The following is a 60136-nucleotide window of genomic DNA, read 5'->3' on the forward strand; positions in this document are numbered from 1 at the left end:
GGTCCACTAGAGGCAGCTGAATTGGAAATGTGACGCTTAGGGCTCCCTAAGAGTAGAACTTGGACCAAGGGATAAAAACTATGTGGGGTCCAAAATTGGGTTGAAAAGGAGAAATATGGATATATCTCTGACCGTCAGAGGCCAAATGGACTGCTTTGAGAGGTAGTGAGATGCCACTGCAGGTATTCAAGAAGAGGTCTTTTGTCAAGAAAATATCTTTTGTCAGGCATGCAGTAGAAGGAATCCAAATGTCAAAGAAAAAGCCTGATGTCCCAGAGTCAGACATGCCTGGATCAAAACCTGTTATTACATTTGTGGCCTTGGTTAAGATAACTAGATCCTCTGAGCCTCAGTTTCTTCATCTGTATAATGGATACTGCACCTCACAGGATTAAAGTAAGGATTAAATTAGACAAAACATGGGAAAGTACCTGGAATTCAGAGGGTGCCCAAAAAATGTCAATCCCCCTTCCATTAAAAAAGGGACTAGGTTAGATGCATTTGGTCTTTCTACCCCCAGAGTATGACTCTGAAACCCTTCCCGGTTTTTGAGAAGGATGGCATACATCTGGGAGAGATAAGGAAGTCAAGATTTCGTAGGTAAGGAGAGAAGGAAGGACGATGCTGAGAATGGTCAGGGGATATTCAGAGAGGTCATCCCTGCCAGTACCTTGTTTCCTTTCTTTTGATTTCTGGAATAAAAGAGAAAAGTGGGATTCTGGATTTAAAATCAAGCCTGAGGAGTCTCAGTTTCCCCATCTGCATAGGGAAGGAATAGGATTAGACAGCCCCTTCCAGCTCTAACTGTTCCCGATCTAAGGAGGGGGAGGGGGGAAATGGTGCAGAAATGATGCGGGACGACAGAGGGAGCAACGCACCCCCCCATCCCTGAGCAGGGCCCACCACCCTGACCCCATGCCCAACCCTCCGTGGAACCACAGTCACCTCAGTCTCGAGTCTTACATTTTCTTTATTGTGCTATAACACTGCCGCCTCGGAGCTCAGGCCTCACACGCACAGTTCAGTCCAGACCCCCACCCACCCGGCCCCCGGGTCTCTCTGCCTTGGCTGGGGACACCTGGTCTCCGGCCTCCAGCGCTCTCGGACACTTCCTCCTCCCTCCCTCTGCCCGAGCCTCAGGGCCGCGGGGATGCGGAGAGGGCCGAGATGGTCTCTATTCCCTCCCCCTCCCCCTCCCACTTTAGGGGAGGAGGCGCAGCCGCCCAACTCCGCTCCCGAGGGAAACTCTTCCAGGCCCCCTGCCGCCAGGCGGCCCTAGGCAGGCGAGGTCGGCGCCGGCCCGAGCGCGTCCCCAGGTGCAGGCAAAGAGCCCGCACCCTCCTCCTGGCCGGGCAGGAGCCGGGCGCCGCGCGCTCACACCAGGAGGCCATCCTTGCACGGCAGCGGCCCCTCGGCGGCGCAGGCGGCTGGCTCTGCACTCTGGACCTTGACGTAGACCCGGGACTGGTCCGCTTTGCAGTCTAGAGCGGCGGCGGCGGCGCTGGACGCCAGGGCCAAGTCCTCGGGGCCTTCGCAGTGAGGAGGCGCGTATTTGAGGCTCAGAGAGTGCCTGATCTTCTGCATCGGGTACCCCAAGATGTGGGTAACGCTGCTGCCGCGCCTTTTGGCCTTGCACCCGGGCGCCACGTCGTCCTCTCTGTGGAAAACAGCAGGCGCGCGGGTGAGCGGGCTCCTCCGCCGCGCGGCGTGGGCACGGCCTGGGCAGAGCCGGGGGCTCTTGGCAACCTCTCCTCTCCCGCGCCTCCCTCCGCCTGCCCTCGCCTCTCAACCTCAGCCTCGACCTACTCTTTTCTCTGCCTCTTCCTGGGCCAGCGACCCCGCAGGACTCCCGGGGGCACCATCCCCACCCTCCAGACAGGGCTTGTCCACACGTGTCCGGACAGCCCACGGTAGGCAGGCAGCCCCATCCAGGCGCCCTCCACTCCCCTTCTGAGCTTTTCGCAGGACCACCGGCTCGGATAGAGAGGTCACCTTGGAGATCCAGAAGGAGCTGCTTTCCCTGTCCTTTCCTTAACTAACCTTGACCTTGCCCACCCCCCTTCTCCTCACCTGCCTCTTAATCTTCTCCCTCTTTTCCTCCATACCCAGGGCATTGCAATCATTTGCACTGCTAGTCTTGTTCTATTTTTATTTCTAGTTTGTTTCTAATATAAGTTATTAGCGCTATTATTTATATTAATTAACTCTTCTTAAGTAAGCATGTCCAAGAGTTCTCACCGGTGCAATACAGGGGAAAAGTGAGAAAATACATACAGGCCCTGCCCTGCAGGAGCTTACAGTCTAGATAAGACAGACAGACAGGTGCAAAGACGGGAGGGGGATGGAGGGCAGGGAAGCAGAAGTGAAGACTGGACATGGGAAGGGGGAGAGAGAAAAAACATACGACGAGTGGCCAGTCAACATGCTGGGGTCCCAGCACTCCATGGCGATGGCAGGCAGGGTTGGGGTGGGGATCCCAGCCAGCCGGTGGCAGGCAGGGGTGAGAAGGGGCAGGGCGCCAGCCCCCTGCAGCACAGCAACAGGCATCAGATTTTACCTGATATCATTAGGCAAGTCGCAGCAGGCATTTCTGCGGACCTGGCTACGGCAGCAGAAGGCACCGCGGGGCCCCCTGCAGCAGCAGCGGACGAGCCCCCAGATGCCCAAAATCAGGCAGCCCAGCAAGAGTAAACAGCCCAGCACTATGCCAATGATTATTCCTATGTGCGCGACTCCTGGGGAGAGAAATAAAGATTAGTCAGGCTTTCTGCAGACTGACAGATGCCTGGCTAACCAGGAGTTGCAGGGGCAGGGTGTCTGTGGGAAAGAGGATGGGGGACCCAGGGGATCTCAGGGCCCCTGGACACACAGGGAGGAATATATGGAGAGATGCAAGTTAACCCCTCATGTCTGCATGTTTCTCCTAGGGCTTCCCAGCTGCCCCTGGCAGAGCTATGCACTGATGGCAGTGGGAAGGCAGAGCCAGTTGAGGCTCCAATATACAGCACAAGTTTCTCCAGTCCAACCCTCCCAGCCACGGGGCCTCCAGGGCCACTGCCCCTGCACCCACCTGAGACCTTCACCTCCACCACACATACGCTGTGGCCTGCATGGTTGGCCACTGTGCACTGGTACAGCCCATTATGCTTGTGGGAGAGATGCATCAACACCAGCTCACCGTGGCTCATGCCTGAAACTGAAGGAGCATCAGAGAGCTATGGTGAGGCCGAGGGGCCTGGTCTCTGAGAGCTTCACCCCAGCCTAGACCACTGCAGGGTGGGGCATGGAAGGAGGGAAGGGTGTGCGCACACACACAGGTCCACCCCACTCTCCAGGTGAGTCACCTTCTCCCTGCTGAAACAGAGAGGCAAGGAAGGGACCCTTTCCCAGCAACAGGAGAGAAACCATGAATTCACTCTGTGACCTTAGGGAAATATGTCCCCTCCCTGAGCCCTGGTCTCCTCATTTGTACAGCGAGTACAGGGTTACACCAGAGGAAGTCTAAGGTCTCTTCCAGCTCTGCTAGTCTTTGATTGTGAGTACTAGGCAGCTTCTGCCTGTGCCAGAAGCTTTATACACCTCATCCATTTAATCCGTACCTGCCCCTGGAAGATAGACATTATCATTCCCTTTTCATATACTGTAGAATGAAACTAAGGCACAGAGAGGTGAAGCCACTTGCCTGGGTCTTGTAGCCAGTTATGGTCCAGCCAGGATTCAAGCCCAGCTCTACCTCAGACCATGCTCTTTCCAAATTAACCATACTGCTTTCAACGGACTCTCCCCTTTTGCCTCCTCTTCCCTCCATAGCAGCTTCTGGAACAGGCTCACAGGAGGGGTCTCCCACAGCGGTTTTATGTTTGACTTGGCGCCACTGATGAACCAGGGAAGCCCCAGCGGGACCCAGCGTCCCAATCTTCCCCTCTCCCCGGGTCCCCTCACCTTGACTTGTGGAGCTGAAGGACTCGTCGTAGGAGAACTCAGACTGGAAGGTGTCCTGGGACTGGTAGGAACTGGCACGGTAGGGGTGGGCGCTCCAACTGATCCTGTTCCACTTGTAGATGAAAGGCGGGCTGCCCCCACTGACGAAGCACTTCAGCACCACGTCGTGGCCGTAGAACATGTGGCCCTCAATCCAGCACTTGGGCTCCACAGGCCGTGCTGCAGGGGAGGGGGCAGTTGTGAGCCAGGGTCCAGCCAAGAGGCAGAGCCAGGCTCAGGGTGGCCAAGCCGCCCTTGGCTCTGACGTCTGGGGAAGAGGAGCTCAGAGGAGTTTGGTCATACCTGCGACAGTGATGATGACCGTCCGGGTGGCCACGGTGGTCTTCTTCACCCGGCACTCATAGGTAGCTGCGTCGGATATCTGCAGGTTCGAGAGGTTGATAGAGGCATCGTACTGGCTGGGATCTGGGGCTGCAAACTGGGCCCTCTGCTGCAGATCGGGGAGGTCGCCATGGTTGGCCCTCTTGTCCCCGTAACTAAGGAACTGTGAAGAGAAGAAAACAGAGATGGTGAGACAGGGAGAGCCAAGGAAGGCCCTGTGGTTTGGCTGTCTTGGGCAATGCACTGAACTTTTCTGAGACTCCACTTTCTCAGCTGAAAAATGGGAACAATGATGCCTGATCCACTGACTTTTAACAGAATGTGTGAGATCAGATGAGATCAAGCACTCTCTGCCTAACGTCTACCTTCCAGGGGCCTGTGAGGATTAAATGGGATGAGGTGTATAAAGCTGCTGGTACACAGAGCAGCTGACTGGTACTCAAAATCAAAGACTATCATCGGAGCTGGAAGTATATTGTCTGGGCCAGGACAGTGCCTCGTCTTCCCTTTGGAGTGGGGTGGGAGGAAGCTGACTCACTGGCTGACTTGATCGGTGATTACAGAGCTCCTCCCTGTTCCCTCATTCTCTGAGAAGTCTTGGGGGAAGTTCAAGGCCTCGGTTTTCTTATCTGCCCTGCTTTTCCCCTCAGGGTGCTGGCTGCCCAACAGGTAGATACCATGAAGTGTAGAGTAAGGGGAATCCTGTGCCCAGCACCTACCACTTTCTCCTGACGTGAGGGTTCTGGGTTGACCTGCATCCACTCAATGCCCAGCGCATCAGAACCAGAGTCCTCAGGGTCCAGGATGTAGGGGCAGTTCAGTCTCACGCTGTCACCTTCTGCCAGGTTCAGGACTTCTTTTGCATTCCCACTGATCCGCACAGCGGGCAGCAGTGCTAGGACACAGGCAGGGCAGATGGGGTAAGGGGAGCAGGACCAGGGCTTGGGTGGCCAGCTTCAGCCCCCCTCCCTCCACCATTCCTGTCAGTGGCGACCCAGGGCTCAGTGAGGGTTCCACAACGAGGAGGGGCTGCTCTGAGCGTGTGCATAGGTGTGTGCGTGAATTGATAGACGCATGTCTATGCAGACTTGTGTAAGCATGTCTCTATTGTACGATTGTGTAGGGTTGCATCTATACAGTTTGTATATGTATATAGCTGTTAAGAATGCTTGTATGGGGGACTTCCCTGGTGGTCCAGTGGTTAAGACTTCGCCTTTCAATGCATTGGGTTCGGGTTTGATCCCTGGTCGGGGAGCTGAGATCCCACGTGTCTCGCGGCCAAGGAACCGCGACATAAACATAAAACAGTGATATTGTAACAAATTCAATAAAGACTTTAAAAACAGTCCACATCAAAAAAATCTTAAAAAAAAAAAAAGAATGCTTGTATGATTGTGTATGCATGTATGGGTGTATACACATATGTACGTTGCATGTTTACGAGTGTTTGTGGCTGCTTATGTGTACTGTAGGGAGATTCACACACATGACCAGGTAGAGTGTCTGCTTATATATTTACGTGACAGCGCATGTGTGTGCATGTGTGTGCGTGTGTGTGTGTGTGTGTGTGTACAGGCACATGGAGCACATAGAGTTGTTAAGTGCTCTGATGGAAGAGGCTCGTTGGTTAAAAGCCACCTCTGTCTGGGCCAAGTGAGGTGATCGTGTCTAGAGGCAGGAGGATGGACACCGTGGCCCCTGGAGTCCCTTTCCAGCCCAAGGAGCAGGAGAATGCGTATGTCTCTGTGTGTCTGTGTATGACAGCGTGTGTCTCTGGCTGTATGCCCGTGTGACAGTGAGTGCCTGGCTGTGTAAGTGCTCTGAGTGATAGTGCGTGCCTGTGCGTGACTGTGACCGGGAGCCTAGCTGGGTCTGTGTGTGATAGTGAACGATGGTGCTGGGACCATGGCCACACGCATCTGTAGGACTGGTGAGCCTCGCGTGAAGGCGTGTGGCATTGTGCGCTTTGCGTCCTTCCCCTTGTGTGATCGTGTGGCCACCTCCACGTGCTCGCTCCAGTTGGGGCCCCTCCCGCTACTGCCAGCCTCAGTCGCACTGAGTCAGCCTGGGATGAAGAGCCAGGATCTGGAAGCTCAGGAGTGATCTCTCCCTCCCTAACCTGAAGCCCCAGGCAAGCGCTAGCCCCAACCGGTTGGACCCAGAGAGGAATATGAAGGTGGAGGTGTGCCCAGGGCCCCAACCCTGGCTGGGCCGGCAGCATGCCACCTCCCAGCCTCCTGCAATCCTCCCTCTGCCGGCCCCTCCCCCAGCCTGGCTCACTCTCCTCCTGTGAGAGGCAGCAAGTCCTTTGGAGCCCCAGCCCTTGGTCTCAGCAACTCATCGTGCTCTGCCCTTCTCTGGCTCTCTCCTGGGACCACCTTCACACTTGGAGAGCATCTCACACACACAGTTGCACACTGTCACAGCCAAAGAGATCAACACATAGACACACTCTTATAAGCCTTCAAAATGCAGATACCTACCTATGCAGTCCCACCTTCTCACACACACACACACACTGTCGAATCCATACAGACACACATCTACACACAAACACAAGTGCGCATTAATCCAGAAGACACACCCGCTGTGCACACTTAGAGCCCCGCCTGTGTATTCATGCAAGACCAGACATACCTGCAGAAGCTTAGTCTGGTTCTAGAGAGCCAGCAGGCACCCTTTCAACACCCCTAACAACTCAGGCATCACTGAACCTGCCCCTCGGAATCCTGGCTGGGCCGTCAGCCATGTCCTAACCCCCGCTAGGCTCCAGGTTAACCCAGAGCAGGCAGGCTAGCTGCTGGGGGCTTTAACGGGACCTGGTGATGCCTCCTCCAGCGCCAGGCCAAGCTAACACCAGCCCACTCCTGAGATAAGGATCCTGATGCCATCTGCCAGGTCCTGGGCTGTCACAAGGCAAACCACGAATGAGCCAGAGCTCAGCAGAGAGCAGAGGCCCCACCCTGGGGAAGGACTGCCGAAAGCAACCCACAACAAGAGAATGGTCTCCATGCCCTGGGAGCCAGCCGGACAGGAAGGTAAGTATTCCGGGAAGGGGGCTTGAGAAGGAAGGACAGGCTGGAAGAGGGTGCCTCCACCCTGCACTAGGCAGAGTGTCTGCCCTTGTCCCAGGCCAGGGAGCCTCACCCTAGCCTTTCCGACTCCCTAAAAGCTTTCTCAACCTCCTGCCAAGGGTTCCAGCCTTTCTGCACCCCTCGCTCTCCTGAGGAAGTCGCCCCTGGTGTCTCACCTTCATTCCTCTTGCTGTGGCACTGAGGAAGTATTTCCAGGGCATGTGAGAGAAGAGAGAGGCTGGAGGGAGGGAAGAAGACCAGAGTGGGAGAGAGAGGTGGGCGCAGAGACTCCGAGGGAGGGAAGGAAATCACAACAGGCTCGCCAGGGAAGAGGAGACACCTCAATAGTCATGTCTACTCTAAGTCTGTAAGTCCTTTGTGAATTTTTCAGCTTCCTCCAGAGCTCCTAACCCTCCCTCTGCAGATGAGGGAGGGGAAGAGAAGGGAGGGGAAGAAAAGGGAGGGGAGAAAAGGTGGCTGCCACAGAAGGGATTGGTGCATTATAACATTAAGACACACTATACACAGAGATGTCCCAGGTCCCCACAGCACAGCTCCTGAGTGAGCTCTGCCCGGCCAGCTCTTGCCAGACAGAGAGGGTGTTGCAGGCATCCTGCTAGAAATGCAGCCATTCACACATACTCGTACTCTCACACCAAGGCTGAAAATGCTCCTCCCTTCCTGAGCTCCTCCCCCAGGCCCCTTTAGCCTGAACCCAGACCCCCAGGAGGGTCTCAGAGCCATTTCCAGCAATGCCCACCCAGATGGGCCCTTGCTGGGACTTGCCCCATCCCAGGCAGGCCGCCATGATATCCAATCCTGAGCCCTGCCCTCCAGACGTGCCCCAGGGAGGGGGCTCTGGGAGTTACCCTCCACACCCTCCCAGGCTTATTCGAGAGGGGGTGGGTGCTACTCTGGAACTCTCACAGCACAGGGGCCCTGAGCAGAGGTCTCAGGCCCCGGCTCTCCCTGGCCCACTCACACTCCACCAGCCTGAGGCTCTGCCCTCTCAAGGCAAGCAGGGTTGGGGGAGAGGCCCTCCTGCTGGAAGCACAGAGACCCATGGAAAGGGAATCTTTCCCAGGCTCTTCCTCAACCCCCAGCCAGCTTTGCTGCTCACCTGCCCCTCCTACCCCACCCCCAGCTCCCCCAGTAACTCAGGGCGAGCCCTATGCTCCCATTCACAACATGTGCGTACACGTATGAGCCCCACACGTTCACAGACACCATGAAGAACCATACAAGAACACGTGCCCCAAACCTTCAGGTGCAGGGCTCTCCTGGGGAGAGGCCCCCTTGACAACAGCCAAACCCCGGTAGCAGCAGGGCGAGGGTGAGAAGATATCTCAGTCCACCTTCCAGGTTCCTCTGTGAGCCCTTCGCTGCCCTTTTCCTGCCCATCCGGCATCATGCAGGCCCCCCCTGCCCCTCCCCAGCCCCATACCTGGGCTCAGGCACACGAGCAGAAGGTGGAATGTTCCATGGACTCTCATGTCTCTAGGCTCAGCGTTTCGTCCTCCTGGGCTGGGATCCCTGGGGCCAGCGGTGTTGTAGGGACCAGTAGACGGAGGGAGAGCTGAGGGCCCAGATGCTACCTGGAGTGGCAGGAAGGTGCAGTGAGGGCCCGGCTGGGGAGCGGCCAGTTATTACTATGGGGGGGCGGGGGGCCTGGTCCCCGCCTTGGGGAGGAGTCCCAGGAGCCCTAATTAGCAGGGTGACACAGTGGCTTACAAAGGAGTTACCCAGCCCTTCCCCACACTCTTCCCTATGCTGACAGTAGCGCAAGACAGCCAACGGGACATGTAATTAGGCACCTGTTAAACATCCACTTCCTCCTGGCCCCAGCCTCGGGGTGACGACAGTTGCCCAATTTTACAGTGTCCACGGGGCTCCCCTCACCACACATTTACTGCCTCCTTCCCCAGGGGAAATGGAGAAGAGGAAGGAGAAGCCAAGCTGGGGATAGAAGGGTGGTCAGGCCTTGAAGGGCTCACACTGACCCCAGGACACTGGTGTCTGACATGCCCGCCCAGCGCAGGCTCCAGCATTTCAAACTGCGGTCCCCTCCTCCTATCCCTGACCCTCCAGACCCCCTCCCACCCAGGTCAAAGTCTGTGGGAAAGGTCACCAGGGAAGGGGTCACTGGGGCTGGAAGGGAGGTCCCGGATGATGAAAGGGCCCCAAGACTTCAAAGGGAGTCAGGCCTCCTGATCTGAAAGAAGGAGGGAAGGGGTGTGTAGGGGAACAGGGTCTTCCCCTGGCTGCCCCCTCTGGAGCTGTGCCCCCCACCCATACGTGACGTGAGGTCACCTCCAGGTGCAGGGAATCCCTGGGATCTGGGGGTGTTACAGGGGATCCAGACCCCCATCTCCCACACAGATCTAAAACCAGTTCAGTGAGGCCTGAGAGGAGAGGGCCCAGGGTGTGTGGAGTGAGTGAGGTGAGTGGACAGGTGGGTGAAGGGCTGCTAGGAGAATAGCGCCAGGAGGGCCAGGAAAGGGGTGTGCCCGAGTGCCCGTATACCCCCTCACCAGGATGTGTCCTTGCATCTTTGTTGAGGAGCGCCAAGCCCCTCTACGTGCCCCTCTGTTAGGAATCGCTTGGTGCCCTGGCTTCTATGCACAGGAAGGGAAACCAAGAACCTCAGAACCTGGACTGGCATCAGGTGACTAAGCCATCACAGTTCTGGGCAGGTTGGAGCTGGGGTGGGGAGGTCCTGCTGGGCAGAGGGAGAAGATGGAGGGCCAGCCCTTGCTCATTGGTCCAGGGGGTCCCAGAACAGGCCTTGGGCCTCCCCTGGATTCCAGGACTGCCCCATAAACAGTGGTAGGGGTCTGGTCATGAGTTGCCTTGTTCAACAGCTCAGCCCTCTCAAAGGAATCAAGGGCCTGCCCTCGTCGCCGACAGATGCACAAGAAGGGTGGGGGGGCTCAGGATGCTGCCAGGGCCCACCCCCGGGAAAAAATAAGACAGAACAATAAGGAAGCACAAGGACTCCGTGCATCTCTGCATTCCAGCCCCCCAGCTGCACTCCCAACAATAACAGGGTGCTCTGGGACCCACAAAATGTACACAGTGAAGATCCTTATTTCCTAATTTATCTTGAGGATTATGGGGTTGCCCTGCGCACTCTGGAGAGCAGGGATCATTATCCCCACCTCACAGATGGGGAAACAGAAGCCTGGGGAAACACGAGGATTCAGCACAGGTGATGCTGCTGGGGCCTAAGTGGGGGGTATGCAGGCGTCCTGACTCTCAATCCAGAGTACACCAAGAAAAGGGCATGGTGGCCCTGTGTGTTACCAGACCCACCCATGGGGAAAGTCAGTGATGGGTGGAGGGGTGAACAGGTGGGACCAGGAAGAGGGAGTCTGAAAAGAGAGGAGTGAGTTCGTGGTTCCATTACTCTGAAGTATAAGGCTGGAGTTTAACTGGGTTCTGGATTTTAGCTGATGTTAGAGTTGGAGTGAAGCCTGGAGCTGGGATTAAGGTTGGGATTAGTTAGGTGGAATGATGCGTGAGGTTGAGGTCAGATTTGAGGTTGGGATGAGAGTTAACACTGAGATTAAGCCTAGAACAACCGCTAGAACTGAGGCTACGGTTTATGGCTGGGATTCCTGTTATGATAAGGAATAGTGTTTTAGCTTCATTGCGAGTTTTTCCTGGGAATACATTTAGAGCTAAACTGAAGGCTGGGGAGACTGATTTAGGATTGGATTTATAACTGTGTTAGACTTTAGTTTGGGATTTGAGTTAGAATAGGCTGTGGTTAGGGTTAGAACTTGGGTTAAAGTTTTATGGACAGAGGATTCATGGGGATCAAAACTTAGGTTTTATTTATGATCTAGAAAGACCTTAGCCTCCGTTCACTAAATCGAAGTTTGGTTAGAATTTTCATCCCTTTGCTCTGGGAGAATACCAATGGCACATGTTGATTGGGGTCCCAAGATTTTGGCAAGAGTTCCAGATACACATGAGCCCATCTCAGAGGTATGAAGCAACTGAATCCCACAACAAATGGAACCTCTGAAATTCTGCTCCACAACCTAAGCTCACCACCTGGTCAAGCTCCCAGAAGGATATTTGGGGAGGGGATGCAGGAACGTACAGCAGTGAGTGGGGCTCTGAAACCAAATTGAATTGGAAGATGGGGTCCATCAGAGGCAGTTTTACTAGGGAGGAGGGGAGTCCTGGTTTTGGAGTCCAGGAGACGGGAGTTGGGAAAGACTGAGGGCCTAGATGCTCTCGGAAGAACAGCCATTTTTGAGGGCTCCATACAGGGGCCCCTCAAAGCCTCAAAAGGCAGGGCACGTTGTTGCTCTCCTTTGATCCACCTACGTCTAATTGCCACCTCCTTGCAATCTGGGGACCGTTAAAGAAACTGTCAGCATTCCTGCCCTGTGCCCTGACCCTTGCAAGGGTTTTGAGGGGGCAGTGTTGGAGTGAGGGCACTGGGGCATCAGCTCAGTTTTCATAGCACAAGTCCAGCCCATGGCCCCTCCCCTGGGACCAGCCCACAGTTCACATTACTCTGTGGGCTTCATCCTCAGCAGAGGAAGAGGGCCCATTCCTGGGAGGTCACCGCCCCCAACTCCTCCCTCTCTTCTTCCCCACCAGTCTCAGCCCCAAACATCCCATTGCCCCATCCACTTCCTTTTCAGGTCCCATAAAGGTCTGGACAGATCTCGGAGACTATTGGGATTGCCTCTGTGCCCCCAGGGAGAAAGAGATTGGGAGAGGCAGTGGTTAGAAAAGGAGCAGAGAAACACATGTGCCATCCAAATGGCCCAACGAGAGGCTGAGAGAGAGACAGGAGGCAGAGGGCCCAGGCTACAGTCAGGGTCCCAGCACACCAATTTCCAAAAGGGCCCCTTGCTTTTCCCTGAGTAATCCATAGCTCCCCGGGGGGGCAGAATGGCCCCTCTTTTCTGCATACCCCCCCAAGATTGGGTTGTATTAGCGTCTGTTCTAAGGCAGAAGCAGAAACACAAAGACAGAAGCTTGGAAAGGAGTGAACAGAGGTACAGAAGCAGAGAGAAGAGGTGAGATAAGGACCCAGAGAAGCCCAGAGATTGCTTCTGAGAGGAGGTACAGCCCAACCCCAGAACATCGCGGGGAGGGACAGGCCAAGGATGTGGCCCGTCTACTCTTCCTCCAAAGTGCCCTTCACAGCAACTCTGCACAACGCCTGTAGGCTCTCCCCTCACCTGCCTGGACCTACCCCCAACCCCTCTCCCCAGGCCTCCCAGGCTCAGGTTCAAGCTCCCCATTTCCCCTCCAGGGCCCCGGATCTGCAGCTTGACCCTTTCTAAGCCCTCACACACAGAGTCAGCAGGCTCCCGAGCCCCTCTCCCAAGTCCCCCTGTAGACCCAGGCTCACCCCTGCAACATCCATGGAGTGAGAAGCAGCCCTTGGAGTGGCCATGTAGAGAAAACCTCAGAGGAAACGGTCTGGGAGTAGGAGGGCCATGGGATTGACAATGCCATGCTTAGAGAGGACAGACAGAGGCACAGGGCACACACAGTCACAGAGAAGTCAGGGAGCCCCAGCAGCTGCTGCCCTTCCACCAGCTCTCAGCGAAGGTTTGGGGTTGGAGGACCCCCAGGTGAGGCCCTGGCTTGGACGACAAGAGTGGTGGAGCTTAGAGGTGGTACAGGTGGTGTGATGGGAGCAATTGCGTTGAGACGACGAAGGGTTACAGTTAGCTGGAGAGAGAAAGACAAGATCCACGTGTGGGGTTCAGTTTCAGGAATGGGATTGGGGTTTAAGGACTGAGGCCCAGATCAAGGCTAGTGGACAGAGCTTCTGACACGTGAGACCCAGGGATTCCCTGGGTCTTGGCTTCAGCTTCCCAAGCCTCAGTGATTCCTGCTGGTCCACTTCAGAAGAAGGGGGACCCTAGGAGGGAGCCTGGATATGCCCAGCTCTCTCCCAGCGGGTGATGATATCCTGGAGCTGACCCAGACTCCTAGGAGCAAACAGCCCTGAAATGGTTCCCATCCCTAAAAGGAGTGGCCTAACCTACTTTATCAGCAAAGCATCTTAGCAGAGGGCGGCTGATTAAATGTTATAAACTGAACTGTTATCAAGGGAACAGTGGAGGAAAGAAGAATTTGCTTTTAAAGAGTATGCGAATCCCTGAAGAAGAATTAAGAGACCCTGAAGATAAAAGGTATTGCACCTGGCTGAGATCAACCATATCCTTCAGTCATTCAACAAACCAACGGGGCCTTGTGCTAGGCCCTGGGGAAGCAGCGGTTAACAAGACTCTATCTTCTAGAGCACCCAGTCTGGAGGGGGAGACAGACGAGGGAAGGGGCACCAACCCCTCGTCACAGGCTGCTGAGCTATGGTGATATTTGGCAAGACCCCCTGGCCTGGTGGAAATGACCTTTAAACGGCGATCTGAAGGATAACTAAGGATGTGTCGGGCAGGACTGAGAGTGGAGAGAGGTGACCGGAAGAGTATCTCAGTCCTTGAAAAATAAACCAGGGCCCTGCCAGACACAGCAGAGAAGAGAGTGAAGTCAGGATAGACAGCTGATGGGTATTTTTGGACTGAGGAGGGAAGATCCTTGAGAACTGAACCTCTGGGACCTCCTGAGTGCTCACTGGGGTCGAGCCAGACCCTCAGGATAGACTAGGCGGCTAAGATTGATCATCCTGAACCGTGTATGTTTGGGTGTGGCTGTGACTTCGTCAAAGTCATCGAAGTGCAGGGAGGTGATGACTACCCCGCTCCCAAGAGGACATGGAAAATGCAGGAAGAAACGCAGAGCTGGGAGGCTGGGAGCTTTGGGAGCTGAGGCAGAGGGAAAGTCTAAGCTATTTAAAGCCAGTCAAATCAAGAATAACTTAGCCCTTTCTGGGACTCTAGACTTCTGTGATGTTGGACATGAGCTTCTTCCGGGTAACCTTGGTGTGATTTGCCAGGATATCTCTCAGTGTGTGGGAGGGGGAGGGAAAGGGGGGCAGGTCACCTTGGCGGCAGCCTAGAACTGGGGAGAGACCTCTGGTCTGGAGTGACCCATCCCCTCCCCAGCAGTCCTCTCCGAGGCCCCAAGCTCCCCAGGAGCAGCAGTGGGGTCGGATGAGTGAGAAAACAGTGAGGTGCTCCATGGCCTCAACACCCAGACTTCTTGTCTGAGACTAAAGCGTCTCCCGTCCACTGTCACCTCAACAGCTGCCACTCTTCCTCACCCCAGAAGCCCTGATTGGCTTTGAACTCTCCTGAGCCCCTTTCATTCGAGCTTAATCAGAGAGATTCTACTGAAACCAGTTAATGCCCAGCGGGGGGCCCGAGTCATTGACAGGGATGTTGAGGCTTTCAGGGGTATTGGAGGACATCCCAGGCCCCCACTGAGTCAGGGACAGCCTGGCTGGCCCACCAGGGTGGGCTGCTGAGTCATGCCCAACTGGTGCTGCTTCTGCAGCAGGTGCAAAGGGTCTGAGACCGCCTCCAAGCCCCGTGACTCAGGCAACACGTACACATGGGCAGGGAGAGCATGGAGCCCAGCCAGGAGCTGAGACATACATTCCCAGGAGGCAGCTGCCTGCAGACCTGACTCAGTGCTCCAAGGTGGCACCCAGCCACTGGATAGACCAGGCTGCACCAGCCCAGTCTGACATTGAAAGGACCGGAAGACCCAAGGAACTGGGAAGGGAGCTGGGAAGTCAATGAGGTACACATACGACAAAGTTAGTAGCTTGGGCCCTTTTTTTTTTTTTTTTTTTTGCAAGCTTCTAATATCCTTACATCAACAGAGACAATGCACTAAACAGCACTTCTTACTTATCTCCAGATTTCCCCAGCGCTGCTCTCCAGCTCGGAATCTCGCAGCTTCCTAGATACCCCGAAGATGATTCAGCAGCTTGGAGGGGTGCACAGAGTTTATTTCTACCCTTGAGCCCTAGGAGGGAAAGTTGAAGCCATCCCTAGGAGAAAACACTGCCCACCCAAAAGTCCAACCTCTAGCAACAAGTCTGAGGCTGGTTGTTCCTGAGCAGGGCAGGTGGGGGGCAGCTGGGGGGAGGTCCACTTCTTGGCCCGTACTCCAAGGGAGCTTGTTGCTCTCAGCCCCGAGATGGAAGAGATCAGTAGCGAGCTGGGCAAGCTCCAGGCCCCTGAGGTCCTTTCTGGCTTTCCTGGGAAGAGGGTCCCCTGAAACAAGTCAAGTCTCACTCTTTGGTCCCTGCAGGTATTCTTAATCGTGCAATAGGAATGCTTAGAGAGAACCTAAGCAAGTATGCCAGCTGCCTCAGTGGCATTGCCATGTCTTCTCTCCCATCCCAGGCTGGGTACCACATCTTCCCAAGACCCCTAGGGAGGAAGGGATTAACGTCTTTAGGTAGGAGGTATGCGCTTAGGGGTATGGAGCAGGGAAGGTGAGAAGGCCTCTTCCCCTAGCAGCTGGTGGGGCTGCCCACCTGGTTTGGGGGAAAAGGGGGCTGCAGTCTTCTGTGGTGGGGAAGGTGAGGAAGGTGCCTGGGGAAGCTGCAGTTGTCCTGAGGCAGAGGAAGCACAGGAAGCAGCTTGCCCACTCTCCCTGGGCCCTGTGAAAAGAGGACTCTTGCCGGAGGTCCTTGTAACCTGGCATTGTAAACACTGGGGACGCACCCAGCAGCTATCTTCTGCCTCCTCTTAGTGCAGGACCCACCGAAGGAGACAAGACTCAGCTCTGGATTTGAGAAATGAAACCGAGGGGGAAGGAGGCTGCCACAGTGATGGGAGCCGGACGGAGGCCCTCTCCCCTCAAAGGCATACAAAAATGGGGGAAATGGCTTCATCCCGGAAAGCTAGCACACAGCCTCCTCCAGATCCTCCAGGTCCTTCCAAATAGGGGGAGACCCTTCTAAAGCTACAAGAAATTTTGTGGGAAGCAGCACGGGGGCAGTGGGAAGCAAGAGCAGACTGACTGACACAGATGAGAAGCTTCTGTGGAGATGGAAACAGGTCTGCTGATTCACGGAGAACTGACTTCACTAGAATGTACCCAGCACATGGTAGGCACTCAGAGGTACCTGGATGAGTAAATGAATGAATGAAGAATATCTGGGGGAAAAGCGAGGCCAGCCAACACAGATCTTTATCTTTGGGGATAAAGCTTTGGGGAGCCTCACTTGTTGGAGAGAGGTGGACTAAGGAGAGCCGGCCACTTGAGTGGGGCGGGGGGCTGTGTTTGGGCGAGGGGACCAGGCTGGCAGCGTGAGACGTTGGGCCCTGGTCATGCCCGATGGAGGATGGAGTGGGTGCCTATGTTGTGACACTACCTGGCATTGAAAGGGCTCTGGCATGAGAGGGTTGAGACAGGAGCGTGAGCCACAGGTTCAAACATCACCCTCTCCACATTCATGATCTGGGTCACAGGCGCGCAACTGGTAAGAGCTCTGACACCTCCTTCCCCAGCACCGCCCAACCCAGCCCTTGCCCCAGCCCCACCCTGAGAGAGCATCTCTAGCTCCTTGCCCTAAAGTGCCTCTGAGCTGTGCGTGGAATGGGGACAGAGATAAGACTGAGCTGAAAGTGGACATGATGACAGCATCCCAGACAGTCACAGAAAAGCCAGGAGACACCAGGACAAAGGGACCATCTGGCTCGGGAGGGCTGACCGTGAGAGAATCCTTCCATTCTCTGCCTCTGAGCATCATACGGCCCACAACCTGGGGCTCCCGTAACCAATTTTGCTCCTCGTTCAGTGCCCGTGGCAGCCACATCCCCGCAGCAAGAAAGCTGGACTGTTCCTTAGAGAAGTAGAATAGATTTAATCTGTAACTCAGAAGTGTCTAGATTAGCTGCAGTTATGGACACCGAGAGCCTGGGAGGAAGCTGCCCGCTGAAGGCATCCCGAGGGGCCGAGAGGCACCCTCAGTCCACAGAGGTGTCGGGTTGGATGTTAGCTTTGCGCTCAGCTTCAGTGCAGTACTTCTCAGGAAGGCCGGTGGCTCTGCAGGAGAAACGCAGGTGTAAGGGGTGGAAAGGGTGTAACGGGTAGGGATAGAGAAGGAGACCAAAGAGGAGGCAGCAGAAGCAGGCATTTACAGAACCTTGGGACGTGTACCCCAACCCTGGTCCCCCAAACACATCCCTGTCAAGCCTCCAGCATCCTGCCAAGGAGTTCCCAGAGAGCCAGGAAGACCCCATCCCAGAACTTTCTCCAGGAGCCCCCTTCAGAGGGCCACAGCCCATGTGGTCCTGGAGTCAGGCCCTCTCCACACCCCTGTCACCATCCCTTCATTCCCTTAATCCCTGGGGAAGAGGAGAGGAGCTGGGCAGGAAGCGATGCCGGCACACCTCAGCTCCTCTATCTTTTTCTTCTTGATGCCTTCAATGCGCTCACGCCACTTCTGGGCCTCCTCTTTGAGGCGCCGGCCTTCCTCGAAGGTGGCGATCCGGTCCTGCAGCTGCTTCTGCTGGTTCTCCCGCACCTGGCGCTGGAGCTCATTGGCATACTGTAAGCGCCCCCTGGCCTTTTTCTCCTCCTCCAGCTGCTGCTTTTCAATCTGCTCTCTCTGAGCCCTAGAGGAGGGACACGGTCGAATGGGCTAGGCTGAGCTGTCCCAGCCCAGGGAAGTCTTTGGGGCAGCTGCTGGGTAGGCTCCTCCTAGGACACGCTGCAGAGACCAAGGCCCTCCACACTCAGGCCCTTCTCTTCTGTGGCTCAGAGATCAGCCCCAAAGGCTGATCCCAGCCAGGCCCGGGTTCATGGCGTGTGACTCTATGCCACGGGCATGTCTAGAAGGGCCCAACGCTTGGGCCCGGAGCTAAGGCTCTGCTGTCACTGTTCTGAAATTCTTAATTGTTGAACAAAGGGCTCCACATTCTCATTTTTCACTGAGCCCTGCAAAGTTTGTAGCTGGCCCTACAGCCAGGATGTCACCCACTGGAAGCTATTGTTCCCACTCTTCTCTCCTATAACGATGCCTAACTCCTCTCCAGCTTGTTCTGAGATAGCTTTCTTTCTCTCTCTCTTCCTTCCTTTCCACTAACAATAATAATGACATTAACAAAACCAACAAAGAGGATGTTTAGGAGGTTCAAAGAAGTTGTAAACTCTGCAATGCTGGTTCTTAGTTACTGGAAGAAGAAGGAACTTAGCCTGTTATCTCTGATTTTTCTTACTACTCTCAGGAGCCTCTTCCACAAGAAAACTTCACGAACCCTGACATCAGAAGGAAAACGGCTAATGTAGGCCAGATGTTCCCAGAAAAAAAACTCAAATGAAATGTATTCACATCTCAGAGGAAATGCAGTCATAGGCCATCCTGAGCTAACTCCTTCTTTCTTCCTCAATGTAATCAAAAACAAAAGCTAAATTTAAAATCACCTTAGGCCAGGACGTCTCAGCTGGGGTCACTCATACCCCAACCAAAAGCACCACTTCACAGACTCATTTCCCTCTAGCTATCTTCCAAGCTCCACCATGCATGGCATGTCCTCTCGGTGCTCAGCAGCTCTTTTACACCATGTAGACACCTCCTAAAATTCTACACCTTCCAGGTTTATCAGAAGAAAACTGCTGACTTCCTTGCCCCTCGGTACTTATACACCAAATTCCCACTGCTCGGACACATCTATGAAAGCAGAAAGATTCTCCTCCTTGCCTTGCCATTATTTTCCTATATAGAGAACAGTTTTTTATTGTTTCACATTCTGTGAAACAGGGTGGAAATGGGGAAACTGTATGTGTCATGAGAGAGCCCCTGGGGTGGCAGGCAATTGGAAATCTAAACGGGGAAGGGCCTGGTAATTTCACAGGGCTGGGGCAGGGATCCTGGAGGCTGGCTGCATTACAATCATCTTGGGGCTTTCAAAACTACTGAGGCCTGGGCCTCACCCCAGACCAGTTAAATGAGAATCTCTGGAGTTGGCTCCTGGGCACCAGTACTCTTTGAAAGCTTCCAGGCATTTCTAAGAACCATTGGGTAGGGAAGGTCAGCTATTTCTGCTTAGTCAACAGGCTGACAGTTAAAGGCATCCCTCTGTCCAGAAGCAGGAAGTCCATATATAGGCCATAGAGGAGGCCATGCTCTTGAAGTAGGAAAAGTTGGAATTCTGGCCATGGAAGAGATGCTCCTAGCACTTGGAGATGCCCACTGTGGTGGTCACATGGCCCTGGAGACCCTAGGTCCAGATGCTAACCTAGAAAAAGGTGAAATTGAACTTAAAGCTAGGGCTGGCAACATCGTTCTCAATGGTGAAAAACTGAAACCATTTCCTCTAAGGTCAGGAACAAGACAAGGTTGCCCACTATCACCACTGTTATTCAACATAGTTTTGGAAGTCCTAGCCATGGCAATCAGAGAAGAAAAAGAAATAAAAGGAATTCAAATTGGAAAAGAAGAAGTAAAACTGTCACTGTTTGCAGACGACATGATACTATACATAGAGAATCCTAAAGACGCCACTAGAAAACTACTAGAGCTAATGAATGAATTTGGTAAAGTTGCAGGATACAAAATTAATGCACAGAAATCTCTTGCATTCCTATACACTAATGATGAAAAATCTGAAAGAGAAATTAAGAAAACACTCCCATTTACCATTGCAACAAAAAGAATAAAATATCTAGGAATAAGCCTACCTAAGGAAACAAAAGACCTGTATGCAGAAAACTATAAGACACTGATGAAAGAAATTAAAGATGTTACAGACAGATGGAGAGATATACCATGTTCTTGTATTGGAAGAATCAATATTGTGAAAATGACTATACTACCCAAAGCAATCTACAGATTTGATGCAATCCCTATCAAATTACCAATGGCATTTTTTACAGAACTAGAACAAAAAAATCTTAAAATTTGTACAGAGACACAAAAGACCCCGAATAGCCAAAGTGGTCTTGAGGGAAAAAAACACAGCTGGAGGAATCAGACTCCCTGACTTCAGACTATACTACAAAGCTACAGTAATCAAGACAATGTGGTACTGACACAAAAACAGAAATACAGATCAATGGAACAGGATGGAAAGCCCAGAGATAAACCTGCACACCTATGGTCAACTAATCTATGACAAAGGAGGCAAGGATATACAATGGAGAAAAGACAGTCTCTTCAGTAAGTGGTGCTGGGAAAACTGGACAGCTACATGTAAAAGAATGAAATTAGAACACTCCCTAATACCACACACAAAAATAAACTCAAAATGGATTAGAGACCTAAATGTAAGACTGGACACTATAAAACTCTTAGAGGAAAACATAGGAAGAACACTTTTTGACATAAATCACAGCAAGATCTTTTTTGATCCACCTCCTAGAGTAATGGAAATAAAAACGAAAATAAACAAGTGGGACATAATGAAACTTAAAAGTTTTTGCACAGCAATGGAAACTACAAACAAGACGAAAAGACAACCCTCAGAACGGGAGAAAATATCTGCAAACAAATCAACGGACAAAGGATTAATCTCCAAAATATATAAACAGTTCATGCAGCTCAATATTAAAAAAAAAAAAAACCCAATCCAAAAATGGGCAGAAGACCTAAACAGACATTTCTCCAAAGAAGACATACAGATGGCGGAGAGGCACGTGAAAAGCTGCTCAACATCACTAATTATTAGAGAAATGCAAATCAAAACTACAGTGAGGTATCACCTCACACCAGTTAGAATGGGCATCATCAGAAAATCTACAAACAACAAATGCTGGAGAGGGTGTGGAGAAAAGGGAACCCTCTTGCCCTGTTGGTGGGAATGTAAATTGATACAGCCACTATGGAGAACAGTATGGAGGTTCCTTAAATAACTAAAAATAGAATTACCATATGACCTAGCGATCCCACTACTGGGCATACACCCAGAGAAAACCATAATTCAAAAAGACACAATGTTCATTGCAGCACTATTTACAATAGCCAGGTCATGGAAGCAACCTAAATGTCCATCAACAGATGAATGGATAAAGAAGATGTGGTACATATATACAATGGAATATTACTCAGCCAGAAAAAGGAACGAACTTGGGTCATTTGTAGAGACATGGATAGATCTAGAGACTGTCACACAGAGTGAAGTAAGTCCGAAAGAGAAAAACAAGTATTGTATATTAATTTATATATGTGGAACCTAGAAAAATGGTACAGATGAACTGATTTGCAGGGCAGAAATTGAGACACAGACGTAGAGAACAAACGTACAGACACCAAGGGGGGAAAGTGGCAGAGGGGTGGGGTGGTGGTGTGATGAATAGGGAGATTGGGATTGACATATATACACTAATATGTATAAAATGGATAACTAATAAGAACTTGCTGTATAAAAAAAAAAAGAAAGATAGGCTGCATCACTCAATCTCTACTTATCTGAGCATAACTTCTGTAATTTTTGTAGCCTTCCACCCTAATTAAAATTTTGTTTGTTTTATTTCCTATTTTATTATTATTTTTTAAATTTTATTATTTTTTAATGGCTACACTGCACAGCATGCGGGATCTTAGTTCCCCAACCAGGGATCGAAAGTGGGCCTGGCAGTGAAAGTGCCGAGTCCTAACCACTGGACAGCCAGGGAATTCCCTTGTTTGTTTCCTTTAAAAATTTTTTTGATGTTATAGAGTCTGGACCAGAGCAAGAAGAGAGTCTTTCCCAGTTAGGCCAGAACACTTAGAGCCAGTAGAACGTCCCAGGGGCCAGGTCTGGTGGTGGAAGATCTAACTGGTAGAAAGTGGAACTACTGAGACTGCTCACTGCTTTGGGGTAGGAGAAGGGAGACAGACAGTGAGAGATGTGAACACTTAACTTCCACTTCTGTGTTGGAATTATAACTAAGCCAACATAGAGAACAAAAATAAAAGGATAAAGAGCTGACAAGGCCAGAAAGATGGAGAAATACAGGTGAAGCCCATCCAAATACGAGTCTCTAACATCCTTCTTAGATGAATGGGCAAGAATGGTGCTTTATTCATCTCTAATATCTCCCATAGCATCCAACACAGAGCCTTGACTTTACGTGCTTAGTACATATCTGTCAAAAGACCTCCCTCAAAGCCCTGCTCTGATGACTTGCAACCCTGAGTGTGTGAGTTCTTCTCTCCCTCTCTCTTCAACCTCCCCTGCTGCAGTTTCAGCCCAAACTTGTCGAGGGACATGGAGGTGGGGAGGGCAGAAGAGACCAGATTTATACCTTTATTTACACTTTTAATGCTCCCGGGGAAATAATCCCTATAACAACCAATTCCTTAATCACTTCCAGGTAGGTGCTATTTTCCAATTCTTTAATAAAATTCTTGCCTCAAGTGTCTTTGAAATATTTCAATTATCCATCTAGTTAGAATGACCCCACCAACCTGGTCAAGGTGGATGCACATCTGTCCGTGGACATGCCAGAAACTGCCTCTCCACCCAGTACGGACCATCCCTGCCACAGTACCAGGAAGGGAAGCTGAGGTTCCCAGCTCCTCTTACCGAAGAATCCTCTCGAACTCATCCCGGTCCCGTTGCACCTGAACGGCCAGAGCGTGCTCCTTGAAAGCCACCTGTTCTTGCCGACTTTTCCGCAGTCTGGCCTCAGTTTCCATCTTCTTCTGTGCGTTTTCCTTTTCCTTTCTGCGCCACTCTCTGTCGGCAACCTCCTGGTTGCGTTTGGCCCGCAAGGCATCCTGGGAAAGGAGAGGGGGGGGAGACCAGTGAGGATGCAGAGTAACCTCAGGTCCCTTTACGAAGACACCTACTTCGGACTCTGCCCCAGCTTGCTTTGAGAAGCCCCCCGAATTTCTCTAGCAGCAGGGTTATGCTAGGAAAGAATAAAGGGAATCCTGTCATAGAACTTTCAGGTCAGAAGATACCCTGAGGGGTCATCTTGTCCTTCCCCCACCCCCAGCACATTCCAGTTCTCTCCCTATACCTGAAACACCTCCCGGCTGTCCTGCGATCGCTTCTAACTTTAATGACTGCTAATGATGGAGATGGCACAGTTTCCTCTGGTGACACATTTCAGTGGTTAGTTAAGGTTGAAAGTTCTTTATGTGGCAGCCAAAGTCTTTCTCTTGGACCTTAAGCACGTAATACACTTCTCGATCCTTGCTTGCCGTGGGCTTGGAAGCAGGCCCATCTCTCCGTCCTCCAGCTACTGAAGTCGAGATAACTTTCATCCTCTCTTCTATACCCTCACCCTTGAGACCATTCTACAGGCTGTCAGAGGAACAGTTAAGGGGATGGGAGAGGCCGAGAGAAGCTGAGACTGAATAGGTACCTGCTCTGCCTGGTAATCCTGGGCCTTCTCCTGCATTGCCCTCAGGCGGGCGATCTCCTTCTCTTTCTCCCTGCGGATTCTCTCCTGCTCAGCCTCAAACTCTGCTTCTCGAGCCTGCCAGGAAGAAAAGGCGTCACAGCATGGCTCCCATTGCCCCAGGCTTGCAGAGAGAAACTGAGACCCTTGTCTATTCAATATCCCCTCTACCCCTTCCTGACTCCTTTTAAGGTAGGGCAAAATGACTAGCAATGCATTGACATGAAACTAATCAGCATTTGTAAGATGCTTCGTTGCTTACAAAATGCCTTCTCCTGTAATATCCCAGATGGTCCTCACAACATCTCATTAGATTGATATTATAAAGAAACTGATGTTCATAGAATTCAAGGGTCCTGTCTAAGATGGCACAGCTAGTAAACTACCAAACAGATTCAAATGCAGGTGAGCCCAGCCTTCATGCTCTCTCTGCTACTGCACAATTTCCAAGTTGCAAGGCTGCTGGGCCAAGTTTCTAGAAATAACAACTGTGGCTTCCTGCCTGTCTTGTAAAGTACAGGAGGTGGAAGTTATCTCATTAGTCCTTTTGGGCAAATGGCCAACCGTGCGATGTGCGGCCCCCCAGGGGTTAGCAGATACCTAAGGAATGAACTATCAAAATTAGCTCCCTTTGCCACTTCTCTGAAAAAGCAGACATATCCCTAAAAGCTTTCCGTACACAGCTTCCCAACTATGATTCTTGGTTAGTCATAAGACTAATAATGGCTTAGGTTGGGTGGAAATGTGATCATTCCATAAAGAATGTTCCTTAGCCTCGTTCCACCTTTCTACACTTCTGTGCACCCAATGAGTTGTCAGCTTGTGAGCTGTGCACAGCTGGCTATGTGTCAAGCTGGTCTCTCTGCTCCACGTTGCCCTAGATACCAGGGCAGGGAACTCTGGAGGCTTCCACCACCAATCTCTGCCTTTAGCTCTAAAGCGGCAGCCCCGGCTGTAAGAACAGAGACCACTGTGAGGTCAGGGAAGGGCTTGTGATACACTTGGATTCTTCTGGTGGGCTGTGGGCATGCCCAAGTGCCCGATCCCTTTGCCAGTTTCCTGCCTCTCCCAGGTTCTCCTGCCAATGACATTTTCATGTACGAAGACAAGACCTATTCTTCTCCCGCTCAGAAATCAATGGCAATTCCTCATCGTTCCACACTTGCAGCTCTGCTCAAGGTCCAAGGCATTCCCAACAACCGTTCTCAGCTCTCCATCATCTCGCTACCTCATTTCCCATCACAACCACCAGAGACTCTCTGCTGCAGCCAGTGAAACTGTTCACCAATTCCTACACGTGATTGGCTTATGATCGCCACCTTCGCCCATTCAGGGAAACAGTTGCTGAGTTCCATACGTTGTACATAGCATTACTCTAGGTACATTCAGCCTGTCTGATACCGGACACACATTGAAGCATTCAGGATCTTTTCAATCAGTCAACGACTAGCTTCACAAGGTGGTTGTAACGACTAGATAAGACAACACACAAAGCCCTTAGCACAGAGCCTGTGTACAGACTAAGTGCTTGATTAATGGTAGTTGTGTGATCGCTGTTATGCTGGAATCCCCGTGTCCCCAGTCTCGCGTTCTCACTCTGTTGCCTGCATATCCCTGGCATCCAGTAAGGAAGCCACAGCCAATAAATGAGCTTTGCTGAGCTTCATTTTCTCTCGTTTGCATTTGGAGTATAGAGGTATATCAAATATGCCTTTTCCAATTGCACCCACACCCTCCCCCTGGCCATAATTAAGAATCCCTACCATAGAGAAGTATGGTATCATCATGGAACCTCAAAGCTAGTAGGGAAGGCAGGACTCACGCATGAGGAGTTGAATAACTTTCCTGCCACCTCAAGTCTTTCCTTCTCTTCTTACAGAAATCCATGCTCACTCCATCCAAACCGTGCCTAAAAGCTTTCTTTTGCCCTCCATTCCTCACAGACCCCAACCATGACATTACTCATTCTTGCCCCAGAATGAGTCCAGACATTCATGAGCTGCATCTCCCTATAACTGTTCGAGGGTATTGCTCCCTGTTCCGTGGTGCATTTGTTCTTATAAGTACTACAGGGGGTGGTGGTTGAAGGCTCTATTTTCTGAGCCTAGCATCCAGTATAGGATGGATGCCCAATACAGGAATTTTCACAAGAAGTTTATGGGGCAGCTGACCCATGATTGATTACTGAAGATATAATTATCCAGGTCATGAGGAATCCACGAAAACTTTACTTTCACCAATAGTTTTAATTTTCTTCCCTGCCTGCACCTGACCCTCACCCCAACTTCTAATCAAAGGTGTTAACAAGGACAATAATACCCTAATTGGGGTGTCCTTTCCAGGCTACTCTCTGGTAATGAACAAGGGGACTGGCCAAGTTGAAGAGAGAAAGAAGCCAGGCCCTTGAACTAAGGACATGAATTTTAGGATGACGACATAACTATCTTCTGTTGCGTTAGCTTAGTTCTCATGCCTGCATATCCCTGAGACAGACACCCCATGCCTGCTCAGAAGTCCCAGGCATCGGTAAGCAGGTCCCTACCATCTTCTTCTTGGTAAATTCCATCACCATCTGGTCTGCCAGCTTCTCCTGAGCCAGCAGCTCTGCTTTCTGCCTCTGGTTTTCGTCATTGATGCGTTTGATCTCAGCCTGCATCTGCAGCTTTTGCTGGTGTCTTCGTTCCAAGTCCTGCCACCGAAGGGAGAGAGCATCAGAGTAGAAGGGGAAAGATCAAAAGATACTGGCCTCTTGGGACGGAGAGACACAGATGGAGGCAGGGAGAGAGATGCACACTCTGAAGTCTAACTCCAGTTACTGCCCTTGATTAAAGCTGTTCTTTCAAGGGTCATCAATGACCTCTTCCAGCCAAATGGCCCTTTGCAGTCTTCATTCACCTTGACTTTGCGGCAGCCCCTGACACTGTGGATCTCTATGGACTCTCAGGAAGTGGAGGCTCTTAAAATTCTACTCAGTGTCTCCCCAATGTCAGGCAAAATCCTATCCTTTGTTCATTATGCTTTCCTCCTGCCTTCAATTTCCTTCCCCTATTCAAACCCAAACTTTTGGCCTCTGTTCAATAGTGATGATTAAAATAGATAAAATAGAGTATTTGGGAGGGAGGGAGACGCAAGAGGGAAGAGATATGGGAACATATGTATATGTATAACTGATTCACTTTGTTATGGGGCAGAAACTAACACACCATTGTAAAGCAATTATACCCCAATAAAGATGTTAAAAAAAAAATAGAGTATCGCACTAATTGAGTACTTTTTATTCATAAGACACTTTATATAACCTACCTCTAGCACCTAAATGTACCCCAAAAACCCTGAAAGGTAGTCCTTGTTATCTTTCTTGTACAGGTGGAAAAACTGAGGCTCAGAGTTTAAGCGACTTGCCCAGGGCCGTACAGCTAATGAACTCCAGAGCCAGAATTTTGGAACCTGGTCTGTCCAAACTAAAGTTCCAATCTTCTCTGGAGCTCTTACTTGATTGCCCCAAGTTTTCATTCTCTCTGCATTTCTGAATTCCCTTTGCACTTAAGATGGTGCCACACCTCCTCGGACTTAATCATACGTTGCCGTGAGGATCCCATTCGCTTCCTGTGTGTTCCTTCTGTCCCAGCCAGAGGACAGGGACCATGTGTAACACTTCTTCTCTTTCCCAATACTGAGAGGGAAACAGCAAATACTCAATAATGAGGCAGGGAAGAGGGGGCCAAGGTGAGTGGCAAGTGAGATAGAGAAAAAACCTCAGCGAGAAAAACAATGAGTGATGGACATCAGAGTCCCAGTCGCCCTGAGTGACAAGATCCCTTCTAAGGAATGAGCCTGAGCCTTTGAAAGCTCCCAGTGATCAGACCACTTCTAAGCACACCCTCAGGTCCCAATGTGGAGGGGCACTGGGACCTTGGGCAGTGGCCTCCCTACCATCTCGAACTTGGACTCCTTGCTTCAAACTCTCCTACCCATCCACTCACCCCACCTCCCACACTGCTTCCCGCTCCTTCCATTTCTTCAAAGACTAACCGCTACCTGGCCTCCCAGTTCCTCCTCAGCCCAGCTTCTGCCCTGACGCATCCCAGGCAACACTGCTGACCCTCCCCCAGCTTGGCTCACTGCCCAGTTCAGGGCTCTTTCCTCCAGGAAGCCTCCTGAACCAGACCAGCACAGTGCTGTGTGCCTCCCCCCAGGTCCACGTGGTGCCTGAGTCACGGCCGCCAGCATCCCCTCACCCACCAAGCACCTGCCTCCTTGCTCACGCCACAGTTCCCCTCCTGACACTCCAACTCCCACACTCTTTTTTCCCCTTTTTCCTTTCTTCCTTTCCTTCCTACCTTCTCCCCATCAGTTTTACACGTGCCATTGGTACCCCAGGCAGTATTTAATCCCACTGACCCTCAAAGCTAGAAAAGCTGCTGACTTCTGATCTATGACATACATATAATCATATATTTACTTACTTCTTTGCCTATTTATTTACTTTTTGGTTTGTTGTTTTTGTGGGTTCATTTCATTTCCAAGAAACCAAAGGACTTCCCCCGTTTCTCATCTTTGAAGCCATCGTGAAGCAACCCCAGAAAACTCCCTTCATTCTCTCCATCTTGCTAGCAAGGTGGGGAAAGCTGCCCTTGCATCACTGGGAGATGATGCAGTTCTAGGCTGGGGAGGCAGAGGTTTCTACCTCTGCCCAATGATACTTCCTGGAGACTTAGGGAGTGCCTAGAAGGATGGGAAAAGGACAATGACCTAACACCGGAGTAATTGTGTTGACTCAGTGACACCTGGAACTTTCTCAATGAACCCACCAATGCCCATTCCCCACAGTCAATTTGGATTTTCCAGTTTCCTGCATATCTATCCCAGACCTGTCCTTCCTGTCCCTTTCCCTCTCTCTCCTGAGCCAGGAGCTTGGCCAGGTCTTGTCTGTCTTCATGGCCCTGTTGCTCCCCTTCTCATGCAGTTCACAAGGCTGCCTGCCCCTCATCTTCCCTGACCATCTGGTTATCAGCCTCCCAGCCCTCACACAGACCCTCATACGGCAAGTGCTTGAGAAGCCCTCATAATTATAAGGCCCCCCATGAGATCCTTCAGGGCCCCCTGTTGCTCCTCACCATCAAATTCACTGGGAGATGACAACTCAATCACCCATAAACATGGGGAAGGAGGAGAACAATAAAAGAATATGTGCTCCACAAGTTAAATGGTACCATGAGGAAACAATCAGACAAATCAGAATGTGGGACATTCTTCAAGTCAAATGTCCTGGATGCTTCAAGGTATCAGTGCTATGAAAATGAATGAATGAATGAATGAGTGAGGGAACTCTTCTAGATCAAAATAGACTTAAAAGACTTAGTGAATGCAATGTGTGAACCTTGATTGAATCCTGGTTTGGACGAAAGAAAATATATTTTTGTAACAACTGAGTAAATTTGAGTGTAGAGTAAATATGAAATGATATTATAGAATCATTGGATTCTAATTTTGTTGATAATGGTGTTGTTGACTTGTAAGCAAATGTCTTTCTTCAGAGATACAGGCTGAAGCATTCAGCAGCAAAGTGTCAAGACGTTGGCAACTTACTTTCAAACAGTTTAACTATCAAAATACGTATATACATCTAAAAGAGACAAGCAACTCAGGCAGATTAACAACCACTAAATCTAGGTGAAGCATTGATGGGTGTGGTACAGTTCTTTCAACTTGTCTGTGTGTATAAAATTTTTTTTAAGTGAAAAATTGAGGGGAAAAAAGAATAAATGCCCCAAATGCTTGCCATGTACCTCACTATGCCAGGGGCCTTTGTATACTGCAACAGATCAGATGAAGCCAATAAAAGAAGATTTGTTTACATCTTCCTGGTCTGAACAGATGTGTCATCATTACTTTTGCAACGATATGCTTACTAATTTTATTGAGGCTAACAGGAACAAAGGGTTTGAGTCCTCAACACAATTAATGACACTGGGATGCAATGTACTTTGGATGAGGCAACAGCAGCGAGTCTAGAACTAAGACACTGCTATTGTTCACCTACAAAGTCTATAATATCCCTAGGTAATTGAGGGAAGACAATAAAACATCCCTATGTTTATTTGTGCAAAGCATGTAGCCGTATCTTTCCTTCATGTGTCCATTCACACGGATATGTCAGTCCTGGACACCAAGTCCCAGTAAGGCAGGGACGGTATCCAAATCACTGCTCCTCCCCCAGCATGACTCCACAGCCAAACAAATGTTCCATAAGGCAATAAAAAGTTGATGGTGACGATGATGTGAAATGAGCGTGTGCCTGACGGCACGTCAGCCCACACACTCAAACCCCAGTGTTGGAGGGCTTTTTTGCTGTTGCCGGTGGAACTTGGCATTATCTGTGCAGCCCTGTTACCCTTAGATCCTCCTCTTGGAGCTGCTCCATATACGCCCGTATCTGCTCCTTATCCTGTTGCTGCTGCTCGGCAAGCAGCGATCGCTCCTCCTGCTTCTTTTCCATCTGTTCCACAATGTGCCGTCTTCCTCTGGGAAGAAACAGTGCCACGGTGTCTTAGAAACCAAGGGTCTGTGTCTCTCTGTTCTAACCTCCACCCAAATAACCCCCAAGATGGGAGGCATCGTAGGAACAATGTGACAAGTGCCCCCTAAACATGGCTATGCTTCACGAACCCAGACCAAAGTCCTTCCCCAGAGGGTCCTGGCAGGTTGGTCCTCTCCCTTCTGAACTCCTGGTTCTGGGGCTCACCGTTCTTTTTTTTTTTTTTTTTTTTTTTAATTTCATGCAGTCCACTTTATTGATTTTTTTCTTTCATAGATTGTACTTTTCTCTTGTTGCAGAACACGGGCTCTAGGCACGCGGGCTTCAGTAGTTGTGGCTCACGGGCTTAGTTGCTCCACGGCATGTGGGATCTTTCCGGACCAGGGCTCGAACCCGTGTCCTCTGCATTGGCAGGAGGATTCTTAACCACTGCGCCACCAGGGAATCCCAAGAGCTCTATCTGAATGTCAATCTCGTACTCCTTCCCGTAGAAGGAGTGTGTCTTCTCCCACTCTCCCAGCCTTCCTGCCCTCTTTCTGCCCCAGTCCGGGAAGATCCCACATGCCGCAGAGCAGCTGGGCCCGTGAGCCATGGCCGCTGAGCCTGCGCGTCCGGAGCCTGTGCTCCGCAACGGGAGAGGCCACAACAGTGAGAGGCCCGCGTACCGCAAATAAATAAATAAATAAATAAATAAATAAATAAATAAATAAATAAATAAATAAAGGTAGAGCTCTTGAATGACTCCAGATGAAATACACTAGAGCAATGAGTAAAAGAGTTACATGGAAGCGGGTTTAGACTCAACATAAGGACCAGGTCAAATCATTAGAGCTGCTGATAAGGCAGAGATTTTCCTTTCATTGGAACTGTTTATGCAAAAAATGAAGAGCCACTTGGCCATGAAATAAACTTTTATTGGGAGCCTGCTATAGTGAGCCAGGTACCTACTAGAAGTACAAAGATGAATGGTACATGAGAACAGAATACAGACGGGGAGAAAGAACTGCCACTCAGTGTGGTGCAATGACTATTTTTTTTACAAGGACTATTTATAGAGGTAATTCTTCAATTATATAGTTGGCGTTCTAAATCCAGGATACTATGATTCTATAATTTACCTGCGTTGGGACTTGTCCTTTCCTGCAGAATGAAGGGGACTGAATTTATTCATTCTAACATGTATTAAGCACCTACTACAGTCCAAGCACTCTGGTAGGCCCAGAAGCTACAGAAATGAATAAGACAGGGACCCTGTCCTCAGTGAGCATACAGCCTGGTGAGGGTCAGGGAGCCACAGTGCAAGGAGGGGTGCGCCAGAGTATAAAGAGGGTGTGGCGGGACCCAGAGAAGGGAGCCCTAAAGCCTGCCAGGTGAAGTGAGGGAGGTTTCTCAGGGGAGGAGACAGCAAAGCTACATACTAAAAGAAGAGAGCGCGTTTTTCGGGGGGAAAGGAAAGAGAAGGGTATTCAAAGGAGAGGCAACAACAAAAGTCATGAGCTTTTGTCAAGACCTGGCATGTTGGGGGAAACGAAGGGAAAGCCTCATAGAATGGATGGCAGGAAATGGTGCAAAATGAGGCTGAATTGGGGCCAGATTATGAAGCACCTGTTGTGATCTTGGAAATAAGTTTTAAGAAGTTCTGTGGTTCTCTGAATCACTCCGTAAAGGTTTTGAGATAATGACAGAGGAGGATAATGACCATTTCTCATGTCTTCCCCCTTTGCAAGGCTATATGGACCTAAAGACACATGGAAATGACTAAGAGGGGAAGGTGCCAAAGCCATCTCTTTACCGGATGCTCTCTTCCCGCCTCTTTCTGTGCAGCTCCTCCTGCCTCTGAACGGATTTCTGCCGCTCCACCTCCATCATCTGATCCAACCGCTTCTCCTCTGCATCCAGCTCTTTTTGGATCAGCTGCTTCTCCAGAATCTGGGCATCCCGGATGGCGTGGCACTTAGCGTTGAGGATGATCTGGGGAGGGGAAATAAAGCTGTGGTACTAGGCCTGGGAGTAAGGATGCGGGGGAATGCATCACGGGGATAGGGAAGTGGGAGCGGGGAGAAATGGGAGCAGAATCCTATTGAGTGTGCTCACAAGCCCAGAAAAGCAATAGTGTCGGGGCTTCCCTGGTGGCGCAGTGGTTGAGAGTCTGCCTGCCGATGCGGGGGACACGGGTTCGTGCCCCGGTCCGGGAGGATCCCACGTGCCGCGGAGCGGCTGGGCCCGTGAGCCATGGCCGCTGAGCCTGCGCGTCCGGAGCCTGTGCTCCGCAACGGGAAAGGCCACGACAGTGAGAGGCCCGCGTACCGCAAAAAAAACAAACAAACAAAAAAAAACAATAACGTCTTTCAGGGTATTGGATCTTAGTGTTTGGGGGGTCATGGATCACGCTTTGGGAATATAATGAAAGCTATGGGCTTTCTCCTCCATAAAATTCATTTGCATCTGTACACACAAAATTTCCATAAAACTTCAGAAGTTCATGGTCCCCCCTTAGAGACCCATGAACCCCAAGTGAAGACCCGCTGCTCTGCACTTCGGGGAAACAAACATTCTTGCAGAGGCCAAGCCACTAGATTTTTAAACTAGAAGAGCCCAACATGACACATAACGGAATGAAAAACCATGAGCCATCAATAAGAACTATGGAGTAAAAGCTTTGGAAAATAAAAGGAAGTAGAGAAGATTTACCTGAGAGACAGAAACTGTAGATGAAGGGGCTGGGGAGTCAGCATTTTTCATTTGGCCAGGAAGTGAACCACACGCAATTGAGTTACACAATAGAATTCCCAATGAGCCTCTGGTCTTTATGCTCTCAGCTAAGGGAAGCACTTTGAACATGACAAAAAGAACCCAATTGCCTGGGACCACCATATGTGGCCAGAATTGAACTAGCCGGATAAAGATACAAGTAACATCCTCACATGCATTTATCGACCCACAGTTCGCAAAGCCTCTCCCATATATTAACATATTTAATCCTGCCAATAATTCTGCTAAGTAGTTTCACCACCCTCATTTTACAACTGAAGTGAGGCTCAGGGAGGGCAAGTGACTTGCCGAAGGTCACACAGCAGGCACATGGCAAGTGCAGCTCTCCACCCCGTTCCCCTGCCAAGGCCAGACCCTGACCTTTCACCCCTGCACCCTGTCTCCAGCTGGAGCCCATGCTGTCAGGTGTGTGAATAAGAGATAAGAGGAGGGAGGACTTCCCTGGCGGTCCAGTGGTTAAGACTCTGTGCTTCCACTGCAGGGGGCATGGATTTGATCCCTGGTCAGGGAACTAAGATCTCGCAAGCTGTGTGGCACGGCCAAAGGGGAAAAAAAAAAAAAAGGAAGCTTGATAGAACTTCCCTGGTGGGGCACGGTGGTTAAGAATCTACCTGCCAATGCAGGGGACACGGGTTCGAGCCCTGATCCGGGAAGATCCCACATGCCGTGGAACAACTAAGCCCGTGCACCACAACTACTGAGCCTGCGCTCTAGAGCCCGTGAGCCACAACTGCTGAAGCCTGGGCGGCTAGAGCCCGTGCTCTGCAACAAGAGGAGACACTGCAATGAGAAGCCCGCGCACCACAACTAGAGAAAAGCCTGCACACAGCAATGAAGACCCAATGCAGCCAAAAATAAATTAAATTAAAAAAACAAAAAGAGAGAGAGAAAGAGAGATAGGAGGAGGGAGGGAGAAGGGAGAACTCACCTTGCTCACGTCCTTCAGCTCCTCCTCCTGCTCCATCCGCAGCTGCCTGGCTCTCTGAAGGAGGTTCTGGGCCCTGTCCTTGGCCACCTCCTCCAGATTGTTGAGCTTCTTGCTGGTCCTCCAAACCATTTCCTTCTGTTTCATGATCTTCTTGCGTGTGGTCACTGCGTCCTATGGGAGCCACGTCGGGATTAGTGGGGGGTTACTGCCTGTGCTGTGTGCCCTGGGCACTAGCCCGGCTGCCACGGTTGACCCCAGATGAGTTTCGCCTCACCCCACCGCACTGTCGGAGCCCAGGGGTTTCTCAGCCTGGCTTCCTCACCCTTCCCGCCGCCCTGCGGTTCCTCCCCACACCCACTCTTAATTCTACAACACGTCCTCTTTAGCACGTTCACGCCTCATTTCAGGGTCCCATAACTAGAGTTCCCAGTCTTGTGGGAAGCCGGCCTCTCCCCAGCCCTTCTCTTCAACCCCCCTCTGCATAGATGGGGGACGGGGGTAGCTACCACAATGGCTTCCTTCTCCTCCTTGAAGGCCTGCTCCCTGGCCTTGAGTTCTTCTCTAGTCAGCACGTGGGATGCCCATTTGATCCGCTCAAACTCCTCAGGGCTCATGATAAGGGACTCCCCGGAGGGGTCCTTGGTGGGGATGCTGACACAAGGATTGAACAAAATTAGGGAGGGGAGGGGAGGGAAGGGCAAGCTCTCAGCACCACACTGCAGGCTGCTCGGCTCTCTTCCCTGCCCCTCATCACTGCCCACCCGCCTGCAGGGACTCGGGCAAGGGCAGGAGAGACAGCCAACTGCGCAACGGGTCCACTGGGGAAAAGCGGTCCCAGGCAAGGGTGGAGTAGCGTCACGGGCTAAAGAAGGGACAGTTTAAGGACTTTTGCTAAAAGGTCCGGTTCATATGCTACCTTCTCTGCGTCGCCGTGTATGACCCTCCCCCATGTATACATACATAGACCACCTCCTTCCCTCTGCTCTCCCTGCCAGTGTTGTGGGCAACTTCTGTTTCCCTTGCTGGCTCACAAGCTCCTCCAGGATACGGACTCTGTCTTAACCCCACAGGCAGCCCAGCGTCTGGCACAGTGCTGGGCACAGACTGAGGACTCATAATAAAGTTGTTGAATTGAACTTTTAAAGTAGATGATTCCTCAAGGATGACATACAAAGAGCAAGGGGATGCCAGACAAGGATGAAGTGGATGCCAGTGAGAAACAAAAGCATCCCTGTGCATCCAGCCCAGAGAGCAGCTTTGAAACCTAAATATTAATTAAACTCTCTGATCAACAATAGTCAGAGACATGTCTACAGACCTTTCTAGCTGCCCAGCACATTCAACAAACCAATAGATAATTATAAAGATTACAAACAAATGACACACATTAAAGATGGAGCAGAGGGGTGGGGATAAAGATGCTTCTGGGTGAGGCGATTTAACAGGTACATGGCTAGGAGGCAGGAAGTTAAACTTCCTCCAATAAAACTGGTGCGGGGGGGCTTCCCTGGTGGCGCAGTGGTTGAGAGTCCGCCTGCCGATGCCGGGGACACGGGCTCGTGCCCCGCTCTGGGAAGATCCCACATGCCGGGAGCGGCTGGGCCCGTGAGCCATGGCCGCTGAGCCTGTGTGTCCGGAGCCTGTGCTCCGCAACGGGAGAGGCCACAACAGTGGGAGGCCCACGTACTGCAAAAAAAAAAAAAAAAACTGGTGCAGGGGAGGTGTCCAGGAGGTGGACGAATGAGCGAGTGGACTTGAGGCTTAGCCAAGATCTTGTGGTTCACTGGGTGGCGTGGCCCCAAACATCTGGGATGTGGAATAACAAAAAGTGATCTAAATCTGAGGCAGCATCTCACGCTGCTCTCAGCAGCCCTGACAAGTCCCCTCCAACGTGTTTTTTAGGAATGGACCAGTCCAAGAAGGAGACATTTCTTGGGCCCCAGGAGTACCTGTAGGGCTGCTACCACATCTGGCCATTTCATGCCAGAGCTGACCAGACAGTGCTCCTGGAGCTGTGTCCCAGCCGAGCCTCCCCAGCTTGTGACACAGGCTGCATTTTCTGGGAATTCAAGTTTTTAGTGAGTGGAGCCAGAGTAGGAAGAATGGTTTGGAGAACGAAGCACTAGCACAAGAGCTAAACCACTGAGTGACGGTGTTGGCTCATTTCACATGGCTGAGCTGGGCCTAAACCCCACAGGAGGGGCCCAAGCAAGGGGGCTGCTCCAGTCAGGAAGCCATGCTGAGCTAATCCCAAAGGAACCCAAGAGCCCTTGGGAATTTCCTTTTCTGGCCTCAGAGCCTGGCAAGAAGCCAAGGGGCTAATTAGGCATCTGGTCAGTTTCCCTTTGCTTCCTATTCTTGATGCAGCCAAAAGGAAGTGACTCATCTGGACATTTCCCTTTACCAATGGGAAAGTGCTCTAATGGGGGCTCAGAGAGGACCCCTAAGCACCTCCCCTCTACCAGCCCCATAGGACCCAAGGCAGCCAGAAGAAAGGGAAGAGAAAGAAGCTGGGAATCAAGGGCAATGGCAGTAATAGATACAAGGTGGGGAGAAACAAAAGAAACCAAAATGGAGAAAAAAGGAGAACCAAGAAACGAAAGGGGGGAAATGAATAGGAAAGTGGTGGGGTCCGCAATGACAGAATGAGACCAGGTGGGTTTCCCCATCTCTACGCAGAGGTCCTCAGCGGAAAGGCTCTGTGCGCTAGGTACTCACATGAGCTCCCGGACCATGTCCCGGGTGATGAGCTGGACGGTCTCTGGCTTGTGGTCCAAGCCCAGGGCAGTGAGATTTTTCCGAATGGCATGCTTATCTCGGAGCAGCACGATGGGGCCGTCGCTCTGGGTCAGAGGCTGTGGTGTGAGGAAGGACAGCTTAAAAGCTGGTCACCACACTTCCTGCTGGTCAGCCCTAACTTCAAGTGCAGCCTTCCCCTCTCCTGGGGCTTCTACCCCATCCAGCGGCAGAGGAGGCCGGCTGGGGCCTAGACTGCAGGACCACCAAGAGTAGCCAGGGCACTGAGAGCAGCAGGGTACTCTGCCCTTGAACATGGCCAGATGTGCTCTGTACCAACCAACTCTTCTGAGAGCAAGCCTTCTTTATACCTTGTACAGATACTCCCAGAGGGATGGGGGCGCGGGGGGAGGGTTGCTAGCATACGTCCATTCCTAACCTAAAACCATCAGGAATGAAAATTTGGGGTCTCTAGGTTCTCCTCCCTCTGTGGTTTACGAAAGAAAAAATAATTAGCTCTCCTGACCACGCTGTGGGTTTGAAGCATACAATTTGTTACAGACTCATCTAATCTATGATATTTGTTATTTTTAATGCTTTCTAATGATTCATTTACTTTCATCCCCCAAAAAAGCCATATGGAGGAATTTAGAAATAGCTAAATGGCCCTGGTGGAGACCTGCCCTTAAATCTAATGGGATGAGGGAGTCAGTGAATCAGATTTCAGCAAGGCAAATACAAATTAGATATATGAGGTTTTTTAAAAAATGCTCTGACCATGAAGGAGTAACATAGTAAGAAAATGAAATCACTTTTCAGGAAATTTTGAACACAGGAGAGAATTTCATTTGTCATGAATGCAGTATCTGTGGTCCTGAGTAGAGGCAGGGGCATGGCTTCGGTGGAGGTCCTTCCTGTCTGGAGAATCCCGCTTTGCACACCCGTCCCTGGAGTGCTGCTGCCACCTGGTGCCCATCTCTGCTTCCAAGTGGCACAACTCAGTCAGGCCACAGGCCACTTCTGCCCCCAATTGCCGGGCTGGGAGACTTCCTGGACTCTCACCCAGCAAAAAGGCCAAAGAACAGGCCAGGAATAGGCATTACTTTGCCTGCACACTCTTGCAAGTCAGCAAGACTAAGCTTGGAGAACTCGGCCATTTCCAAATCTATCTTCAGTTTAACTAGAAGACTCCCCATGGACTCAAAACAAATAAACGACACGTCTGTAAGTGAAACTGCATTGCTTTGATTCTTTCCCTTGTCAATAGGAAACTGCTGCAGAGTGGGCATCTTCTAAATGGATAAAGATGCCCATCTGGAACACTCTGGAAAGTTCTTTCTTGTCCGCAGTGAGGGGAGTGAGGGGCAGGGGTAGATGTCAACTCTCGTCTCCCCAGTGTGCCTGCAGCCAGAGCTATTCACACTAGTATTCACACCACCACTGGTATCTTTCTTCTTTTTCGCTTTTCTCTGCCTCTTTTTCTATTTTTCTTCCAGTTTTCCTGAGACATAGTTGACATACAGCCCTGTATAAGTGTACAGCATATTGACCTGATTTACATCCATCATGAAGTGATTATCACCATAAGTTTAGGGAACACCCATCGTCTCATACACATGCAAAATTAAAGAAATAGAGAAAACCGTTTTCCTTGTGTTGAGAGCTCTTAGCATTTACTCTAACAACTAGATAACATACAGGCAGCGTCCCTCTCCTCTCTCGATCTCTCACCACCCTTCTCTCCATGTCTCATCCTCTTTCTCTCCTTGCCTCTCTTCCTTCTTACCGTCTGAACATCACGTGTACCAAGGTTATTCCAAGTTACACTCTGGCTCTCCTTCTCAAGTCGTCAGCCTCTTAGATGGGATGACATTTGCAAACAAACACCTGCCTGTTTCCCAAAGCAAAATAACTGTATTTTTTTTTTTTTTTTTTTTGAGGTACGCGGGCCTCTCACTGTTGTGGCCTCTCCCGTTGTGGAGCACAGGCTCCGGACGTGCAGGCTCAGCGGCCATGGCTCACGGGCCCAGCTGCTCCACGGCATGTGGGATCCTCCCAGACCGGGGCACGAACCCTTGTCCCCTGCATCAGCAGGCGGACCCCCAACCGCTGTGCCACCAGGGAAGCCCAAAGTAACTGTTTTAGCTGAGCAACCGGGAAAGAAGGCTGATTCTGTGTTTTTTCACTCTGATGCTGTTCTCCGATGGAGGGGTAATTATGTTGGTCTGTATCTGCAAGCTTGGGCCAGTGGCCCTCAAACATTTCCATCACGGGGCGCTCACTGAGCAAAGAGCGAATATTGAGTGCTCTGCAGCTGAGACTCCCTTCAACGTTATAACAGATTTTTAAATGCTGTGAAGACCTAAGGATTTCATGGTGGAGGAAGCCAGGTGCCCTGTTTGCTTGGGCTCCACTAGGCTTCCGAGCTCGTGCACTCGAGCCTCAGAACCCCTCCCGGTCTTCAGTCTGAGAATTACCTGGGAGGGGGTGGCCTGCCCAGAGCTAGCTTTGTCCTGAGCAATGCTAGTTTGGGTCACTGTCTCCAAGTGGCCGCTCCCTGGAGGGGCTGGGTGAGGGTTACCTTGATAGCTCCGAAGAGGCTCTCATCCACCTCGGAGTTCAGGGCTTTGGTCCGATAGCAAGGCCTATTCCTTAACCTGTTGGAAGTGGTAGAGGAGGAGCTCAGGATGCCGGCTGTGCTTAACGGCTGCAGGGAGAGGCAGAGAGTTGGGGTCATCAGTACTGAGTGCCATCTGGACCCCGGGCAAGGTAGACACTTCGCCAGCCCGTGCTGGGAGGATGTTGGATGGGCATGTGGGAAAGCCCCTGGGTAAGCCCTGAAATGTAGGGGACACCCCACAGGAGCAGAGGCGGGCACACCAGCTCAGTGAGGACTCCTGAGGCTCCCCAGCTAAAGACGGCCAAGACGCCGTGCGGCAGGGAAGGAAGGAGAAAGGACACAGGACGGCAGGAGGATGATCTCAGTGTCAGCTCGGTTCTAGTTTTCCACAAGCACAGTCTTGTGAGGCCACGTGGGCTTTCCTGCCCAGCTATGTGCAGTGTCCTCTTCACCTCCAAACTCCTCAGCCCGAGTGCCAAACCTCCTTCGTAACTGACACTACTATTTGCCCTCCTTCATGTCCCCACCATCTCACAAGGTTGTGGTGGGGACCTGAGGGCATGCAGGATGGAAAAGCACTTCCCCCACTGCTGGCGGGTGGTTCAGTTTTGTAACAGCTGCCAGCTACAGTTAGGCAGACCAGTTCAGAGCATCCACCGTGATGCTCTTTCACTCCCAGGACCCCTTTCATGTGCATTAGTCAGCTTTTAAGCATCCAGTACTTTCTAGATTGGGGGAGTTCCCCATCTAATGAGCTGAGAGTGACAAGGATCATCCGTGAATGTAGAAGCTGAAAACACTAGATGTTTGTCTTCCAAGCCTGGGCAAAGGACCCCTAGCTGAGCCATCAGATACCCCAAGCCTGACAATAAATAGAGAACTAGTGATGCAAGAAGGAGAACATGGAAACCCCTTCTGACAGAGGCAGCCACACCCCGTGTCTGGGGCAATGCTGATAAGGGTACCAGTGGCAACTGCCCACAGTAAAGCTGCCGGTGCTGGAGGTGCCACAGTGCATCGAGGGTCTTTGCCAGACCATTTCTGGATTGTCATTTAGGCCTGGGTTCCGGCTGCAGTGCCTCCTTTGTTCTCATTTTCCAAGCCTACTTGCCCAGCGTTGGTGTGAAGTCTGTGCGCGCTCCAAAATCCTCTCCACACATTCCCTTCTCCTTAAATTCAAGTTCTGGCTCTGTTGCTTATAACCAAGAACCTGACTGATACAACCTCCTTTCCCCAAGGTCAGTCCAGCTTCAGCTCACACCCAAGAGGAGAAGCCTATCTCCAGGAGGCAGTTTCTGTGAGGACCGCAGGACAACTCCAGGCTTCATCTAAAGCTGATTCACGTCTCGCTCTGGAGGAGCCCACATCTCCCGCAGTTCTCTGATCTGGGACACCTAGGGGGAATGGACTGGGCACGTCAGGTCTACCAAGCCTGGGAATGAGCAGCTGTCCACAGGACACGGTGGACAGGGAGACGCATTCCAGGTCACTAAACACTGGACAGTGTGCTTTGAAAGTTCTCTCTGATCTGCCATGACCACACAGACACCCTCCCACCCCGGCAGCACCTGTTCCACCTGAATCAGGTTTTCACACTAAATCGGGCGATTATTCTCCAGCTGGCTCTGTTCCACACAACGGGCACTGCTGTGTGCACCCTTTCCCTCCCAGCCTGGCACAGCCAGCAGGAGGCTTACAGAGGGCGCCTCCCTTTACAGCCTTGGTCAGCCCCCGTATAGGAGAGCAGAGAAACTCGGCTTCATTAAAAGGTAAATACGGCAGCCCCAAGGATGCCTAATAACAGACTCTGAAGGGTTATTATATGGTAACTGGGGAGCAACAGCTCCCCTTTCCACCAAAAATAGAATAAGAGGAGATGAACAGAAACCACTATAGGTGGGATTGAGGCAAAGCATTGGGAATAAGCAGAAAAGATGGAGGGCAATGGAACATGAGAGATGGCGTGAATTCTGTAGACAACTAAGGGGAGAGGTGCCTGGCATGTAGTAGGAGCTCGATATGTATTTGAGGAAGAATGAATGAATGAAGCCAAACAAGACGACCTCTTGGGGGCTGCAGGCCAGATTGAGACGGAAGCCTTTCCCGAGTATGCCACCACTCCACATTTTCCATATCACGGATGTGCTCTGCACTGTGGAAAATAATGTATGAGAAAGGGCTTCGGAGCACAGATGGAAAGCATTATTGTTGTTTTGCATTTTTTTTCCTGCTTCTTTTCAAGGGCTCCTACAAGCTTTTCCCTTGGCCTTGGGTGTCCAGCAGACTATAGGTTCCTCCAGGGCTGGGACTGCATCGCTTCTCTCCTATGCTCTTGATACCCATATCAAAAGGAAGTCGCACAAGAGATACTCGACTGCCTGAGACTGCCTGAGCCTCGAAGTCAGAACATAGGAAGGAAAACAGATAATGACCACAGTAAAGCGGCCACGGGGCAGAGCAGAAGGAAGCCTGGAGCTCTGGGGTTGGGTGGCTGAAAAACCTTATTGGGGAAATGCTGACTTTGAAGCCACAAGCCTTACACCAGGGTTAGAATAACCAGTTTTGCCAAAAGCAACAAGAAGGATTAAGGAGGTCACTGTGTAAAAGTACTAGAAAAAAATGAAGAACCAAGCAGAAATGGAAAGTTAGATCCCTCTGGGCTAGAGGCAATAGGCAAGAGGTTCTTTCAGGAGGTGAAGGGCTGGTTTTATTTCTTGCATGACCAAATAAATATCCCCAAGAAGCTGAGCCATACCTAGAGAGAAGCTGGCTAGTCTTCCCTGGTGGAAGGCAGCTTTATTTTATTATTATTTTTTTTAATTTATTTTTGGCTGCACTGGGTCTTCACTGCTGCACGCAGGCTTTCTCTAGTTGTGGCGAGCAGGGGCTACTCTTTCTTGCGGTGTGCGGGCTTCTCATTGCAATGGCTTCTCTTGCTGCAGAGCACGGGCTCTAGGCACGCGGGCTTCAGTAGTTGTGGCACACGGGCTCAGTAGTTGTGGCTCGCGGCTCTAGAGCACAGGCTTAGTAGTTGCGGCACACGGGCTTAGTTGCTCCACGGCATGTGGGATCTTCCCAGATCGGGGCTCAAACCCGTGTCTCCTGCATTGGCAGGCGGATTCTCAACCACTGCACCACCAAGGAATTCCCAAGGCAGCTCTTGAAGGTAAGGAAAGACCGCTGAGGAGACAAGGATGATCGGCAAAGACGAGGACTGGGACAGAAAAAGATGCCAGCTCTGCCTTGATATTTTCCTTTTGGTGACCTAGCTGACTCCCTGTCTCTTCAAATACCATTCCATCCCAGGTTTACAAGAATTCAGCCATTGCTGGGGGCTCTGGGAGAGACTGATGCAGAAAGATTAACTGGTCATTCAGAAGATGATTTTCACTCCGTTATAGATACAGGATGATCTCCCTAACATATTAAGTTTATATATATGTTCTAGTCCCTGCTTTCAATTCTTTTTTTTGTTTAATATTTATTTATTGGTTGCGTTGGGTCTTAGTTGCCACATGTGGGATCTTTCCTTGTGGCACGCGGGCTCACTAATTGTGGCACATGAGCTTAGTTGCCCCACGGCATGTGGGATCTTAGTTCCCCAACCAGGGATTGAACCGGCAACCCCTGCATTGCAAAACCGATTCTTAACCACTGGACCACCAGGGAAGTCCCCATATTAAGTGTTAAAGAAAGCAGATTATAAGAAACATGGAAGTACAGCAGTAAAAATGTTCATGTGAAGGGTATTCATCCAGAATGTGTTACTAAAAGAAAGTTCACAAGAATGTTTAACAGTAATTTCATGTGAGTATTAGCATCTTAAGGTGTTTCTTGTATTGAATAATGTTCTGCACTGAGTAGGTAACTCTCTTTATGACTGGGGCAGGGGGAGGGGGGAACTATTTTTATTTGACTACAAAACAAAGCAGTGGACCTGGTGCCCTGACTCTGAACACAGAGAGTGCAGCCCTTAAAAAGCTGCAGTGCCGGGCTTCCCTGGTGGCGCAGTGTTTGAGAGTCCGCCTGCCGATGCAGGGGACACGGGTTCGTGCCCCGGTCCGAGAAGATCCCACATGCCGCGGAGTGGCTGGGCTCGTGAGCCATGGCCGCTGGGCCTGCGCGTCTGGAGCCTGTGCTCCGCAACGGGAGAGGCCGCAACAGTGAGAGGCCCGCGTATAGCAAAAAAAAAAAAAAAAAAAAGCTGCAGTGCCAGATGTCCCGAGATCCAGGATGTTCAGCTCAAATCCAACAAGACAGATCTTGAACAGGGCTGGAACAGGGCAGTGTGGAATTTCCATGACGTAACTGTAACACCTGTCAACTGAACAAAGACAAAGGCTTGTCCTTTCCTGGATGTCCTCTCCACCTGGGACCTAGTGTCTCTTTTGCATATAGGTTCACCGCAGGCTGGCAAATTCAGGCTTTGAGCTCTTAGCCTGATTCTTCCTGCTTTCTGTAGACTTTGGTTACTAAGAAGGTGGGGATGCCCATGAACCAGGTACCTTACCTTCCACTGAGTGATACATTCAGGTCACCTCTTTCCTCAAATAAGACTGGGTTGGCCATCTGTGGAGTACCATTTGAAGATGACATGCTACTCAGTACTGAGGCCCTGTCCCTCCTTCTGGGGGATGGTATTCATTGTTTTTGTAAGAATCCTGGAGGTCTGCCTCATTGTGACCCTCCCCGCAACTATCACCTCTCCCCACTCCTCCAAACACTCTCAAAAGCTAGTAAGTAGCACCATACACACACACACACACACACACACACACACACACACACACACACACACACACACACACACACACACACACACACTCTTGGTCTCACAGAAGGGCAGAGATCATTAACTTGACCCATTGCTTCTCAAAGGTGCTCATATGCCCAGTCCTGTCCAAGGGACTTCAGAAGGGCTCAGTCAACAGACCAAAACCCCTCCTTGAGTGGCCCTTGGGTGGGGAGTCCCTGATTTGCATGAGCCAAAGCCCACAAGTCTAGCCCAGGTGCAACTCACTGATGAATTTGGACTTGGAAATACGACATTTTTGAAACAGGAGAAAAAGAGAACTAACATTTACTGTGTGCCCTTAGATGCCAAGTGTGACGCTAGGCCCTCAGAGACACACACACAGCACTGGGCCTGTAAATCACTCAGGAAAGCTGGAGATAAACATGCATCGTAAAATGCATAAATGCTCTTTGTGGGAGATTTGTTTCTTTTATAATTAACAAGGCTCTTCTTGAAATCCTGACTTGGGGACCCTGAATTGGAACCACTGAGTCCCAGAAAAGCAGTGTGACCTCTGAACATGAAGTGTGTCCACAGGTACATCAGAGACTCCTTTGCCACCAGGTGTTCACCCAGAAATTCTAAGGTTATTTCCAGTAACCCAAGGCTCCAACACCTATCCTCTGCCCCTCTCACTTATTCCTCAGGGACCACACCCTCCTCATGGGATCCCAGACATCATATTCATACCTCCTCCCAGGCCTGCTGCCCTTTCAACCCTCATGACCCTTGTTCTCTCCATCCTGGGGAACCCCAGGCCTGCTAGACAGTCCCAATCCCTCTCCAGGGACTTTCAAATCTGGTACCCTCTGCATTCATTCATTCATTCATTCATTTGCAAATGTTTGTTGAGTACCTATGAGTGACCCAGAGCCCCAGTAACAAGACAAGGACTTGTAGGCTCAGGACATTAGGTGACTTACACATTGTCCCCCTGCTGGTCAGAGGCAGAACGCGTACCATAACCTGTTATCTGGCCTCCTCACCAATGGTTTTCCCACATCACATCCCACAATCCCCAGCCCATGGAGGCCCCAGACCGATGGGAGGGGGAAGAAGGTTGGGACAGCCCTTCTCCCCACCTCCTCTGCTCAGCACCAGATCACATTTCCAATCGCTATCGACCCCACCCCTAATTTCTCTTTTGGACCCCCCTCAGGACTTCCCTTGCCTCTTCCAGGGGTGTCATCCCCGCTCCTGGGCCTTCCTGACCCCAGACCCAACTTCTGTCAGTCTCCCAGATGCCCACTTTCCCAGATTAGAACCCCAACCCAATTGAGGACACATGAGGCCCCCATCCGAGGTTCTCCTCCACACCCGGGACCTCACCATCTCAGCCGCACTCTCTAACTCCGCTCCTCCACCGCCTCCGCCACCTACTGCACCACCGACGCTTGGTGTTGACGCGTTACCGTAGTAACCAAGAGCCCGCGTTCTCCGGCCCGGGCCCCGCCCCCTCCCGGCCCCGGCCCCGGCCCCGCCCCTCCGCTCTGATCCGCTCCGGCTGGTAGACGCGGCGCGCTGTGGCTTTAGAAACACGAACCCCACCCTCTGACCGTTCCCGCCGGCGCTCGAGCGGGAGCTTTGGCTCTGAAAGACTGTCCCGCCCTGGCGCGCCCCGCTCTTCACTTAGCTCTGGCTGAACTCTTGGGTCAGGACCCAAACCGTCAAGGTCCTAGCATTGGCCCAGGGGGTCTGACTTGCTGGCAGCCACTCCAGGAGCCAGGCCCGGGGTCACGGTTTTTCCCCTACACCCCATCTAGGTTACCATGGTAACCGTTGCCCCAGTGCTTGTGAGGGGCCAAGCCAAACGCTGATGAGAATTTAGTCTGCAGAGAAGCAATCAGGATCAGACGAAACAAGTTTCACAGCAGCAGAGAGTCTGGTTAGACCAAAGAAAGAACTTCCAGCCGTGAGCATGTGTATGTAGTTTCAGGAGCATTTCCTTAAACTGTGGGCCTCAGACCTCCAGCTCTGAATCGCCTGGGAGAGTTTATTAAAAATGAAATGTAGACCCTACTAGAGTATCTGAATCGAAATCTATGGACCTGGCTTTAGGGAACCTGCCTTTTAATGCTTCCCAGTTTGTATGTACTGTTCTGGAAAGCCTTTTAGGAGTTTTATGATTTTCCCAATTTGGTTTGGCACCTATACCTCCCAACCTGCAGGGACAAGATTGGACTTACCCCACAGCTGTGCCTGCTCCGGGCCTCACAAAGCCTTCCCACAAGACCGAGTCCTTTTGTTTTTTTCTCCAGTGCTGATAAACTGAACTCTTAGACCAAAAAGAAGTGGTGACTTCGGTTCTGAGCTACTTTCCCACGCCCAAACCTCTCTCCACAGCCCACCTTTCTGGGGCTCACTCCAACCTGACTTTTGTGTTGTAAAGCCAGTCACTGCCTCCTCGGACATACTCAGGGCTGAAGGATCGGCTGCAGAGCTAGGGTGGTTGAGGGCTGTTTACAAGCTCCAGGGGAGTGGGGGAAGGGAGACCAGGTCACCTCCAGTTGTTTTTAAAAGGGCTTAACTCCGGCAAGCTTCACATTCCTTCCCTGGATTTTCCAGCCTTATCTCCTTTGGGATCCTCAGAAGGACAAGTTAGGGGGTGGGGCGGGCAGAAAGTGTTGGAGGTGGGATCAGAGGGAGGGAGAAGCCAGGGTAGCTACCATACAGGCGCTGGCACGATCCTCCCGGCTTGAGAGTGAGGGAAGGGCTTTTCTGTTCCTGGCACCGTTCTTTCCCCAGCCTCTTCGTAGCAACCCAGAGAGGAGGGAAGATGAAGTAACCAGTCCCCTGTGGATTGGATGCTTCCCCTATGTTTTCCACCCAGTTCTCACAGCCACATCTCTATGGGGTAGTTATTAACGCCATCACCAAAGAAAAAACTGAGACCAAGAGAGATAACTGTCCAAACTCAAAAGTTAGTGTTCTTTTCTCAACTCAGGCTGCTTCTCTGAAGGAAAGGTGTGAGGTTGAGGCAGAAAGGAGGGGGATGACCAAATGCAGAGTAAGGGAATTGCTTCCCAGGCTTTTGTTTGAATTTACCTCAAAGCTATCAGTGCTTAAACTTCAGGTCTCCCATTTGCCTGAGCCCCTTGAGAAAGTAAGTTGAGGGAATTCCCTGGTGGTCCAGTGGTTAGGACTCCGCGCTTCTATTACACAGGGCACAGGTTTGATTCCTGGTCAGGGAACTAAAATCCTGCATGCTGCGCGGCACGGCCAAAAAAAAAGTAAGCTGAATTAAGCATACATTTTACATTTACATACATTTAATGAAACAGGTTTGTGTGGTTCTCCACCACTTACACAGATAGTTAAGTTACTGCCAGCTGTCCAGGTGGAGGAACGGCTGCCTGGAACACTCCTTCCACCAAGCCACTATGCCACCTCACCTGATGTCAGGACAGGAGGGACTGGCCATAATCTCCATGGGAATATGTGCTACGCTGCTCACGCCAAGAGTATTTGCAAAGTGGAGGAAAAACAAGGTTTGAAATGAACAAAGCCAGAAGTCCCTCTGTGAAAAGATTCTAAGCCTCTGTTATGTAAAACTGTAAGTGAGTATTCTGTTCTTATCAAGACCTGGTCAAACTGAAGTTCTCTCTGGCCTGGAAGAGACCCAGTGATGCAACATATGTAATTATAAACACAATATGCATCTCATCAGAGAAAAAAAGCTGCCTTCAAAGGACCTAAACTCATTGACTACTTCTGTTTTTCCAACAGTGATAGGTTTTCTTTTCGACTTCTAGATAATTTTAAACACACATGCTTACTTGGATTTTTCTAGGTATAATGAGATGGTCTTTCCATTTGAAAACTCTTCAAGCCTTGTGTATTCGTTTTCTACCACTGCTGCAGCAACTTACCACAAACTTAGTGGTTTAAAACAACATAAAGTTATTATCTTACAATTCTGGAGTTCAGCAAGGGTCTTACTGGGTAAAAACCAGGTGTCGGCAGGGTTGCATTCCTTGCTAAGGCTCTAGGCTGAATCCTTTATCTAGAGTTTCTAGAGGCCACTCATGTTCCTTGGTTTATGACCCCCTTCCTCCATCTTTAAAGCCAGTAACATTGTGGGATTTCCCTGGTGGTCCAGTGGTTAAGACTCCACTCTCCCAATGCAGGGGGCCTGAGTTACATCCTGATCAAGGATATAGATCTCCCATGCTGCAACGAAGATCCCGCTCGCAGCAACGAAGATCCCACATGCCGCAACTAAAACCCGGTGCAGCTAAATAAATAAATTAATTTAAAAATTAAAAAAAAAAAGCCAGTAACACTGCATCTCTCTGAGCACTCCACCCTAGTCGCATCTCGTTCTGGGAAAGGTTCCCTGAGTTTTAGACTTGTGATTAGGTTGGGTCCACCTGGATAATCCAAGGTAATCCCCCCATCTCAGGGTCCCTAATCTAACCATATCTGCAGAGTCCCTTTTGCCTGTAGGTAAATATTCACAGTTCTGGGAATTAAGAGGTGGACATTCGCAGGAGGGGAGGTGGTGCACTGTTCTGCCTCCCACACCTTGCTACATAACAGTGATATTTTAATGATCTATAATATATTCTCAAAAAGTTGAAACAACTTACATATGCCTTTCTAAACTGCTTTCTGGAAAGTGTCTTTAAAAATTAAATAATACAGGGCTTCTCTGGTGGCACAATGGTAAAGAGTCCGCCTGCCGATGCAGGGGACGCGGGTTCGTGCCCCAGTCCGGGAAGATCCCACATGCTGCGGAGCGGCTAGGCCTGTGAATCATGGCCGCTGAGCCTGTGCGTCCGGAGCCTGTGCTCCGCAACGGGAGAGGCCACAACAGTGAGAGGCCTGCATACAGAAAGAAAAAAAAAAAAACTTTAAATAATACAGACTTCCCTGGTGGCGCAGTGGTTAAGAATCCACCTGCCAATGCAGGGGACACGGGTTTGAGCCCTGGTCCAGGAAGATCCCACATGCTGCAGAGCAACTAAGCCTGTGCGCCACAACTACTGAGCCCGTGAGCCACAACTACTGAAGCCTGAGCACCTAGAGCCCACAAGCCACAACTACGGAAGCCCGCACACATAGAGCCCGTGCTCTGCAACAAGAGAAGACACCGCAATGAGAAGCCCACGCTCTGCAACGAAGAGTAGACCCCGCTCGCCACAACCAGAGAAAACTTGCATGCAGCAACAAAGACCCAACGCAGCCAGAAAGAAAGAAAGAGTACATTTTCTTCTTTTGTCAACTTTACAAGTATGTATTAAAGGATGGAAAATTTACTGAAAAATTAATGGGTTTATTCCACACAGCAAAGGAAACCATCAACAAAAGGAAAAGGCAACCTACCAAATGGGAGAAAATATTTGCAAATCATATATCTGATAAGGGTAAATATTCAAAGTGTGTAAAGAACTCATACAACTCAACAGCCAAAAAAAAATTGAAAAATGGGTAGAGGATCTGAATAGAGATTTTTCCAGAGAAGACATACATACAGCCAACAGGTACATGAAAAGATGCTCAATGTCACTAATCATCAGGAAAATGCAAATCAAAACCACAATGAGCTATCACCTCATAACTGTTAGAATGGCTATTATCAAAAAGACAGGAAATAGCAAGTGTTAGCGAGGATGTGGAGAGAGGGGAATCCCTGTGCACTGTTGGTAGGAATGTAAACTGGTGCAGTCTCTGTGGAAAACAGTATGAAAGTTCCTCAAAAAAATTAAAAATAGAACTACCATATGATCCAGCAATTTCACTTCTGGGTATTTATTCAAAAGAAACAAAAACACTACTCAAAAAGATATATGCACCCCATATTCACTGCAGCAATAGCCAAGACATGGACGGAATCTAAATGTCCATCAATGGATAAAGGAAATGTGGCGTATATATACAGTGGAATATTATTTAGTCATGAAAAAGACTGAAATCTTTCTATTTGCAACAATATGGATGGCTCTTGAGGGCATTATGCTAAGTAAAATAAGTCAAATAGAGAAAGAGAAATACTGTGTGGTATCACTTATATGTGAAATCTAAAAAAAGACACATAGGTTCAGAGAACAGACTGGTGATTGCCAGAGGCAGGGCAGGGGGTCAAAAAGTACAAACTTCTAGTTATAAAATAAATAAGTCCCGGGACTTCCAGGGCAGTCCGGTGGTTAAGACTCCGTGCTTCCACTGCAGGGGGTGCAGGTTCAATCCCTCGATGGGGAACTAAGATGCCATATGCCATGCAGCATGGCCAAAATATTAAAAAAATAAATTAATTAAATTAAATTTAAAAGTCCTGGGGATATAATGTACAGCATGGTAACTGTAGTTAGTAATATTGTATTGTATATTTGAAAGTTGCTAAGAGAGTAGATCTTAAAAGTTTTCATCATAAGAAAAAAATGTGTGGTGATAAATTATTGTGGTGATCATTTCACAATATATACAAATATTGAATCATTGTATTGTACACCTGAAACTAATACAATGTTATATGTCAATTATATTTCAATAAAAGATATTAATGGGTTTATGAAACACAAATAATAAAAATGAACCATGAATCAGTAGAAATTGTTTTGAAATTGAGAAGCAAATTGAAACAAAAATTTTCAGATTACCAGAAAAGGTAATTCAATAAGAGGAATAGACAAATTCTGAACAGAATAAACAAGCACTTGGATTGTTTAATAATCCAACTAACAAGGGGAAGAAAATTGTATGAACATATTGGGGAAATATTAACTTTCTTGTTGATTTGATATAAAAGATTGACACTGATGGAGATTGCATAAAACACATTAGTACACTAAAATGAGGACTTATGACAATCGGGTAAATGAGTGTCATCAACTCAAAGAACACTTAAGATTAATTACTGAAGGACTTCCCTGGTGGTCCAGTGGGTAAGACTCTGTACTCCCAATGCAGGGGGCCCAGTTTCGATCCCTGGTCAGGCAACTAGATCCCACGTGCAAGCCGCAGCTAAGAGTCCACACGGCACAACAAAGCTCCCGTGTGCCGCAACTAAGACCCGGCACAGTCTAAATTAAAAAAAAAAAAAAAAGATTAATTACTGGACAATCTCCTGAAATTCTACAGCTCATGTAAGAGAGAAATTTCAGAGATTTTTCCCAAATGTGACAACAATCAAAAAATTGATACAACAAGAAGCTGTGAAATGAAACATTCTAATCTATCGATAATAAAAGTGTTGATCAAAATCATGCCAGAGGAAAAAAACTGAATTATTATTCTGTTCTCCATATAAAGTAATATTACAAAATCTTTATCGTGTGAAGAGACAAAGAATAAGCTGCCCAAAAAAAAGGTAAGGGCGAAAACTATTTTAGACTTGTTTCAGGCAGTGAATTCATACGAATCTTATGTCACTCTTCCTGATGTTATGATGTTTATAGTATTTGCCAGATTTTTATTTTTTAAATTTTTTTGCCACACCGCACGGCACGTGGGATCTTAGTTTCCCAACCAGGGATGGAACCCGTGCCCCCTGCAGTGGAAGCACGGAGTCTTAACCACTGGACCGCTAGGGAAATCCCTACCAGATTTTCTTTTTTAATGTATAATTTGTTGTGACATTATTCTAGTTCAATGTTTACTCCTGTCATTAATTTTGTTTTGTTTTTCTTAAAAGGAGCTTCCAAAATTGTATAAGCTTCAGGTCTCACAAAACCCAGTTCCACCTCTGAGAAGTGAGGAGGCAACCTTTCCCGTCTCAGCGATTGGCTCAATTGCCCAGCCGTGTCCGGTGGGTGTGGGCGGATTGCCCTCGCTCTCACCTCCCGACCTCAGCCACGCTCAGCCCTCTCCTCCGCTCACCAGCCTGTTCCACCTTCTCCCCTCTGCCCTTCCTCTTCTTCCTGTCTCTTCTATTCGGTGTGCACCTTTGGGGGCTTCCTCCTTCTAGCCCAGTCCTTAAGCTCTCATTTCACTCTCCTCCTGTGCTCTGTCCCATTTTCAGCATTCTCATTGCCTAGCAAGCCGAGGGATGAGAACAACGGGTGGCGGGGGAGGGAGGTTTAAGAGGCTGGCTGCTGCCGCCTGAGGAAGAGGACAGGTCCAGATTATCCGCCTAACCCTAACTCCACCTCTGGCTGCCTGACGCTTCCTACCAGATCGCCACTCCCAGAGAAGTCTCAGAGTAAACCCAGGATTGCTGGCCAGGAGCCAGGAGCCCAGATCCCGCAGAGTTGCTGGGTGCCTCGGAGCTGGGAGCAGAGCCCAGGGGCTGGGCTGGGTCCCGCAGGTTCTCCTCACCCTACCGGGCCTTGGGGCGCTGGGTCAGGCAGGCCTCACCCTGCCGTTCTCCTGAGACGCTCCCCACATTGGCTGAGGCAGGAGGGATAGGAATTTTGACTCTGTGATGAACAAGCACGTTTAAATGGGAGGAGCCTGGGAGACGGGACCCAGAGGAGCCATTTGGTTAAAATGAAAACTCTGGCCTCTCACTAGAGCATGTCTCCTAAGAGCATGAGAAAGGAGACTGATTCCCTTTCTCTCCCTCTCTCTCTCTCTCTCTCTCTCTCTCCCTCTCTCTCTGATATGCATTTAGGAACAGGGATCAGAGTTGTGGAGTCTGGATGTGGCATGCAGGGAGCCGGGCCCCACATGGACAAAGGGCAAAAAGATGGGGCTTCCACATTCCCACAGAAGAATTTGTGTTGAGTGCATGGAGGTGTGGGTTAGTGGTGGTCTACTGCTCTCCTGTTTTCTCTGAACTCCTTTGCCGTATATACACATCCTGGCAGTTCTCCAGGATACAGGCCCCAGCTCCTTCCTCTGGACCCACCTCCTTGGGCAGCTTCTACTCCCATCTTAGTGGTGACACCTGCCCATGATGGGAACTCTAGGATGCCCATCAGGTCTCAGTAAATCATCATTTCCTAGGCTGTTCAGAGCCCCCAATTCTATCTAAGGCAGCCTGGAAGGTGCTCTCCCATGACTTGTGCTCCTGGGGCAGCGCAGTGAAGAAGGAAAGTAGTGACTGATTTTGGAGTCCAACAGACTTGGACCCCTGTCACCATTACTTATAGCTGAGAGACCTTAGGTGAACTGCATAACCACCTGGGCCTTGTTTCCTCATCTGCGCAGTGGGTAATAGCCCAAAAGAGAGGCTCTGGGAAGAGCAGACCAGGCTGGAAAATCAGTTTGCATAGTGCCTGGTGATCTTCTTCCCTTTTCCTTCCCACAGAGCAGGGAGATACTGGGGGCGGGTGGGAAGAATGTCTTTTGTCCTCAGTGTCGTATAAACGACCAGGAGTCAGACTGTAAATCCTCTAAGTTGCAAAGGATGCCTGAGAGACCGTTTCACAGCCCCCTTCTTCCTGGAATACTTGAACTATCAAAATTGCCTCAAGTCTCTCTAAAACACAGTATGGCTTAAAACATAAATAAATACTTAAATGCATGAATTATTTTCCTCCAGGAATTTGCTGCCTTCCTGCTTTCTTCCAAACTCTCTCTCTCTTTCCCATTCTTCAAAACTGTAGAGCCTTCCTGCTACAACCTGAGAGACTGGGCAAGGGACAGGGATGGAGAAGAGAGTTTGAGGAACAAGAAGAAATTTGGGGCCAAGGAGAAAGATAGTGAGCACGAGGGAAAGAGTTGGGGTGGAGCGGAGCTGGGGGAGGAAGATGGTTAGGGTGGGAGTGGAAGTGGAAGCCGTGACAGAGACAGCCCCCTGCTGGTCATACAACCCCATTTCCTCAACATCCCCACCTGGCCACATTCCCACTGGGCAGATAACCCTCAGACCAAGGAGAAAGTCGTCAACAAATCTGCAGCCTCCCCTACTTCTTCTTCAAAATCTCATCACCCTTCTGCCCGCCCCAGGTCCTTGGGCCAGTGTCGCCCTGGTGCCCTGCACACGTCTCCACACACCTGGCACCAGCTTCCCCTCCTACGTGACCAGCACGGCCCTGGACTGGGTGGCGGATGCTGAGATAAGACCAAGGAGGGGAAAACCACCCAAGCCAGGAAGTTACACAGCCTGGTTCCCCCGGCAACCCAGCCACAGTCGCCAAACAGTACAGCGTGGGGCGGGGAGGGGGGGGGACAACTCCCGTTCAAGGCGTAGCCAGGGCTGGCTCAGACCTCAGTTTTCTTGTTGGAGAAACTTCTCTCTCCAAACCCCCTAGGGCAGTGTTGCCGCCTAAGAATTATGGGGGAAGCCAGTTTGAAATGCAAATTCAAGACACCACCCCCATCACCTCCACCACAGATTCCCGGCCTAATAGGTCTAATAGGACTAACTAGAATCTGCATTTCTAACCAGTACCCCAGGGGATTCCAATGCTCACAGTCTTAGAGGGTAGCTGGGTTGGGGGAAAATACAGGATGGGGCCTACAGTCAGCCCATCCCCAGGGATGCCTGACATGGGTATTTTCAACACCCGGCGACTGACCAGGAGTCCAGAGACCTGAATTCTAGTACATGCAGAACCAATTCAAAACCATGAACTTGGGCTGAGCGCCTCTGGGCCTGCTACTAATGTTCTGAGAACTATGCGCCATTTAAAGGCACATAAGGTGTGCTTTCTACTCTCAAGATCCCTGGGACCCTGGCCCATCACTTTCAGTCTCTCGGTTTCAGTTTGTCTCTTCTCCCCAAAGGGTATAAAAATATTCAAGCCTTCCCAAGAGGTGACAAGTCTCCCTGGAATTAATAGATATGCAAGTGTCTTGAAAATACAACTCTCAGGTACTCTCCTGGGGGCTGTGGTAGTCTTTATGGCTAGAAGGAAATGGTAGGCTGTCAGAAGGCTCCAAAAAGTCAGGGGACCTTGGGCTTCCCTGGTGGCGCAGTGGTTGAGAGTCCGCCTGCCGATGCAGGGGACGTGGGTTCGTGCCCTGGTCCGGGAAGATCCCACATGCCACGGAGCGGCTGGGCCCGTGAGCCATGGCCGCTGAGCCTGCGCGTCCGGAGCCTGTGCTCCGCAACGGGAGAGGCCACAACAGTGAGAGGCCCACGTACTGCAAAAAACAAAAAAGTCAGGGGACCTTCAGGACAGAAACCCCAAGGTGCAAGATCAGGGGCTGAGTTTCTTAGTTCCTTCCTGTGGCTGCCAGATCTTCATTTGCCTTGGAGGGGTGGCAGCTGCAGAGCTGAACTTCCTGCACCTCTTCCTAAGCCAGACCTCTCCCTTCCTCACTGTGGCCCTGGCCTCCACCTACAGAAAAACCACAGTTCATGCTGGCTGCAGGCCGAACCCTTCCCCAGGGTCAGCCACCAAGCCAGGGAGCTCCACGATGGGGTGAGCAATTAGCTTGGACTTCTTCTGCCACAAGTTTTAAGTCCCAGTTCAGCCACCTGCTAGGTAGGTTCTGCAAGTTACTTTTGCTCTCTTAGCCTCAGTTTCCTCATCTGTAAAATAGGAGAGAATAACATTCTGTGGTGGTGGTCAAGCCCCTTCTCCTGGATTTCCCATCCTAGTCACAGACACCATTTGCTTAGTGGCTGAATCCAGAAGCCCGTCTTTCTGGATCCCTCGCCCCCTTCTTCAACTCTGCACGGTCAGAGTACTAAACAATTTTGAAATCCAGTCTCTTCTTTCCATCCCCACTGGTCCTCCTTCCCCAGGCCACTCTTGCCTCTGCTGTGACTGCTGCAGTAACCTCCTGGAGTTGGCCTGCCTCACTCACTAGTCTTCTCCAACCCTAGGCCATTCTCTACCCTGCAGCCTCAGGAAGTCGGCTAAGTTAAAACCCAACTCTCATCTCCTCATCCCCCTGCTTAAAATCCTTCAATGTCTTCCCCTGCCCTTAATGAAAGGTCCAAAATTATTCATGGACATTGAAGGCCCTCTGAGGATGTGCATTTCTCAGCACCCACCCCTCCGGCCTCTAAACATACCCATTCTACTGTCCAGCCCTGTACATTCCCACCTCCAGCCCACACCCATGCTGCAGCTCAGCAGAGACCGGAGACCGCTGTCCTCTTCAACACTACTGGCCTCTCCTTTATGCTTCTAATTATCCTTAAATCCTCAGTTCAGACCTTCCAGAAATCTTCACTGATGCCTCTCCCCGTGAGGCTGGGTTAAGTCCCCTCCTCTGGGTTCTCACCTAGACTTCCCTTAGCACGCCACAAATCACATTATAATTGCCTGTCTGCTCTTCTAGTTCCTCCCAGGAGGGCACAAACTGTACTTGTTTTGTTGACTTCTGTATCCTCCAACACCCAGTAGATGCCTCGCCCTGAATAGGTGCTCAATAAATATTTTTTGAAATAATGGAAGAACATATACAGGTCAAGCTCTCAGCAGAGTGACTAACAGAAAAATGGTAGTGAATCATCATCATCACCGTGATGGTTCAACCCCACACCGAGCTACATTTCTCTCATGCAAACACAACTCAAAATTCAGGCCCTGCCCACAGCGGGGTGAAATGGTGTGACAGCCCCAGCGTTTGGGGAGATGCTTGTATGACCCACTCCCCACCTACCCTCCCCCCGTGATGTTGATCTGTCCCCACCCCATCCCTGGTTCTCACCCTGACTCAGGCTTCTTTGACCACCCCCACTCCAGGCAGCAAAGGAACAGCCCCTTCATGCCCCCCCACTCCACCCCCCCACCCCCACCCCCCGCACTGAAACTTGACCTCTGACCACAGAGCCAGTGACTACTCCTTCTTCCGGAGGAGCAATCCCACCCCCACCAACCAGCAGCCCCACTCCCCCCAGCAGATCAGGGGAGAGGATCCCCGAGACACATAGCCTCAGCTCACCATGACATCACCACCGACCTCCACCCCAGAAATGACCCAGGGCTGCGGGAGGCTGGCAAGTGATCCTCCCAAAGAGCCCTACTTGCTTTTCTCCAAAGGCCCATATCACCGGCTTTCTGAATTATCATGGCTCCTATCCATGTTTTACCTCCCCTACAGGACGAGGGACTTTTGGAGCAAAGAGATCATGTATTAATAGTCTTCATAGGCCCCATAAGGCCTGGCATAGGGTAGAACCCCAATAATTGTTGAAGGAATGAATACATGAATGAAAAAATGGGTGTGTATATGAGCGTTCCCAGGCAGAATTGCTCATTTTCCACTTTAAGATGAGACTTGTCCTATTATTGAAGACCTTCCTCCTGACCCTTAAGAGAATCCAGAGGCTAATAACACCTCAGGGTCAAGAGGATCATTTTTCCTTGTTTAACCTAAATTTCTCTAGGTGCAACTTCCGTGCCTTTTCTTTTAATCTACCTCCCTAGCCACTGGCACTAAAACTCATTTCTTCACAAGGAGACGGTTACTAATTTACCTTTAGCCTTCTCTTCAACAAATTGAATCCCAGGCCCTCTATTGCTCCCTCCCTGGGGCCCTACTGTCCAGCCCTTTCCCTGTTCCACTGGTCCTTGGGCCTTTTGCCAAGCTCTCAAAGGCCTCTCTGGGCTGCACAGGCAGGAATGGGCATATTGTTCTCCAGGGAGGGACAAACACTCAGACGCTTACCCTCTGCCTACACACACCTGACACACACCTCTCTGCACCCCCAGTCCCCAGTCCTTGGTAAACACATACTCACAGGCAGCCTCCACACAAGGTCAGTTTCATCTCCTCCCACCCGCACCGCCGAGCCCTGGCCCTGTGAATTCTCGCACACCTGGACGCACACTCAGTGCACATGAACAGACCGCACAGAACTATACTTTTCCCCTACAGGTCAGCCACACTGTGAACCCCTCCTCCTCCTCCCCCTCCCCCTCCTCTTCCTCCTGCCTGCCTTCCTTCTCCAGCTCTCCTTCCCATCAGCCACCATGGGCCAAGCCTACTTTCCCTTTACCTCCACAGTGATCTTCCACTGCAAGGCTGAAGGCAAGGAGTAAATGAACCAATGCTGGCTCCTACCCCTTCCTCCTGCCCTCTTCCCACTTTTTTTCTGCCAAATCCTCAAGCACCTTCCACTTGCCCAGAGCACACAAACCACCCTCCATCCCCTTCCCAACCTCCACTCCTCTGGCTATAGGGAGAACCCGCTTCTCAGCTTTTTACCTTTGAGAAATGAACAATGAGGAAGCACTGGAAACTGACAGGAAATGAGGAAGCATTGGAAACTGAAATGGAAACTGGTTTCATTTCAGATCCGATGACAGGCTGGGTCACTGGGACCCTGGGCTGGCCGGACACCAGGCCAGGGGATTCGGGAGCATGAGGGCAGTGTGATATTCACTCATTCATTCGTTCATTCAACAAATATTTATCCAGCGCCTACAACACGCCAGGCACTACTGTGCATCAACAAAACCAGCACAAACCTGCCCTTACGGAGTGTACATCCTGTGGGTGGAGACAGAAGATAAATAAGTAAACTACATTAGTATCATGTAGTGATAGGAGAAAGGAGGGAAGGAGGATGGGGTGCAGGCTGAGAGTGGAGTGTGCAATTTTAAACACGGCGGCCAGGGAAGGCAGTATGTTTGAACTGGAAGGTGACATTTGAACAAAGACCTGAAGGAGAGAAAGTAGCCACGGTGACACCTGGAAGGGGAGATTGTTCGGGGCAGCAGGAACCGTCCTGCAGGCGCAGGGTGTTAGGGAACACCAGTGTGGAAAGCCACGGGGAATGAGTTGCTAGGAGATGGCAGGAAAAGGGGTTGCCACTCAGAGAAGCTTTTCCCCCTATTCCCAGGGCTGGGACCCATTCTGGGCTCCAGGGCCTGAAGGAGTGCCAGGAGAGATGAGAGGGGTCAAATTAGGGATGAAACTGTGATTTCACACGGAACAAAATGCTGTAAAGCAAACAGAAAACAAAACAAAATGTTGAGGAGTCAGTGGAGGCCATTTCCAGAAGGAAGGCGCTGAACCTGGAGCGAAGTGGATTAAGGGGAGACGTGGAGGGGCCTCCCAGAGCTTGCCGGTGGGTGGTGGATCCAGCCAGGAGGGAGGTGAGCCCCGTGGCTGAGCACCTCTCAAATCCAGTCCGGCTGGAGCAGCATAGGCTCAGCCAGCTCCCAGCCAGGATGACCTGGGTTCAAAACCCCTCTGCCCACTAAATCCTTATATGGCTTTGGGTGAGTTTCTTGTCCTGGGACCCAGTACGCTCATTTGGGAACGAAATGAGGGAAATAATACAGTCATATCCACCTTGTGGACTAACATGGGAATCTGCTGGGAGAAGACAGTGGTCCTCAGTCTTGGCTCTGTGGTGTGCCGGTCCCAGAAAGTCGTGAGGCCTGTGGCCCATAATTCATAGCTATAGTTAAATCAGAGAAGGGTGCAAATGGTTTGGTTTTTTTAGTTCAAATATCAATGAATTCAATGTTGCGTCTGCAATGACATCACTCTTCCTCACTGGCATTCCACGGAGGCTTCCTGAATGGGAGATAACGGGGTGGAGTGACAGCTAATCCCCGGGGAATTTGCAAATAGGCTGCACCCTATCTTATCTGTGCCACAGCCCAAGGGAGTACAGCAGGCAAGCAAACACCATCTCGCCCATGGCTGGGGCTCGGATAAGGCGGAGAGCCCCTGAGCTGACGGCTAATGTACAGCAGTGGCATGGGGCCTGGCACACAGTAGGTGCTTCTTGGCAGCGGGAACCACAGTGGGGTGGGCGAAAGGAGAATGGAAGCTCTCTTGTTATCCACCACTGCACAATTTGTCACCCTCAGGCACAACGTTGTGCCTTTCCCATCCTTGGGAAATAGAGACACACGGAAGTGGACATGGGGAGAGGGACAGTGGAGGCCAGGTTGGCTGATGCGGGTGGGAGCTGAAGTGGGGGACTGGCCCAGAGCCTCTAGGGAGACACAGGGTCTGATGGGAAGGCCGTGGGGTTGGAACTACATTCATGCCTGGGTCAGGGCTGGGAGCTCAGGACAACCTGACCCCAAAATTGATTATTGTGGTCCAGGGCCACCCGTCCAGAAGGAATGCTGCTAGGTTCTCACCAGCAAGCAGCTCACAAGTGCCTGGGATGATCAACAAGGCTTCCTGCCTCCAGCCACCACCACCAGCTCCTTCCCGGACTGGTCTGGCCACCAGAGGTCACCTTGCATCAAGCCTGCCTGAGGGCCTCCCACCCAGACACCTGCCAGGACTCAGGGCTGTGTGGACGGCGGCCCCACCTTCCTGCAGTGGCTGAGAACTGTTCTGGCTGTGGGAAGGGCCCAGCCAGGAG

At 50.6% G+C, this 60136-nt stretch overlaps 2 protein-coding genes across 2 annotated transcripts; both read right to left on the reverse strand.

Moving 5' to 3' along the window:
- Positions 1 to 1374: 1374 nt before the first annotated feature.
- Positions 1375 to 8890, reverse strand: VSIG8 (V-set and immunoglobulin domain containing 8; the record flags this gene model as incomplete). The annotated part of the gene is made up of 7 exons (XM_079946325.1): positions 1375 to 1657; positions 2558 to 2735; positions 3071 to 3196; positions 3943 to 4161; positions 4285 to 4486; positions 5043 to 5218; positions 8842 to 8890. 7 exons carry the CDS (start codon positions 8888 to 8890, stop codon positions 1375 to 1377), a joined length of 1233 nt encoding a protein of 410 aa, XP_079802451.1.
- Positions 8891 to 17185: 8295 nt separating this feature from the next.
- CFAP45 (cilia and flagella associated protein 45) lies at positions 17186 to 58092 on the reverse strand (the record flags this gene model as incomplete). Its single annotated transcript, XM_079928022.1, has 12 exons — positions 17186 to 17342; positions 17690 to 17914; positions 22805 to 22998; positions 23592 to 23705; positions 26170 to 26316; positions 30022 to 30151; positions 31958 to 32136; positions 33866 to 34036; positions 34372 to 34516; positions 36584 to 36720; positions 39183 to 39308; positions 58009 to 58092. 12 exons carry the CDS (start codon positions 58090 to 58092, stop codon positions 17264 to 17266), a joined length of 1731 nt encoding a protein of 576 aa, XP_079784148.1. The 3' UTR covers positions 17186 to 17263.
- Positions 58093 to 60136: the final 2044 nt, after the last annotated feature.

The sequence above is a fragment of the Stenella coeruleoalba genome (genome assembly GCF_951394435.1).
Source record: "Stenella coeruleoalba genome assembly, chromosome: 1".
In the NCBI taxonomy this organism is placed as follows: Eukaryota; Metazoa; Chordata; class Mammalia; order Artiodactyla; family Delphinidae; genus Stenella; species Stenella coeruleoalba.